This window comes from Nyctibius grandis, chromosome 7 (genome assembly GCF_013368605.1).
Source record: "Nyctibius grandis isolate bNycGra1 chromosome 7, bNycGra1.pri, whole genome shotgun sequence".
NCBI lineage: Eukaryota > Metazoa > Chordata > Aves > Nyctibiiformes > Nyctibiidae > Nyctibius > Nyctibius grandis.
In genome coordinates this window covers 43,158,925-43,231,013 of record NC_090664.1, presented here as the reverse complement: position 1 = coordinate 43,231,013, position 72,089 = coordinate 43,158,925, and the positions used below count along the sequence as shown (strand labels likewise).

At 40.5% G+C, this 72,089-nt stretch overlaps 1 protein-coding gene across 1 annotated transcript; it reads left to right on the top strand.

The window, feature by feature from the left end:
* The first annotated feature begins 22,625 nt into the window (after positions 1-22,625).
* Positions 22,626-61,504, top strand: KIF5B (kinesin family member 5B). The gene is made up of 26 exons (XM_068404759.1): positions 22,626-23,014; positions 31,690-31,777; positions 33,454-33,527; positions 33,993-34,097; positions 34,505-34,553; positions 34,944-34,999; positions 35,100-35,187; positions 36,669-36,793; positions 38,387-38,491; positions 38,924-39,069; positions 43,273-43,421; positions 44,761-44,954; positions 45,751-45,819; positions 47,362-47,568; positions 49,354-49,497; positions 50,171-50,359; positions 51,393-51,510; positions 51,852-51,913; positions 52,004-52,113; positions 52,292-52,393; positions 54,458-54,518; positions 54,641-54,712; positions 54,886-54,990; positions 55,465-55,681; positions 57,528-57,660; positions 58,948-61,504. The coding sequence occupies exons 1-26, from the start codon at positions 22,889-22,891 to the stop codon at positions 58,952-58,954; spliced, it is 2,901 nt and encodes a 966-aa protein (XP_068260860.1). The 5' UTR covers positions 22,626-22,888; the 3' UTR covers positions 58,955-61,504.
* The last annotated feature ends 10,585 nt before the right edge of the window (positions 61,505-72,089 follow it).

Here is a 72,089-nt window from a genome sequence, read left to right as displayed (position 1 = left end):
GTAAGGAAAATAACACGCACAAAAACTCTACCTAGTATTGAAGGACCAGAAAACACAATAATCTAATTGGGATTAGGAGTCACTTTGCATATGACACGCCATGCTGAATTTGTAACGAGAATAGGAGAAATCTCACTAACGCTTGGGCACCTTACACTGCTGCCAACGATGATCCCAGTGTCAACCATTCTGAAAGAACTTGGATATGTGTCAAACATCGTGCATACTGACAAGGCTTCGTGCCTTATTAGAAACAGACTGTTTCAATCTAAAATATGACACAATATATGGCCTCTTTCTCAATTGCTACAGAGTTTTGTGGATACTGGGAAAGTTTACCTTGCAGTTACGCTTGGTCTAATAGACATTAAGGTGAAAATATTTGACTTGGATTAGATGCAGAAGATAACCCAGCTGGTAACTCTCTGTCTTGTCAGGACCATTGAGCCCATTCCCTGAAATAAATTGCTTGTTCAATTTCATATGTCTGCTGGGGTTGAACACCCTGTTAGAGTAAGATGGAAAAAGACAGATTCATCAGCAACCACAGAGACCAGGCCCAGAAATAATTCTGCAGAGGTTAGGCCTTGAGTTGGCATGGTGCCTGGGAGTGAATTATATCCATGCCACTGGACTTGGTGGCCTTTCTCATATGGCTCTTACGATATACTCCTACAGTGACTTAGTATCTCACTCCATTTATTTACTTTTTTCAACAAGTATCTTCAAAATACCAATACCGTAACTATTAGAAGATTTCTAGGGATGACATGTTTGGCATCTGTTGAGCCTGGATTGATTTGCTTATTCGTGCTACGGACAACAACCACTGCAGCCAATGTCTAGCCCACCCCCATCCATCCAAACTATAGCATGACTTCTGTTATAAGTCAGTAATGGTGGGTTTCTGTGTCAGTTTATAGATCTGTCTCTTGAAAGACAGCTGGTTTTGGCTTTTGGAGAACAGCCAGCACCCACTGAAAGCTCTGTGCAGGCGGTTTCTTAGTGACATGGCTTAGGAGCTTGCCCATCCTGTTCTCAGTGCACAACACCCTTATCACTGAATGCACAACCTCATTGGCAGCATAACTAAGTTTCAACAGAAAGAGAAAATTATTGAAAGGCTATGGACACCAAATTCACATCCTACCCTTGGAAATTATTTCTGCCTGGAGAAGCTGGAGATAAGAGTTGTGAAGTACATTGATGAAGAGGGCTGCACAGCTGCTACATATTAAACATTTCAGTGGAGGAACCTCACTCTATAAAAGTCATCATGCCCTAAGCAGCTTTTTCAATGAGCAACTCTCACTGAAATTGCTTGAGAGGAAAAAACAGCCTTGGTTAAGGTAAGGGATATATGCTTATTGGAAGTAATCCTAGATCCACTTAAATTACTTGCAAATTTTCATTGATTTCGATAGGATGGGATCTTGACCACTTTTGATGAAGAGGAGATGAACTCCATAGGATGGCAAGTCATTTAACTTTTCATATGGTTTAGTGCAGGGACTTGAAGAAAAGTATCCTTCCTGGCATGCACGTAGTGACGCGTAGTCACAGCTGTACTGTTCCCAGCCTCTTTGTAGTCCAAAATTTATGTAGAAATCTCAGCTGCTATCTGATTTCTCATGTTTTCTTTGATGCCCAAGTTGTATTACATGACTGAAAGATTCAAACTCATTAACAATTATAAATGAATGAATTAACACAGATACAATTCAACATAAAACAATTGGGGTATATGTCAGTCTACAGAATCACACAGAATCACAGAATGTTAGGGATTGGAAGGGACCTCGAAAGATCATCTAGTCCAATCCCCCTGCCGGGGCAGGATTGCCTAGACCATATCACACAGGAACGCGTCCAGGCGGGTTTTGAATGTCTCCAGAGAAGGAGACTCCACAACCTCTCTGGGCAGCCTGTTCCAGTGTTCAGTCACCCTTACAGTAAAGAAGTTTTTCCTCAAATTTAAGTGGAACCTCCTGTGCTCCAGCTTGCACCCATTGCCCCTTGTCCTGTCAAGGGATGTCACTGAGAAGAGCCTGGCTCCATCCTCTTGACACTTGCCCTTTACATATTTATAAACATTAATGAGGTCACCCCTCAGTCTCCTCTTCTCTAAGCTAAAGAGACCCAGCTCCCTCAGCCTCTCCTCATAAGGGAGATGTTCCACCCCCTTAATCATCTTCGTGGCTCTGCGCTGGAGTCTCTCTAGCAGTTCCCTGTCCTTCTTGAACTGAGGGGCCCAGAACTGGACACAATACTCCAGATGCGGCCTCACCAGGGCAGAGTAGAGGGGGAGGAGAACCTCTCTTGACCTGCTGACCACACCCCTTCTAATACACCCCAGGATGCCATTGGCCTTCTTGGCCACAAGGGCACACTGCTGGCTCATGGTCATCCTGTTGTCCACTAGGACCCCCAGGTCCCTTTCCCCTACGCTGCTCTCCAACAGGTCTGTCCCCAACTTGTACTGGTACATGGGGTTGTTCTTGCCCAGATGCAGGACTCTACACTTGCCCTTGTTATATTTCATTAAATTTCTCCCCGCCCAACTCTCCAGCCTGTCTAGGTCTCTCTGAATGGCTGCGCAGCCTTCCGGCATCTCAGCCACTCCTCCCAGTTTTGTGTCATCAGCGAACTTGCTGACAGCGCACTCTAATCCCTCATCCAAGTCATTAATGAATATATTGAATAGAACCGGTCCCAGAACCGACCCTTGCGGAACTCCGCTAGACACAGACCTCCAACTGGACTCTGTCCCGCTGACCACTACTCTCTGGCTTCTTTCCTTCAGCCAGTTCACAATCCACCTCACTACCCGATCATCCAGACCACACTTCCTCAGTTTAGCTGCGAGGATGCTGTGGGAGACCGTGTCAAACGCTTTACTGAAATCGAGATAGACCACATCCACAGCTTTACCATCTTCTATCCACCGGGTAACATCCTCATAAAAGGCTATCAAGTTGGTTGAGCAAGACTTCCCGTTGGTGAAGCCATGTTGACTGCCCCTAATGATCCCCCTATCCTTGATGTGCCTAGAGATAGCACCAAGAACAAGTTGCTCCATCACCTTTCTGGGGATGGAGGTGAGGCTGACCGGTCTATAGTTACCCGGGTCCTCCTTCCTGCCCTTTTTGAAGACTGGAGTGACATTCGCTTTCCTCCAGTCCTCAGGCACCTCTCCTGTTGCCCATGACTTAGCAAAGATGATGGAGAGTGGCCTAGCAATGACTTCCGCCAGCTCCCTCAGCACCCGCGGATGCATCCCATCAGGGCCCATGGATTTATGGACATCCAGGTTGCTTAATTGGTCCCTGACCCAGCCCTCATCAACCAAGACAGATTCCTCCTCTATCCTGACTTCTTCTGAGGCCGCAGGGGTCCAGGGCTCCTCAGGACAGCTTCCAACAGTATAGACAGAGGCAAAGAAGGCATTCAGTAACTCCGCCTTCTTTTTATCCTCTGTCTCCAGGACCCCCACCTCATTCATCAGTGGGCCTACATTGCCTCTAGTGTTGGCTTTACCTGCAATGTATTTGAAGAAGCCCTTTCTGTTGTCCTTGGCCTCTCTTGCAAGGTTTAATTCCAAGGAGGCCTTAGCTTTCCTAGTTGCCTCCCTACATCCTCTGACAACAGACTTATATTCCTCCCAAGTGGCCAGCCCCTCCTTCCACGATCTGTACACCTTCTTCTTCCACTTGAGTTTGCCCAGCAGTTCCCTGTTCAACCATGCAGGTCTCCTGGTACCCTTCCTTGACTTCCTACCTGTTGGGATGCTCTGATCTTGAGCTCGGAAGAAGCAGTCCTTGAACGCTAACCAACTATCTTGGGCCCCCTTACCTTCTAGTACCCTGTCCCATGGGATTTCCCCTAGCAATTGCCTGAAAAGGCCAAAGTTGGCCCTCCTGAAGTTCAGGGTTGCGATTCTGCTAGCTATTCTGTTCCTGCCACATGAGATCCTGAACTCTACCATCTCATGGTCGCTACAACCAAGGCTGCCCTCAACCTTCACCTCTTCCACCAGACCCTCCTTGTTAGTGAGGATCAGATCCAGCAGCGCTCCTCTCCTAGTTGGCTCATCCACCATTTGCATCAGAAAGTTATCATCAATGCACTGGAGGAACCTCCTGGACTGGGGATGACTGGCTGAGTAGGCCTCCCAGCAAATATCAGGGTAGTTGAAATCCCCCACAACAACCAGGCCCTGTAATTGCGAGACTGCTCTCAGCTGCCTGTAGAAGGCCTCATCACCGTCCTCATCCTGATCCAGTGGCCTGTAATAGACACCCACAACAGTATCACCCCTGCCAGCCTGCCCCTTAATTCGCACCCACAAACTCTCAATTCGCTCCTGATCTGCCTCTGGACAGAACTCAATACATTCTAGCTGCTCACTCACATAAAGAGCAACTCCACCACCTCTCCTTAGCGGCCTGTCTTTCCTGAACAGGACATAGCCATCCATGACCACATTACAGTCATGCGAGGCGTCCCACCAAGTCTCTGTAATTGCCACTAGATCATAGCCCCCCGACCGAACACGGATTTCTAACTCCTCCTGCTTATTCCCCATGCTGCGTGCATTGGTGTACAGGCATTTCAGGGAGCGAGCTGGGCACACCGATTTCATCCCAGATTCACCCCCTGATTTCACCCCAGGGGGATGGGGGGCCTCCTGGTCTACCTCAACACTAGAGCATTGCCCCAGTGGTGCAAGCCCAGCTACCACCCCATCCCCCTTCGAATCTAGTTTAAAGCTCTCCGAATGAGCCCTGCTAATTCCTGTCCCAGAACCCTTTTGCCCCTACGACATAAACCTTTCCCATGTATTACAGTCACACCTGGTGTCTTATAAAACCAGCCATTATCAAAGAACCCAAAGCCCTGCCTGTAGCACCAGTCTCGTAGCCAGGCATTAATAGAGAGAATCCTACTATTCCATCCCACGTCATCACCTGAAAATGGAAGGAGGGACAAACATCTTAATGTTAAGCTTCAAAAATCCCAACTGACTGTCCACAGTAATGTGTCTGGAGAGCTCAGTTTTTCCTCTCACCAGTGACATCTTACAGAGCTGGATCCCCATCCTGGGCCTGGTCCTGGTCCTGGGCCTGGTCACTCTTCCTAAGCAGATTTCCTCACCTACCCCATGCCTTTCTGAAGTCAGCAGGCCTTCGTATGTACATCAGCAACTACTGCCTTAGCCTCGGCTGCAAAACTGAGCCCAAAGGAAGAAAGAAGGAAAGAAAGAAGGGAAGAAAGAAGGAAAGAAAACACTTCGTTTCTGATAAATCAAATAGTCTAATCAAATATAGTGAGGGAAGGCCTTGCAGAAGTGTATTTATAACACACAGGATGATAAAAAAAACAAATCAGTGATACAGGGAGAATGACTCAAGCAAGTTAAGTGTCCAAACAATGCATCAGGCTTTGGGTTGGCAAGAAGGCTACAGAACCAGATGTAGGCTGTGAATCAGCAGCTCTGGAATGCCAGCACAGAAAGAATGGTAGTAATGATCCAAGAGGACACAGAGGCATGCAGAAACTGTTCCAAGACTGTTTTAGCAAAGCACATGTTTCTAATATATATATATATATTCCTGTGAGGGTAAAGTAATGTCTCAAACACTTATTAGCTTAGTTCCTCAAAGCATTAATTGAGGTCAAAAAGAGTTCCTGAGATCTTGAACAGATGAAATCTTCTGCTAACCAAACACTAAGGCAAAATTTAAAATTAAAAAAAAACATGCTTTAGAAAGACCTATTTGCTGGAGGGTGGAGGCAAAATGCTGAATTACTGCTGCTTATTTTCCAAAATCCGAATTCCATAGGCTGACTTCTGCTGTGGCTGCCACTACAGTGGACTGAGGAACGAGCAGAGGGGAGTGACTCCGTGCTCCCGGCAACCTGGTGCCAAGCGCTGGATTCCTTTCAGTGGGTGGGGATAAGAGACATGCTGTGGGCAAGAGCAGCATTTGTCCCCAGATAACTTTGGCTGTTTGCTAAACAGTCTTAGGACAGATGCAGGTCCAGCGGGAGGGTTGGGCATTCATCCCTGCCCTCATCCTGCTGATTGCACTCTCTCCTTGGCAATGGGGGATGCAGGATTATTGCAGTACCCAGCCTTCATTACTAAAGTTCTTTTGGACTCTGTGAAAAGACACTTGTACAGGTCAGTGAGAGTCCTTACACCCTTTTCTTTTTGGCAGTGTCACTCATTTCTTCACTCCTGTGAGAGGTGAGGGATACCAAAACACTGTTCGGCCTCCTTGGTCCCTTTGAATTCATAGTCCCTCTGCACTCCTAGACAAAAATCAGATTGGGTTCACGACAGAAAGCAAATTAATTTTCTGTTTCTGGAAAGAGGAAAAGCACATGATACTGTTGGAAGAATTATCTTTCTTTTCATGAATTAAGCCATACTTCAGGAAATTTTGCAGGGGTTAGAATACATCTACTTAACTTCAAATGTCACTTACTGATTTTATGATTAATTTTCCTTCTCTTTCCTTTTTTATATTGAACAGAGAAAAATTATAAAATTCTAATGATAACTTTTCCTCCAACTTTCAACCCAGAAAAAACTTTAAAAGAGTTTCTCTTGGTTACCCTTATCAGCTGACTGTCTGAGATTATATTCTGCTCTGCTCAGCATCCAAAGAGACCATTGCCAACAGTCAGAAAAAACCTCAACACTTCATACAGAAATCACGTGAGAGGACCTTCATGGTGACCAGATGGGTCAGTTGGCAAGAGGAGGACTGATAGCGATGGGAAGCTTGCTCTGTGTGTGTGTTTATAATTACAGGCTACTCAGGATATTTTTACTTCTCTTTGCTTGTGGCTGTGCTGTCAGTGAAGTCAAACATCTTTATGGCTTCCATAATCTACCTGAATATGCATTTTCCTTGAAATCCGTTTCGGCATTATGAGGAAGGAATAATCCTATCACCAAGGAAGCAGGAATTGTTTTCTTCTTTCAAGCAAAAATTAGTTCTAGCTTTGCCTAGTTCCCCACATTACTTTGGTCAAGTTCAGCTTAGCAATGCTGAGTTCTTTTCAGAGAGCAGGACAGTAACTCTGCTGCTTTTGTCTGTGCTAGTGAAATCCCTGGATGTAATTTGGGTGAAGACAGGACAGGAAAAAAAACCCAAAATATGATGAGAATTTCTAGTGTTTCTTTCTGCTTCTCAGCTGAAAAATCCCATCCAAGACGTTTATGTACTTTACCATGGATTGTGGTCAGAAGGAGAACATTGCTTTTAGAGCACAATTGCAAAAGCACTGCTCCTTAGACTGGTGCTGTACTGTGCTCTGAGGCACATAGTTAAATTGCATTCTTTTCAGTCCCACCATGCCCAAACTAAGACTGAAGGGAAATTTAATAATGGTCTGCGTGGGCCTTCTGCACTCTTTGCAATTATAGCTGGAACTGTGTGACTGAAGGGAGCAGCAGCACATTTTGTCCCACTGCTGATGCATCTCAGTCCTGACTTGCAAAGACCTCTGGTAGGATGAAAAAGTTACGTCATTCCTCTGTTCCTCCGTCACTCACTGCTGCCCAGATTGCTTACATGAGTGACAAAAATGGTCGTTTGGGCACTGAGGACACCTCTGTGCTGGGGACTGGCCTATGGCTCCTTGTAGAACACCAAGCAAATACCTGGCAGTAATATGCTGCTGCTGATGGGAGAGTTGAACTGAACTGTTTGTTAGAAGCGTAAGGTTATGCCTCCCATCACAAAGCACCTGGGCACTTTAGAAATTCAGAAGGGGTTTTTTTGTACTGTTTGAGCATGAAGGGAAACTGCTCAAACCTCTGCCTATTTTTGTTTCAATTACTGAACAGGGAGCCTAAACTTTGCCTTATAATGTAAAAAAAAAAGCTGGTTCCTGTTCAATATCTCTCTTCTGATAAAAAGCTTGGAATAATGTAATTCAAAATAAATAAACCAGAATAAAGAACTGACATATGCATTTCACATACAGCTGACCTGCTATGCCCTCTAAATACATACAGACAGTGTGTGATCTTTCAGTTCATCATTTCTTTAGGTAATACAAATGTTTTGCTCCCCAAAGTAAAAGGCAGAAAAGACAAAGAAAAGCAAAACATAAAAAAACTCCAATCAACTCTATGCCTAATGGCTTGTACTTGCAGATCAAATAAAGCAGAACCATTTGTTTCTGAAAAACGTACGGGTTTGGCTGTTATCTCACTGAGCAGAAAATCACAGAGAAATGGAAAAATGAAGAAAGACTTCATTTGTAAAAGTATGAGACCTCAATAAATGGATTAAAGTACGATGATCTGTGTCCTGAACTAGAGATCAGGGGTATGGCTGTGTGTTTGATTCTTTGCCAGCAGTGCCATTGGGACTTTGTCTTTGCACTTGTAACCCAGGCAGAGAAATGGCATGCAAGGGAGGAAAGTGCTGGAAAGGCTCATCAATGCCTATATAAATAGCAGTTCTTGCCTTGTGTGGGCACTGGGAATGCTTTTTTTACAAAGATTCGGTGAATTCCCAAGCAGACTCAACACAGAAGGATCCTATATTGCTTTACAAACTTTATATAGACATACAAGGTAAGATTGAAATGCATCTGCAGAATAGCTCAGACTGATCTGCAGCTAGAATTGCCCTATTAATTAACATTTTGATATTGAAAGGTTTTTTTTACATGCATCCCAAGCTAACTGACAGCTGTAAAAAGCCAACGCTTGGAGTCTGTTGGTGCAAAATACAGTGAATGCAGAGCGAACAGAATGGTTATAGTCTGGCTGAGTCTACTTATTCTTTCTTCAATTTTACCTGGTTACATTCCCTATCTGAATTGCAAGATCATAGATGACAACGATAATTTCACGCTGAGCAGCAAAAATACATGCCCTGAGAAAAGAAAACAGTTTGTACTTTCCAAAATGAATGAAAAAGTTTTCTGCACAGACTCCCAGTAGTTTGTGCAGAATTGCTCATGGTAGATTGTCAGACCGCAGGCAATCTGCATATTGTGAAAATAATATAATACAGTCAGTTGTACAGACCTAATGTTTGTGATTTAAAATTATATAGCTTGCTAGGGCAAATGTTTCAAGTTTTACCAATGATACATTTGTTCCTCTGACAAAATAATCAAGCATTCAGTTGAAAAGGATATTTTATTGTGGCAACCTCAGAAATATCAAAACATTTGTGATTGATAGACATCCATTGTATTCATTTGCACAGTTGAAAGCAAATCATTCGTCACCTGATTGATTATGTCTGTGACAGCACTGACACTCCATTAACAGTATCTGAAAATATAAGCAAGTCTGATGCAGTCAAAGAGCTTGAATTTTGGCAGTGTGTCATCACATGCATTTAATGTTAAGAGATGCTACTTATTCTTCAGTCATCAAATTAACTCACCTAAAAACACAATATGGCAAAGCAGAAAAAAAGCAAAAGGGAATTCGTTAAATCAAAATAATTCTTTCATATTTTTATTTCAGCAAATACAACTTCCATAGCCTTATTCATCAACTTTCTCTCAGCAGCTCTTTACTGCTCCCAGTTCTTTAGGAAATCATAAGCATCGCTGTAGGGTTAAAACTGGACAAAAAAAATCATAAAGATTGTTTGAATGAGGACTATTGCATATAGATGAATCAGTCTGTGAGTACCTGTTCCAGGAGTCTGGTATCAGACTTCCAATATCAATAACATCAGAACACTAAACCATTTCCTATCTTCAAATCCTACATCTGAAATTATGTGGAATTCATTATTTTCACTTGTAACTCAATTGCAATGGTGAAAAAGCTCTCTTACTTGAAAAAATGAACTTGAAAAGATTGCATAAATTTGCAAAATATTTGTGTTCCCACAGATAAAATATGACTATTTTCCTAGCTGGGCTGTTTTTTCTTTGTGGGAGCAAAGTAATCTGAAGAAATTAATAATCAATTAACCAGCTGACAGCGACTTTGAAGTCTTGTTTATATGATTTTGTTTATTTTAACATTGAACCTTGAGGAGAGAACAAAGCCACGAACACTGGTAATCTCATGAGAAGCCTGTCTGAAGCAAACCAAACCTTTGCCCCTTTTTCAGTGTTCTCATTAAATTACATAAATATACATGCTAGCAATGCAGGAAATTCTGTTTACCATGTATACAAAAGAACAGAATCCAGCTTATTACCTAACACACAATTACCATGGCTAACAGGAATAAAAAACAAAGCAAAATTACTTTTGTCATTTGTGTGTGCAGATAAAAATCCTTACAGACAATGAAATGGATTTGCTAAGTAAAAATTTGTCATGTTCATGTAATTGTTTTCTCAGAACAGAAGTGCTAGTTAGAGTAAAAAAATTCTGTGCATCAGAACACACTGGTATGAGGCCTTTGCTGTATTTTCATTAATACATACAAAATTTTCTGAAAGGGTTTCCTCTAAAATCATGTATATCTCATAAGGCATTCAGTGATCTTTATAAAGGTTTATACCACATCGGATTTTTTAGTTAATTCTGAAGTGATGCAACCAGCAAGCTAGTACTTGTCTTTTTTAAAGACCAAGTCATGCTGTTGAGCTGTGAAGGATAAGAAAGAAAGGGAATGCCTGCCTCCCAGGGAAAGAGTGTGCCACTTCCCACACCTACATGCAAATAGGAGAAAGCAAAAATGTACGTTGTACTCAGAACAAAAACCAGCTCTTGTTACACATCCAACATCCACAAAATGCTCCATTGAGATTTCTCAAGAAATCTTTTATTTGGCCAAGGAAGAAGAGTCCTAAGCAGTTCAGAGTTACGAACGGCCAGCCTTCCAATCCTACAAGCACTGCTTCTCATTCTCCAGATTCAGATCTTAGCACAGTCTAGAACATAGCAACAGAGGACTGAAAAAGACTAGTCAGATCACTGAATGATGTCCCAGGCAATTCAAGAACCACTGCAACAAATATTTAGTCTTAAAAGAGTCATACTCCAAGAACAATCCCATACCTCAGTGTGTGTACTGCTCCTGGTTGCCAATAGACGTGAGACACAGAGAAAAAGGTCAAAAGCTGTACCTCTGATGTACCATAAGAGGAAAGCAGGAGCAATCATTTCCCAACATCCTTACAGTAGTAAAAATTGGAAGTAAATTGACCAAAACATCTTAAGATGTTCCGAGAGCTTCTAACACCAGAAGCAACAGCAGTGCATCTCATCAAGCACTAAGCCCACCACCTCCTACCCAACTTGATAGCTAAGCAACAGAAGTCCTGTAATGGGAGGCTAAACCATTGCAAACACACAGAATCTCCTCTCTAACATGCATTTGGGTACCAGGCCTACTAATAAATTAGATACAAAAGAACAGTTATCTCAAGCTTTAATTCTAGCTTCAGAGTTGTTCTTACCTTGTTTTGTGACCACCATCCATAAACTTATCAACGTCCACCTTATAACAATATACCATTGTTGTCTACCTTTTCCAGGGAAATCTAGCCGTGGAGAAAGCAACAGGAATCTAATGCATTTTTTCTATTAAAACAACATGAACTTGTGTGTTAACCCTTATGTTATTGTGCTAAATATTACATGACTAAAATAATAGCAACTAGTGCTGCTGCCTGTAGACCAGGCTGTACCTTCCAGCAATGGAAGTAGGACTGATGTATCTGTAATCAGTGCAATTTGTAATCCTTACACAGAAAGGACAGCTGCTCCAGAGAGTCAATTCATGCCTAAAAGACTGATACAATTAACCTTGAAAATCCTAGATAAAATGCAAAACACATATATGCGTAATTTTTTTTCAAAGCATACTAGGTCTTGTACTCACCTGTGCCACTGTGAACCATGAGATGCTGATAATGTTAGAGAGGGACGATTTCCAGAAATTGTGAAAGGATTAAAGAAGTATTCTTTCCTCTGCCATTTTTAAATGAATTTGGGGAATTGTATCTGCTCTGGATACTCAATCATCAGTGCTTAATTTTATTAACAGTGAGAAAAATACATATGATTTCATTATCACACATAAAATACTGACAGTATATTTACAAAGTAAATAAATACAAATTATTTACTTTTGAATAATGACAAATACGCATAAAAATATAAGTGGAAATTCTCTGCACTAAAATTATTTCAACATTTTGTTAATGCTGTTGATGGTATCTCTGAAAATTGGAGCGATTAAACTGTTGAAAACAGAAAGCACCGATATTGTTGACTTGGAAGCAGAAAGGAAGATTATGTTAATGAAGCTTAGAATTAACAGGTAAACAAAGACAGAATTTTATAACAGAAATGTAGAAGAGTCTGTCCCAGAGAAAATGCTTGAAAAAGGACCCTGATATTGATACAGATAATTGTTACGGGGCTGCTAATTCTGACCAGCACTAAGAGCAAAGTGTATTTGGCCTACAGCATCCAAGAACTGTCGATGTCTCATACTAGAAGTTTGACATAAACTCAATTAATTTCAAATACATCTTCACTTTAGAAAATATTCTGAAGAACTTTAAAGTGCATCTACTCTTTTACAAGTTATTCTACAGGTATTTCACTGATTATGATGAGTGAAAGTATTTCCCATTAAAGTTTCATTTAAGTTCTTTCCTAGATTTGCAGTTTGCCCATATCAACACACTCTTCCATCTCTTTGGGAGTTAATACCAACACAAGATATCAGTACTGGAAGGAAAAAACCATGATACTCCCCTATATAAATGAAATTCTCACTGTAAGAATTTTATTTCTGAACAGGCTACAAAACCAGTGCTCATCTGTGCTACACTTCACACTTTGAGTATGCATATACATATATATATATATATATATATATACACCTCAAGTATGTGAACAGTAGCTAACTTGGATACCTCCAGTGACAGTGTGAGGTCCCTGCAAGATAACTATCCTGCTGAGCCATGACTGAGTAGAGGTCCAGTGGGTGAGATGATAAGAGGAACTGAAGGCCACACAAGGCTTCAAATCTACAGTGGCTTTAATAACCTTTTACAGGCTGGTCTGCCAAGTTGCAACAGCCAATGAACCATGTGCTTCAGCATCCGTCCTCTCAGCTCCCAACCCTCTTCTTCTACCCTAACTCTAATATACTCTTCAAGGTAAACCTTTAATCCCACATCATTGAACTGTATTCAGAGGAATGGAGAGATCTATCACGCACATGTACTGCCTGTTAAATGCTTGGCCAGCGCAAAGGGCATATAGAAAATTCTCATTTTGCTGACGTTATGCTATGTAAGTTCCAGCTACTGCAAGGGGCACTGTTGCCCATTTTAAAGGATGTAAACCTTATTGAAAACTTTATTATGTTTTCTTTCCTTTTAGTTGGTGGCAAGTCTAATGCTTTTTGGGGATTCCAAAAATGGAGACTATATCAACTGAGGAACCCATGTCCTTATTTTTCCATCCAAGTAGAAACCCTGTCTTCACAGCTGTAACCAAGGAAGGAAACATTCTTTGCCAGGAATGACGATACTATTGTTTCTGAAAGAGGTGCATATGGGCAAATCAGAATACAATTATTTAAGAGGTGTGGGAATCATAAAGGCAATTTCGGTTCCACTATTCCATTTTTTCGCTTTATTTCTTGTAAAGCTTTAAAATGTTCTCCAAGCAATTAGGAAAACAACAAGGTCGTTGATGTCTAGTGAAGAAGAGGAAGAACCTAGAAGTACCACCATCAAAAGGATAAATAGCTTTGAAGATGAATCCATGTCTTCTTAATATCAGAAATAAAAGGGTTTTCATAAATTGTTCTCACTGTTCTTTTTTCTTTGTCCGTATTATTCACCATGTTAGTAGGCATCATGACAGAAATTATTCTTCCAGACGATTTGATAGCTGGAGTGATGCAGTAGAAAGCATTGTGGCAACTCTGGGAGAAAGCGAAAAACTGCGTCCTGTCATCACTACCAGAGAAAAGAGGATAGGAAAGCCATGAGCAGAGGCAAGGACAGATAAACAAACAGCAGCAAAGTCATACAAATCATAGAACGCAAAAAACAATGATCTTTAATGGAGTGAAGGTACTTAAGGAAGAGAAAAATATCATTAAAGCAAGGGACAAGAAAGGTTATATTAGTAGCTATACTTTTTTTGAACTGCTTGAGATGCCTGCTGGACATTGGGAAAGCAACAAATACATCCAGGAAAACCATTACAGGGCTGGATAGACAGGGTATGGCTATATAAAAGCTGAAAACTGACAACCTACATGAATGAAATACGGATGTGATGGAAGTTTACTCAGGATGACAAAAGCTCTTTAGATGTTGTCATAAAGTGATTAGTACCTGGCTCATCCCTTACCTGATTTTCTTTTCTCAGCCACTCCTTAGTGTGCTAAATGAGCACTTTAGCACCAAAGCTTCTGAATAACCACCAGGAACTGCTGCTTTCCCACACAGTAACTCCATGTCGTAAGATCTGGCAAACATCCAGATTAAAAAAAAAAAGATACTTTTACTAAACATCTTGAAAAGCTGATGAAACCTCTCTAGTGTATCCTGTGGACAGCACAGTAAAGGAGCTTGATGAAAATAGGACTTTGAGGAAATGGAGAAAGTATGAATTGCACTATGAGAAATACATGTGCATGCATGCACCCCCTGCCCCCACTCCCATCACTTAGAGCAGCTCTCCAGCTAATGAAAACTCTTTAACTTTTCTGCATGCAAGGCACACATCCATTTATGGGAAGATTAGAAGTCAGGATGGTGAGTCTATGTGAGGTCAGCAGAAACTTAATAGAAAAGGTTGATTTTGAAGCACAGTTGTCCCACCCTCTCACCCCCCAATGATGGTTTGTTCACCATTGCCAGAGGAATTTCTTCAGCATACAACTTGAAAAGGTGCTTTCAGCCCAGCAACTTCAAACTGGACTCTGAAAGTCAGCTCTGTTCTGTATAACTATCTCACGTGCTGTCACCAACAATGTATGCCAGAACTGAGATAATTCTGTTGATAAAAGAACTCGAAAAAGGTTTGGATTCCTCTCCTCCAGCATTATTTCTGCAGAGCTTATAAAGTAGAGATTCGTAAAATATATTTTTTCCAATAGGTTTCAGACATTATTTTGAGTATAAGTGTGTTTCAAACTCACTGAGTAAAAAGCTGTGTATGGTCATCTTTCTAAACAGAATGACACTTAAAAAATAAATAAGGATTTTTACGACTGTGTGTGTGTGCACGCACATGCGCATGTGTGTGTAGTGACTGTGAAAAACACCATTTCCTTCAACAGTCACAGACCTCGATGTTTTTTGATGCATAAACTGGACAAAAAGATCTAGCCAGGTATAATTTGTTGGAACAATATCAGTGGGAGGCAAACCCCATACATCTTAAACTGATTCTGCCTGTAATTTTCATTGGCTGATAGAAGTGTGACAAGCTTGGCCAGTTAGCCACAAGAATTAATAAACAAGAAGGAAAGGAAGATGCTAGCTCTGCTCAAGCAAGCTTTTTAGGTCCTTCCCTAAGAAATCAACTAGATCTTCCCAAATACTAATATCTTTTAAGCTTTAGATTTTGAAAAAAACATATGAAAAGATGGGATTTGAACTGCTACATTTATATTTTTTTTATTCCTTTGATACCTGTAAATTCAAATTCAGAAAAAAACCATGAATTTAGACTTTTCTTTTTTTGCCAATGCCTGATGAACTACTCTTAATCACAGTGGAGGCAAAAGTGTCAGAGAAGACTCTATAAGCTCCATGAAAAGTCTTTTTGAATTACTGAATATAAGACTTGCTGAATCACCTTCACAATCTCAAGAAAGACAGAAGCTCTCAAAAAAAAGATGCAGCAATTTGTTCGTCCACATGCAAGATGGGACAGTGCATACAATTTCTGACACCCCTATAGCCAGCTATATGAGACCACTGGAGGCACTGTGATGTGCTTTAAAGTACACAAGATACATGACACTAATGTATTTTGATAGATAATACATATCATATAGATACATGACCATAATCACAGAATCAACTAGGTTGGAAGAGACCTCTGGGATCATCGAGTCCAACCTTTGACCTAACACCACCCTGTCAACTAGACCATGGCACTAAGTGCCACATCTAGTCTTCTCTTAAACACCTCCAGGGATGGTGACTCCACCACCTCCCTGGGAAGCCCATTCCAATGCCTAATAATCCTTTCCGTGAAGAAATTTTTCCTAATGTCTAACCTGAACCTCCCCTGGTTCAGCTTGAGGCTATGCCCTCTAGTCCTGTTGCTAGTTGCCTGGGAGAAGAGGACAACCCCCACCTCGCTACAACCTCCTTTCAGGTAGTTGTAGAGAGCGATAAGGTCTCCCCTCAGCCTCCTTTTCTCCAGGCTAAACAATCCCAGTTCCCCCAGCCGCTCCTCATAGGACATATCCTCCAGATCCTTCACCAGCTTTGTTGCCCTCCTCTGGACTCACTCCAGCACCTCAATGTCTTTCTTGAAGAGAGCGGCCCAGAACTGGACACAGTACTCGAGGTGTGGCCTCACCAGTGCTGAGTACAGGAGGACAATTACTTCCCTAGTCCTGCTGGCCACACTATTCCTGATACACACCAGGATGCTGTTGGCCTTCTTGGCCACCTGGGCACACTGCTGGCTCATGTTCAGCCGGCTGTCCACCAATACCCCCAGGTCCTTTTCCACCAGGCCGCTTTCCAACCACTCTTCCCCCAGCCTGTAGCGCTGTATGGGGTTGTTGTGGCCAAAGTGTAGGACCAGGCACCTGGCCTTGTTGAACTTCATGCCATTGGTCTCAGCCCATCTATCTAACCTGTCCAGATCCCTCTGCAGAGCCTTCCTACCCTCAGGCAGATCAACACGCCCAATCAACTTAGTGTCATCCGCGAATTTACTGAGGGTGCACTCGATACCCTCATCCAGATCATCAGTAAAGATATTAGACAGGACTGGGACCAGGACTGAGTCCTGGGAGACACCATTCTAGTGACTGGATGCCACCTGGATACGGTACCATTCACCACCACTCTCTGGGCCTGGCCATTCAGCCACTTCTTAACCCAGCAAAGTGTGAACTTATCCAAGCCGTGTTCTGCCAGTTTATCCAGGAGAATGCCGTGGGAGACAGTATCAAAGGCTTTGCTGAAGTCCAAGTATACTACACCCACAGCCTTCCCCTCATCCACTAGGCCACCTGGTCATAAAAAGAGATCAGGTTGGTCAGGCAGGACCTCTGAGTAATACATAGCTTGACATTTCCTTGTCATTCAACCTACTTTCTATTCTCTTCTTTCTCTGAGTCTGGGGTCTGAAGGAAGACAAATTAGCTATGACCTAACCTGGGTTATATTAGAGTGATGGGTTTTGGCACATAAAAGCACTTAGATTAATAAAACAAAGTGATCTATACATCATATCAATGAGGAGCTGTGACTGACACTTTAAAGGATGCACAATCTTTGGATCTATTGTTGATTGTAAAGTTCACAATGTAACTTGTGTTCCCTAAGGGGTTTTTTCCCATTTACAAGTGAACAAATGAGTGGGGCTATATTTTCAAATGTAAATCTTTTATCCACACTTTTATTACTTCCAGGCAAGGTTACCAGGATATGCACCTTCACAAGAGCAATCCTGCAGTGAAGAGGAAGAGAAAAAAAAATAGAAAGCAAACAGAGGGGGAAAAAAAAGCAACTCTAAAATGGGGGCAAGGAAAAATGTTGCATTCTGAATACACTGCTGTGACACAGTTAAGGGTAACTTCCATTTTGCACTTCAGGTAAGGATCTAGTCTCTGCTTCCTATGAAATCCTGATTTCACCATCAGCTACATATGTGGCAGAAAGATCATCTCAGTGGGATTTCCTGTCATATCTAGATGCAACCTGAGATGCAAAGTAATGATGTTCGTAGCCATCAGTGGTTTGAAATCAGACTGTTGTGAGACCACCACTCCTGTCAATACTGTATCTTTACAGTTGGATCAGCCAAGAACAATTTTGTGTCCTGTTTAAACATCTGGATGCTAATTTTTGCAAATATTTTCCAGTGCATAATTTCTTTGCCTTTTAAAAAGCACACCATACTGGCATCAATTTTGTTCTGCAGCACCTGAGCCATTTCTTTTCTGGAGTAGCTCAGTTACCACACAGACACTGTCACGATTGCATTTAGGTCTGTTGCCCCTGCCCTTTCACTAACAAAGCACATGGCAGCTATAGGGTGGTGTCATTCTGTGTGTGTGCTGTCTGTGCTTCACCTGCTTTGCTCAAGGGTTCCATGTTCCATGTCTGTTTGCTGACAGTAGAAAGTGAAGGATCCTAGATCCCATTCTTGATGCTGAAGGAGGTCCTGCAGAAACCACAGACTTTTTTGCCTGTTTCTCACGTCTCCAAACTTGGCTCTTCCACTTTACCTCTTTTATCCCAACTACTTTTCCCCATTCCTTCTGTGAATAAAGCATCTTCCTCCTTCTTGACTTCAAGAAAGTCATGCTCCTTGCTTCAGCTCCAGGTCCCAGATCAAGCAGATAGAATGCAAAAGGAAAGTCTGCTAAACCCCTGCTGCCTAGACATAGAGCAAGTTCCTTTGTTCAGTGGTTCATATATATATACACATTAGTCACAGACAGCAGCTGTGATGGGATGGACATCTTACCTGTAGTAAAAGATTCATCAGGACTCTAAGAACATGTTCATATGAGGTTTTTTTTTCTCTGAGGTCACTCTTGAGTAGTTCTAGATAATCAAAAGCAGAGCCTGACACGGGTTTCCCTACCAAATTTTGATCCTTAGGTTCTCTGCTATAACTCCCACATGAAATGGTTATAATAGTTTTCCTTTAGCAACAATGGCAAACAATGCATGTCTAATCTCACTCCTCAAAACTGCTAAACCATTTTTGCCACAACTATAAAAAATTGCTTCAGGCAGGCACCCAGCAAGCTAAGACACAATCCAGTGGTGAGTTTAGTAAGGGTTATAAACAATGAAAAGCAACTGAGAATAGGGATTTATGATGGGATGTTTTCAGGACAATAGATGTCGTGTGTTTTTAATGGTTAAAAATAGAAACGAGATCCAAAAGTGTGTTCCTTCTTCAAAGAGAATTCAGAGTCAATGCTTTAGGCAGTGAGCTGACAAAATGTTTGCATGAATTCGCACAAGTCAGCTGAAATAAACATCAAAAATGTGATATTATTCCCAGAGCTTGCTTTTGCTTTTAATTAGTCTAACACTGTTAGAAATAACTAAAGATGATCTTGGTGATCAGGGACAAACTAGAGACTTGTCTGGTTTTTATGCCCTTCCAGTTAAAAAGTAAAAATAAAACTGATTTTTAAATTAGTCATATTTTTGTCAAGAAGAAGTTAATGTGTAGCAGAAGATGCATCCTCAAAGTATGTTTCATCCTTCTAGTTCACATAAAAGCCTAAACTTGACTGGGAGAGGAGACACATTCCACATCATATTGTTTGCTGGAGTGAAAAGAAGCTTCATAATTTCATAACTGAATGAAAGCTTCAGATAATCCTGTTGGACTCCAGTAGTGTCTTAGGCCACTAAACTCCATCCGCCAACCTGCTAATCTCAAAATTTTCTTAGTTATTAAGCTCCTCAAACTGAGTTGACCAGACACAGTCTGTTGGCAAAAAGACTTCAAAACGTGTTTGAATAAGCTGTCTGAAACATAAAATTGTGTTACTTTTAATTATGCTTTTCCAGTGTCAGGCAATGATGCTAGGCTTCATAAATCATCTTAATAGCCTTTATTTACAGAGAGTGTTACAAGCAACAAAGAATTTAGCTTGAGGTATACCATATCTGGCAGATTAATCACTCTTTTGTCCTACAAATTGACTTGCAAATTCAGAATAAATTTGACCTGGAATGCACCTCAAATTCTCAGAAATCATGTGTTATATTTTTCCAGCACATTGCAAATTAAAATGAGAAGAGCACTTGTGTTTGCATTAGGAACACTGAATGTCAACAAGTACTGTCAACTGATGAATCTCAGAATTTAATTCTTTAAAGGGCAGGAGGAAGCAGCTTTAATTTGCTTCTCCACAAACACCTGGTTTAAAGATTTATTCAAATATGTAATATTTTTTAAGACCAAATCATGATCACTTTTACTCTGCTGGACAATTTTGATGGCTAATTACTTCATTATCCAGATATAGCTTCACTGCAAGGCTCAGGTTTGCCAGTTCCCTTTGCTTAACATGCTTTTATTGCTGGGAAAGACTGGAGATCTAAAGGAGCTGTAAATCATAAAAGAATTTCTAGAGTTTTATTGCACAGATCATAAATGGTAAGAAACATGGTTAGTGAACTCACAGGCACAAATTTGTTAGATAAATTACTTTTATTAAAACACATTGGTCTTTACTGAGAAAATTTACCAAACTTATTTGTCAGATAAAGAAAATGTATTTGATTTATATGGTCATACTAAGCAGAAATACCAAGCAGAAAGATTCACTTTTTATGACAACAGATATATCATTTTTTCTCATTACAATAGATTAGCTTTAAACAATGTTTTTTATCCTAAATGACAATGAAGGTATGTTAAAGACATTACATAACAATACAGAAGACAGTAAATGTATTTCCAACTGACAAAGAAACAGTATTTTATAACTGTGACAAAATGGGAAACCTACCAGGTTGTTTGGTTGTTTTCAAGAAAGTGATACCTTAAACACAAGTCCTCAAGGCTGATGTTTTGGCATATGTTAGTGCCAACAGAGATGACAGACTGCCCTCTTTGAGCACACTGTGTCGTCGTGTCAGACTTTACCTAGGTCACATGAAAGAACGGTTGCTGAGTATTTTGAACAGCAGATCAGAGAAGAGAAACTTCATGACAGAATACCTGAAACGGATATGTCTTGGCTTTACCAGACAACTATTTCCACATGTACGGATAGGTGGGGAGGTTCCATTGTTGCTGCCCTGGATAAGACAGCACACTCCTGCAGAATTTTTAACCACAGCGGAAAAATAAACTTGTTACAACATGAACTCAATTTAGAAGACTTAGCTTAGCTCATAAAACAAACTAGGCACAAAAATATTTTTTGTATTACTGTGTGAAAAGAAGCTGTAGATGAAACTAGATTATTAGGTAACTCTTCTGTCACGTGGAGTAGTTTTGAAGCAGTGTTCACTTTGCGCATCTATCCTAAGTGAAAACACACCACTGAAATCCCTAAACTGAGAAAGGTCTTCAAAACGGAGAATGCCTGATTTCAGATGGTCCCTGTTGAAATTCAAAATATTTTTTCCGTTTTTTAACGGAAAAGAGAGTACTTTTAAGGGATGGACATTGCTATTCTGAGTCATTCTGGCCTACTAAAATTTACTAATTTAAGAGAACAGGTCCCTCCTTTTTTTATTGACTTCAAGGCTATTTGAAAAATTTTCAGTAGAAACCGTGATTTCTGTCAGGAAGCAGACAAGCTGCGAGTTTGTACTTTGTCCCGATTTGAAAGTTCATACCTGGATGTAAGAGGCACAGTTGTAAACTCATGACACTCCTGACAATCTCCAATCAGAACGGTTCACCTGACAATGTTTTTAGTCTAGACACAGTCTGTAAGTTTTGATTGACTAGAATTAGAGCTCACTGTAATAAAGAAATAAAACTTGCAACAAACTGAGCTTAAAAAAAAATACTGTGCAGATTCTTTTTTTTTTTTAAATTGGGTTGAAAAGGTGGGGAAAGAGTGTCCACTGGCGGTGACACCAAAAGCTGCGCGCTGCAGCACACCGCGGAGGCCCTGCTCGCCCGAAGCATTAGTCTGCTCCGAGGTCCGGAAGACATGCAGGCAACAAGGTTCATGGGCACTTTAGAGAACACTGACAGCCCCCTGACATCTGTGAACACCTCCTGGAAATGTGTTTTCTCCTCTTTTTATTCAACTCTCTGAGCAAGGAAAAAAAAGCCAGAAATACCGGAGGGTTTTCTCTCAACCGTCTGCTTTAAGCCTTTACTTCACAGCCGGCCCCTCAGTTTTGAGGCGCACTTACAAAACCCGGCTCTAACCAGAACCAGCGAGAGGGCCGTGCCGCCGCCCCCCTGCCCGCCGCCGAGCGCCCGGCACCGGCCGTTAGCGCAGCCCGCCGCGCGGGAACGCTGCCGCCCCGCCCCGTCAGGGGTGCAGAGGTGCTCGACCGCTGCCCCCAGAGGCGGCTGGGCGAGGTCTCCACCTCCCCGCGCAGCGCTTTGCCCGTGTGGCCGCAAAGCCGCTCCGCTCCACGTGGAGGGGGAGCGGGGGGCTGCGCCAACGCGCCCCGCGGCCGGACCAGGCACGGCGGGAAGGAGGCGGGAGGCGACCTCCGGGCACCCCTCACCACACCTTCCTCGCCGCCCTGAGCGGAGCCACGCCCCCTCGCACACCCCGCCCCCCCGCACGGCCCCGCCCCCTCAGTCCCCCGGCAGTCCCACGGGCGCCGGGCCGCGGGTGGCAGCGGTTCCTCCCCGCCAGCACCGGCTTCGCGCCTGCGCTGTACGGCTCCCGTGGAGCCGGGCCTGGCCGCCCGCGCCTCGGCGCGCCTGCGCAGCAGGTCGCGGCCGAGGGGGCGGAGCTGGGCGCTGCAGAGGGTGATGTCACCCTCCCTGCCCTGCCGCCGGCACCGCCTCTGCCCGGCGAGGGAGGGCCGGGAGCTGCCGGCTGTGGGTGCCGCCATGGCTGCCATATTGGGAAGGAAGTGAGAGCGGGAGGCGGCGGCCAGGAAGGAGCCCTTCCCTTTTCCCTTCTGCTTGGGCGGACGCAGGCTTCCCGGCGGCGGCGGCGGCTTGCGAGACCCCCGGAGCGGGCGGCGCAGAGGCAGCAGCGGGTGGCGGTGGAGCTGAACGTCCCGGAGGCGGCGGTGGCCTAAGATGGCGGACCCGGCGGAGTGTAACATCAAAGTGATGTGTCGCTTCAGGCCCCTCAACGAGTCCGAAGTGACCCGTGGCGACAAGTACATCGCCAAGTTTCAGGGCGAAGACACCGTCGTCATCGCGGTGAGGGGCCGCCCCGGACGGGAAAGGCGGGGGAAGCGCCGGGCAGGGGGTGGGGGGGGGGAGTGTCAGGGGGTCGGCGGGGGTCAGACACCACGGAGATGGGCGCGGTGTGAGGCGAGAGGGCAGGGCTGAGGCGTTCGGGAGCGCCCGCGGGCGGGGACGCCTTGGGGAGGCGGGGTGGCCTTTTGGGGGGGGGGCAGAGCTGTGGATGGGGCCGGCTGGTGTGTGGGCACGGCCGGGCAAAGAGCAGGGCGCTGGTGGGGGCAGAGGTCCCCGAGCAGCGGGCGTTGGGCTGTAGGGACACGGCGGTGGTAGCAGGTCAGGAAGCCTTGGACAAAGGCTTGCGGCGTGGGGCGCAGCGTGAGGTTCCGCTGCCGAGTCCGAGCCACAGGGCACGCTGCGGTGCGGCCACGGCAGGCGCGTGGATTACGAGGTGGAGAAGAGCAGGCGAGTCCTGCGGTGTGTCCCCCGGCTAGGCTGTCCCTGGTCCTGGCGACCATGACGAGTTTGGCCGCTAAATAGGTGCTCAGGATGCGTTCGTTGGAGCTACGGCCGAAGTAATTGTCTACAGAGAGTTTTTTGGGAGGAAAATGCAGAACAGGGCAGGGTCCAGTTCATTGGCGGTTGTGATCTGTAAATCAGCTGATAAGTTTTTTAAAAAATCAGAATAAACAGACCATTTGGCTTATTACGTGTTTGTAAAGGTATTTTAACTGAAGTCACCTTACAAAGTGTGAGGCCTGTTATAAAACAGTCTGGATGTTATAGGGGAGAAGATAATCCTTTCCTTTTTGTTCAGTGTGTCATATTAAGCTGCAAAGTGGAACTGGAGTATAAAATTAAAGTACAGTGGTTTATTGCCTGGTTTGGTTGGTATTGTACAAACACACTTTATTCCCAATGTTTGTTTTATTTTTACTGACTTTTAATTTGTGTTTTCATATAAATACTTTTCTCTCTAGAGACAATGCTGATTCTGCATTGCTGAAAGTAACTTAGATGTCAGTTATCTCTTCGAGTTTTGTTTTTTATATTCTGTTTCTTGATAGCTCTTTTGCACAGTGTCTGAAGTTGAAGGAGGCGATATAATAAACCACATTTTTTAGTATGACTTACTAAATACTAATGCTGTAGTCTGTTAATATTCAACTGAAATTGCCAATAAAATATGGAATTCCATGAGTCGGGAGTTGCGAGATAGCATGCTTGTGAAATGAGGTAATTTGGGTTTATTTCAGCTGGCAAGTTAGTATCTTGGAGTACACCTCTTCTTCCTGAGGTTGTACAGGTAAACTCCTCAGAGTAAGGAACCAAGCCTGGAAAATGCAAAATTTAAGTAGAACAAATGATCTCGCTTCCATCAGTGAATACCCATTCATTGTGACACTATATATTCTGTTTAAAATCCATGATTAAGTTTAGAAACCTTGGTGTTTTCTGACTTTTTAAAAATAATTTTTCCACCTATTCTTTCAGTAGTTCTAGTCTAAAGAGAACAGAAAACTTACATCGTTTAAATACTCTTTGAGTATACTTTAAAAATATCTAAAATGTCAATTGAGCTGAAGTGGTGCTATATCTGAGTAGAACAGTCTGATGGCATGCTCCTGAGGGATCATGTGGGGCTTTCTGCTTGGGGTTAATATTTAGTGTTACAACTGTACTTCAGAGCTTTCTGCATTGGTAAAAATGACAACAAAAAATCCTTTGGTGGTCCTAGGTCCAGGACTTGCTGTATCTGACTTTGGGAAAAATGCTCCCAAAATTATTATATTGGGTACCAGTGACAGTATTTGAGTTCTGTTTCACAAAATCTTAATAAAGGATTGATGTTCTGTGATTTTTGTTTCTATAATGGTGGATATGTGACAAGATCGATGTTCTCAAAGTTATGACTTGATTTTCTAAAACTGTTGAGACAATTACTTGAACTTGTGGATTTTTATTATTGTTTTTTAACAAGCTGATTGAGTTTTTACAAAGTTATGAGCCTTCCAACTTGAGGCTGTAGCTGGCTACCACTTGTGTGTGTGTGTGTTGTGGAATTGCCCAAGGGAGGATAGTAACAGAAACAGTCCTTCTCCTGAAACAGTTTCTAAACACATCCTCAATAAGCTGTATGTTTGGTTACTTTCAGCTGTTTGGTTTCTGTCTTTATTGCTACATGTCGTATTGGCTGCCTGTTGAACAGTAATTGAGCCACTCTTTTTTTTTGTAGCTGCTTTCCTGAGCTGCCCGAGGGACTTGTACCTTCTCTGTGCACCTGGGTCTGTGCTGAAACAGGGAAGGCTTCTTTAATAATACTTGGGAGTTGCCTGTAATGATAGGTGGGAGGTGAAATATAGGCGATGGTGGAAGCAGAGCTTACACCAGACTGCAGATTTGACTCCTCTTTGGAGGAAGGTGGGCAGGGAAACCAGTGACTATAACCAAACCCTCCTCCTTCCTTGACTCCCCTGTCATCTCTGAGCTATCTATCCTCCCTTCTCTTCCTAGCTCCTGTGTAATTACTGGCATGGTTGTCTTTCTGGACAAGTGAGTTTTGATTTGTGTTAGATAAAATACTTGTTTTAATTGTAGCTGGTGTGTGACAGCAATTTGAGGGGACATATGGTGTTTGTCTGTTTTAAAGAGCAGACTTTGGAAAAGTATTGTCCTTCCATGGGATGAAACTTTTTTTAACTAGTAAAGAGCTTTTAAATTATTAATTAAAGGGGGCTTCTTTCCATTTTAATATTTTATTAAATTTTTTTTGTAATGCCTCTTCCTGTTAAGTACATATAAGGGTTTTGTTGAAACAGATAATAGGGTGGCTTATTATGAGTATATGGCTTTTATGTTAAACATCATAAATGTACCTATATACAGAAATTGATAGCAGTTTGCTCATGGATTTCAGGTTTTTGAGTAAGACGAAACAGAGAGGAATAGCAAGCTTATACTATATATGATTATGTACTTTATTTTTCCAAATGTAAAACTGCTTGCAACTGAGTAGCTTTATAGTTCTGCATAACACGTGTGTAGTTCTTTCTTAAAAACATTTCTATACCTAGTCTTGCTCATCTTATACCAGTCCAAGAGATAAGATAGATTATTGAATAGGGTGACACTTGGATTTCGGACTGAAGCCTAAACTGAAAGCAGTACTGTCAAATGACTGAACTGGCGAGGCGTTATGGGCATTCACAGAAATGGGCAGTATCCCTCTGTCATCCAAATATTTCTAGTAATGATCATAATATATTCCTTATTTCTGTGGGCTTTAAGAAAGAATTGTGGCTGCCTACCTGTATTTTCATATTTGTTTAGAGAACTATTTTTTTATATGTAAGCTGTAACCCCTGTGATCCTTGAAAAAGCTTGAGACATTTAGCTTTCTTTTTCATTACCTTTTAAACTAGTATTGGATAGTAAATGAGAGCAAAGCTAGGTTTAAGTTGGGTTAGAATCAGATTAGTGAAGATCACTTGCTATTACTGTAGCTTTTTGCAGCAGAGTATTCAAAAGGAAAATATAATTCATGTGCGTTGCTGAAAGAAAGGCTGTGCCGGACCATATAAATGCAAGAAACAAGGTGCATTCTTAAAACAATGGGGTTTTTTTAATTATTATTTTGCTAGTGTGAAGGAAAGCACTATTTAATTAGAAACACATGAATAAAAATGCCTAATGTCTACAGTGCAACTTAAACATAAATCAGAAATTGTAATCTGTGGCTGAAACTATAGTTTTCTTTCAGTGTTACTCTCTTTTTTTTTTAATTTAATTCCATGAAATGGTGGATAGTATAGCAGTTTTTCAGATGATACTGATATGATGACTTAACAAAAAGCAAATATTCTAGCTTACAATAATGTGTAAAGGGAGAGCTATAGTCCCTGACTGCCGTACCACTTGCTCAGAAACACCTCACCCATAGTTGGTGGTTGTTCTGAAATTCAGTGACCATTTTTATGCCAGCAGTGCTTACTTTTCTCTTTAGAAGAAAGATAAAGCAAAGCTTGGCTGAAACTCTTGTTCCAAAATTTGTCTCTGTTTTGATGCTGGAAACTGAGTTTCCAGTTACAATTTTTTAAAAATAAAATTATGTGGTTTGGTACTTCTGTAACAATAAATAACTGCTGTAAAAGCTGATACATGAGCTGCAGTATTTGCACAGAAATAAGAAAAATAGGGCAGAAAGAGCTGAGATCCACTAACTGTTTGGTGTTGGCTGCAATTTTGTATGCATAGAGCTAGGGCAAGAAGAAAATCCTTTTTCCTTACCCTAAAAATAAAATAGTAATTTGGAACAGTGCCTTTTCACTCATTCGCGGTGTTGGGCTCCGTTAGGTGTGTCAAAGCAGCAATACCTTAGCTTAGTAATAGGAAGAACTGAGTCAGGTATTTGACATCATACTTTCCAGAAATTGTTCAGTGTGGGATTTTTCTTTTAACATATTTTTTGCTGATGGGAAGAATAATCTTTAATAAAGATGTGAAACTTAAAGGGGAGGTAAGCCCATTACTTATTACTTTAACCTCTTGCCAAAATAAGCTAACCATGGGTGAGTAAAATATTGCTTTAGCAGTCCATTCGAGCAAAAACCAGTAAAGAGCATCTAGGTGTGTTGTGGTAGAAAAATATGCTACTGATTTTCAGGTAAAATTTCACTATTGACTTAGCTTCAGATACTAATGCACAGAAAATAAAGTGAGCTAAGGTAGTGTTATGAGCAACTGATTCTGTAGTTTACAGAAAGTTACAATGGGAAAATGAAAGATACTTTAAATTATTTCTATGGAGAGAACCTTAAGTATTTCTAGGACTTTTAAGGTAAGATTTTAGTCTAGTTGTGATCACAGATTTTTGTGTAGTCTTCATTGGAGGTACTGAGAAAAACTCACTTTTCTGAAGAACAAACTCTCATGAATGCTCCAAATCTTGTATAATTTAGATAGGCTGAGCATCCTTTTATATAAGGGTAACTGCTAACTAGTCTTGAGTTTAACTGTGGAACTGTGTACTTAAACATAAACCCTTTATTAAGATTCAGTTTAACTACTGCTAAATCAAGTTGGCAGATGTCCTTTTTTGAGGGCTGTGAGAGTGTTTGCAAAGTTTTTGCTGTGGGACCACATCCCTTCAGTACAAGCAGCTATGGGAGCTGAAGTTGTCTTGTTGATAATTGACAGAACAAATGGTAGGAGTGACTGTAAATGTTGAATTCTCTCTGTTTGGAGAGAGGAAGTCAGAAGCTCTGGTTGTTTGCTTGATGTTGTGTGTTGCTTATTGGTCATATGTGTTAAATTTTTATTAGGATTTGAGTAACGTTGAATATTTCTGGAGTATGTCAAAGCAGTATCATATCATGGTAGTGACACTGCTACTACCACTGTTGTAGACAACAGTGTGGTTGTGCTTGGTAATGTTGTGTTGGTGTGGTAATGTTGCTTGGACCTTTTGTGTTTTCAGTTTTATCATAATATCTGATTGTTTACTACTTGAGGAGGAAAAGGCATCTGGTATAGAAGAAATGTCTGACACTTTAATCTTTCTTGATTAATCTCTTAAAGGTAATGAGGAGGCTTTCTAGGGCAGGGTAATCTGTATAATACTGTTTTAGCTTTGTTTACAGCAGAAAGTAGACTGTAAAGAGAAGTGATAAGACATAGCATAGCAGATGTCAAAGATGTGAAACCATACTGACTGGGAGCAACTTGTATTCTTAAAACATAATCATCCTTTGGCTTGGCTAAACCTACTTGGTTAGATATTGATTCGGTGATGGTGGAGCAGGGACATGCCTCTAATGTGGGTTTTTATAGGTGTGATAAATGTACTGTGACGAGGGAGGGGAGGGGAATATATAACTGGAGTTCTGAGTGCTTTGAAGTTGTATTATGGCTTCATCTGGGAACATATAATACTGAGGACATATAAACAAATATTCCACTTGCTACCTGCAAGGGATGGGGAAGTGACAAGTTGTATAAACAGGACCCCTCATGAGGATTCTTTTGGTCGGAATTATTAAATTTTGTGGGTATGTTGGTAGCAGTTCTTAACTTGAGGGAAATTGGAATTTGTCATGTGCCTAGCAGCTTTCACTGTATAAATAAACAAGATCAATTAAAGGCATTACTGCCCAAGTGAAGTCCTTGCAGCTTGGTTTTCTGTTCTTACTAGTCCATGGCATTCATCATATGTGCTATTCTTTGTATTAACATTTTGTAAAACAAAAGGAACTGTAATTATGTGAGGTACTGTAATTTGGCTCTGTTCTCTTATGAAGGCATTTGAATGGCAGTTAGAGAGTAGGTAGTCTAAAAGTCTTCTGTGTCTATGGGTTACTCTCAAATTAGTAAACGTAACTTTCCTTTTACACAGATTAAAGAATAGTTCAATTCAGTCAACCTTTGCTTGGCAGAAGAATTAAAAAAAAAAACCAAACAAAACCCCAACCTGTAAATGCTAAATTTAAAAATTTAGAGAAAGCAAGCTTTTTCAGAACCTGCTGCAAATACCTGTAGATTGCAGGATGGTTGCAGACTAGTGCAGGTTGTACCTACAGTTCTTTCTAAACAAGGCATCTTCCTGTACCAGAAACTAGGCTTGTTATTTTTTTATAATTTTTTTTAAAGTTGGATTTCTTTGAAATGAATAAAAAATAAAATTTGCTATTTGGCATCAGAAATATTCTGTAGCGATATATAAATACACAATAATGTATGTGTGTACATTGAAACACATATACTATGCAAAATAATGTTTGCATTTTAATGTACTTTTCTGTTCGTGCAGTTGTCGTGCTCCATTGGGAAAAGCAAAGATCAGATGTGATGGGATCTGTGAGAAATAGTGAGTGTTGTTAACAGTTGCTGCATAGACGGTCAGAAGATTGTATCTAGGAACTTTCCCTAATTCTTGTAAAATCAATTTAGTTGGAATAATCGTTATCTGTATATTTTCCTGGAGCAATAATTTGGAGAAGAGTTTAAATCTTACAAGTACAAACACACAAATTGCTAATGCTGCACAGATTGTTTGCAGTGACACTGGACACTATAACTTTCCTCACTATGTTTTTCCAATGCTTGATGGTAAATACGATCCTCCAAAATGGTGTTATTTCAGCACATACAAATATGCAGAAGAACTTGAGCATGAAACAGATCTGATCAATGTTTTGTGGTGTAGATGACTTGAAGTGTGTAGTGCAGCTAATGGATATTTGTGAAGTTGGAGGCTTTTTGAAACGTCAGCTGCTAGTGAGAAAATGTATAGCTAGTGTTATATTTTCTGCAGTTACTTACCTTTTTATGTAACATGTTCTCAGTCTTTGTTTTCTTACCTCAGGGTTACTTGAACTTGTTAGTTGTTTGTCTGCTGGTGTATGTAATGGCCTCACTGGTACCTGTAGAACAGATGAATTTGAGGTGTGTTTGAAGCGAAAATGAGTAATCGAGAAGGCTTGTGATGTCCCTGCTGTGAAACAAATGTTCTGACAAACTTCAGCACCTTAGGGACAGTTTCTGCCTACTGAGTCTTGTGGTTCTTGAGTGTATTTACACAGTGAATGCTGTAATTATTTTTTTTTTTCCTGAGAGGGAGCTCATCCACCTGAATTCAAGCCCTCTCAGCAGACAGATGTGGGTTGAATCTAAAAAGCTTTGTTTGGTGTTATGCTGGACGTTATTAAAAGACAAACGGAAGGTCAGGCTGAGGAAGGGAATGTGGTGGGTGGGTGAAAGATGGAAGCTATACTTGTTTCTTTGCCAGGGAGGCCGTTCCAGAATATCCTTGGGGGAGGATGATAATGAATTAAATATAGGCAAAATGGAGCACTTAACAGTCGTGGTGAGTTTAGCAATGGTAACTGACCTAGGTCCCTTGTAAACCTTGCCTATCTACTTGGCTACCTACTAAATCAAGCTCTGAAAATGCTAAAAAAATTTGAACTTCATAAGACGAGCGTAATAATTTATATCCTAATGGATTGTCAGCTGCTTGGAACTGTGTTATCAAAACCTCTTCTTTAAAACAAAGCAAAATCCAACATTCCTTTCTATAAGCTATGTTGGAGCTTCTTCTTACATGTCTTCCAAAGTGAGTCTTCAGTGAAAGGTTTCCTTCCTCCAAAGTGGCTTTTTCCTTCTGCTTATGGAGCTTTATTTTAAGGAAATCATATATGGGGAAATAGCTCTTATGCTGACTGTAGGTGATCTGAATGGTTTTTTTTTTTTGTTTGAGGTTTTTAACAAATATTACAAGTCAGATACGCTGTGTGATGTGGTATAAGCTGTTTTTAATAATTTGGGTTTACCAGAGTAAACCTGCTACCAGAGTAGAAGAGAATAAGGGATTTTCAGGTGTGCAGACTAGGCATTGGTTTACCTTCTAAATCAAGTAAATTGAGGTCATGTGGCAGAGGAGTTTTGGAGAACTATTTAGATTGCACTTCAAAACCAAGTATATTTAATTCAAGGCCTAAACTTGTAGGCAAGCATGTGAAGATTTAGGCAACACTATGTAAACTGCTTTCCTTGCTACAGTTTTCAAGTGCTTAAAAAACCACAAAAGATTGGGCTGAGGCAGTACAAACTACTTCTAAACTATATGAACAAACACCTTCCAGTTCTGCTTCCAGTATCTGGTTTTCTAATAGCTCTTCTGTGTACTTTTTTTCCAGTCCAAGCCATATATATTTGACCGTGTTTTCCAGTCAAACACATCACAGGAACAAGTGTACAATGATTGTGCTAAAAAGATTGTCAAAGGTAAGATGGAACAGCAACTTTGACGTCCATGCGAATATGAGACACTTCCTTACGGTTAAAGTTGAAAACTGATACTTCTGTTGCTCGCTTTTACCTTCTGAATGTTTAATAAGAGCCAGCATGGATCATTGCAGTATAAAATCATCCTGTAGTTGAGCTGATAAATTATATTAGTGGTTAACCTGCTGTTTCAGTCGATTGCAATGTTTGGTAACATTTACCTGGCATGTTTTGGTTTTGTGGTTTTTTTTGTTTTTTTTGTTTTTTTTGCAGTTCTCTGCAAAAGATTGTTTAAAACAAATTGTCAGAAATTAATCAAAATAACAGTTATGAGTAGGTTTAGTTCCCCCCTACAAATTTATGAGTGAAAACATCCTACATTAGTTTGTTTGGAGGAGTATAAGAGGAACGGAAACTTGTGAAATCATGTGTATGCTATAGATCTTTTCAAAGCTTGTTTACTTAATACACAGTTTAAGGAGGATTTTTTTGAATGTGATTTTTAGCTTCACAATTAAAAGTTTAAGTGTGAGTAACTGCTGTGCATGTCAGGGTGTACAGTTTCTCCGAAGTTGAATTGTCAGAATTGGCCTAGTAACTTCAGAAAATCAAGTCTTATCACAAAGAAGGTTATACTACAGTAAGTTGTTGTAGTAAGCAATTATCTAGTCTCCTGAAAATAAAATTGTTTAATTTCTTGAGGAGATCAGTAATAAGTTGTAATTGAAACAACTTTCAAAACAACTTTAACAAAGCCTTGTCAGAAACTCCTGAAATACCAACTAAGAGAAGATTGGGAAAATGTAGTGTTTTTTTTATAATTAGAAAAGTGAATTACTGTGGAAAATCCATGCTGCTGCACGTATTTAACCCTTTAATGATTTAAATAGTAATCAGGATTAGATCAGAAGTTTGCTCCTTAAAAACTGGAGTTAATTGAGAATTGTAATGCTGCCCCCTTCCTCCACCTAAAACTCTGATCTCTGTTTCTTTGTGGCATTGCTAGGCTGTGCTACATCGTGTGGCAAATGAGCTCTAGTGGGTAGTACAAATGGATTACGGGTGTGATGGGGTAGCAAAGACTATCCCATTTGGAGTATCTCATGCTTGGTTTTGGAAAATAAAGTTTGCTTGCAGGATGTGATTCTACAGTAACTGACTCATAAACAAACCAACCCACCAGCCCCTCAGCCTAAAACTTTGTGTTGGTTCATTCATAATTTGAAATATAAGCTTACAGCTAAAGAGTAAGACGCTTGAAACTTACAGCTTAGCCCATTCTCTTCCCGGTTAGACAATTGAACTTTCCTGAAGGCAGAAAGTATTACAGCATTCTCATGTATGGTTTCTTCTTCTGAGTTATCAAAGACTATCTGTTCAACCTGGCAGTTGTATCAATTTCCTTTTTATTCCTGCCTCTGAGGTCCTGATTTTTCTGGTTGGAGGAACAGGTGCTTCTAATACAGTTAACTTCTACAATGCAGTTGATGATGACTTAATGCATTAAAAGGGGTAGGGAGGAACACCTCCCTCCCTCCAACTCTAGCACAGAGGTCCCAAACATGGAATGATTTAACTTGCTGAACATTTTAGGAACTGCCTGTTTACATTCTGTTTCATTTGACTTTCCTTTAGAAGAAGGAAATGAACCTAATGAAAATACTCTTTCCTTTTAGATGTACTTGAGGGATACAATGGTACAATATTTGCTTACGGGCAAACATCGTCTGGAAAGACACACACTATGGAAGTAAGAAATCTTAAAATAATTTTCCTCTTAATGTCACTGTCATCTTTTTTCATCACAATAGTCTTCTCTCTCTAGAAATGTCTGCTTGTTTTCATCTTGCAATTTTAATTTTCTTTCCATTGCAATCTTTTGATACCCAAAATGTTTTTTTAGGACTGAGAATGGCAATTATTGTATTTTTTCAGCCCGCAATAGCAGGATGAGAAACACAAGAATAATGTTAATAGTACCTTTTCACTTTTAGTAGTTTGGGAGATTTCTGAGGCTGTTCTTTTCACTCCTTGCAAGTGCTGGGCATAAATGGATGGTCAAGACTTTCCTTTTTAGATAAAATAAGTCCATCATACCTGTCAGCATTTTGAAACTAATTTGTCTGTTAACTGTTTGTTTTGCCTTTGGGCATACTGTATGTGATGTTGGATTCAGTATGAATATTTCGATTTATTGTATCTTTTTTCTAATAAGGGGAAGCTTCATGACCCGGATGGAATGGGTATTATTCCAAGAATAGTGCAAGATATTTTTAATTATATTTACTCTATGGATGAGAATCTTGAGTTTCATATTAAGGTAACTTTTCTTCATTGTTACTTTATCTGTATTAAAACTGGAAGTAGTCTGTGGTTAAATGGATGTTCTCTATCTGTTTCAAATGCCTGTAACTTGAAAAATCTAAACGCCAGTTACTTCTGAAGTAACTGACTCTTCTTAAAGAAGAATTACGTTAACACTTTAATCTTGTTTTCATTAAACATTGATGGTAGCTATGCTGATAACCTATGGCAGTGCTGATAGTGCTTGAACCTTTAGATCAGAATAGTTTCTTCTTAAAGGTGTATTTTAGTTCAGGCTTAAGAACTTAAGCTAGATGTGGTATTATGTGGGAGGTCATAATAATCATGCTGGATCCTTCTGATCAAAAAGCAAAGCATTTTTGCTTTCTGATGCTATATCTTTATTCCCCTTCCCACTTCTAGGTGTCATATTTTGAAATATACTTGGATAAAATAAGGGACCTTTTGGATGGTAAGCCTTTTATTTATATTGAACATAGAAAATAAATTGTTCTGGAGAGAGATATATTAAAAAAAAAAACAAACGAAAACCACCAAGAAAAAACCAAATCCCCCACAAAAACAAACAAAAAAACCCCCTTATCCTGATACTGAGATAGGTATGCAGAATGCTAATAACCTATGATAACCATGATGAGGGTGTATCAAAATGAGAAAGCATGGAGCTAATCTATATAATATTACTAAAGCTGTAGTAGTTAGTAGGTTATTTCATGTATATTAAGTTTTTATAAAGTGTTGCTGAGAAATAACATCTGTGACTCAGACATGTGTTGCTTACCACTCTTCATTTTGCAAAGAAATCGTATATACTTTAAGTTTAGAACTTTTTCTCTTCCAGTTTCAAAGACCAATCTTTCTGTTCATGAGGACAAAAATAGAGTTCCCTATGTAAAGGTGAGCATCACTCTGATATGTTTTCATCTTTCACTCCTCTAGTGTACATCATTTACTTCTGGCTTGTTGGTGTGGTGGTTTTTTTGCCTTTTTTTTTAAGGGTTGCACAGAGCGTTTTGTATGTAGTCCAGAAGAAGTTATGGATACTATAGATGAAGGAAAATCAAACCGACATGTAGCAGTTACAAGTAAGTATTATCTTTTGTCTTCTTTTAGTGCTTTATTGATTTGCTTCTCATATGCCTTAAAAAGTAGGGATGACAAAAAGAGTGTGCTAAATAATTCAGGTTTTTGAAAGGGTCTAGCATAAACAGTTTCAGCATGTCTTTTAGAAACAAGTATTTCAATTCATTTCTTGTTGGATGTTACTTAGGCTTGGATTGAAAGGAGGAAGTAAGTGATGAGTGAGGAGCTCTGAATCATTAGAGAAAAAGGTGTAGTTCTGCATTAGGAATAGTGCAAAACCAAGTTTGTAGAATTTGTTTCAGTTAACCTATGAATCTGTAAGTAAGCACTGTGGCTTTGTCTACAGTTGGCCATTCTGTTGCTATTCTAGGAAAAAGCTGGTCAGAATATATATTCAGACATATGCTGCACATTTAAGCAACATCCCAATGTCCCAAGCTTTTTGACCTGTGCCATGCAACTGAGTTGCAAGAAGCCATGTCTCTGAATTCCCACAAGAAGCAGGATTAGGAAGTGACAGAGGGGTTTAAAAAAAAAAAAAAAAGACAAGGAAAGATGAGGTGCATGCAAAATAATACTTCAGTTCTTCGCAACTGAAGTGACTGTCAGAAATCATGGAGAGCCAGTTTGAGGGTGAGTTTCATGATCTTTCTGTGTCTGGTTCTTTATTCAGGAAAAGAAAGAATAGACAGTCATTAAGAAAATAAAAGATTTTTCTTCTCATTTCTTTGGTTAGGGATCAAAAAATAAAAATATCATGTTCCTCTTAAAGAATGACTCAGTCCTGCACTTCCACTTTGTTGCTTCTGGGTAGTAAGGTTCTGAAGTGGGGACCAGACTAAGTAACGGAGAAAAAAACAGAAATTTGGATAGAAGTATATTATTCTATGTTGAGCTGATTCTGTGGTATCAATAAGCTGGTTCTTTTAGGCCTGTTAGTTTAAAAGGAAGAAGAAATAGGCAGACGTTCTCCTTCAGATTGCAGTCAGCTTAAATTTTGTTAATGAATTAAAACCATTCTATAAATTCAACAAGTCTTGTTTACCCTGCATATTTCACAGCAAAGGGGACAGCAGGTATTTAAACCAGAAAGGGGGTGAGAGGTTGTGGCCATCTAGTTCAAATTTTCACAAAAGGATAACATGTGATACATCATAAATCTACAAAAAAAAAAAAAATACATTCTGGTATCAGAATGTGAATGTGCTTTCTGTTCTAATAGAGTAAATGAATCGTGTGAAATCCATAGTTGACAGGCTAGCAAATCTTATCAGTGAGCTTATGTGGTATTAATAGAAGCCTAAGGGAGACCGGATCTTTGTTACTCAATTAGATGACACTATTAGTTTTATTGTCATTGAGAGACTACTCTATACAGTTTCACTAGCTTTAGATATGTTGCTTCACTGTGGGAAGATACTGTTTTGTTAAGTTAGTTTGGTTGTACAAATACTTTTGACAATTTATATATTTTGGATTATAGATATGAATGAACACAGCTCCCGAAGTCATAGCATTTTCCTTATTAATGTAAAACAAGAGAATACTCAAACAGAACAGAAACTAAGTGGAAAACTTTACCTTGTGGACTTGGCAGGTAGTGAAAAGGTAATTCTAAATTTCTTTTTCTGCTCTGAAAAACTCCGGTTATTCTTTACAATCAAATATTTTACATTAATGTAATACAGATTGTTCAGTTGTCATCTCTGAAGTGTTTTAATTTTGACTTTGAGATGTGGTTTCTGAATCCTAGTCTGGGCTGGCTGTTAGGTACTACCTCTTTAAGCTGATCTGCATTTCTGCAGTGGGGGTTTGTAAATATGGAATACGGTGGGGACATAGGCTAGAGCTGAGTGTCAGTATCTGTGAGAGCAAAAAAGTGTGCAGGTGTGTTGGCTAGCCAAGTACTGGAATACAGAGTTTTATGGATGTGGAATAGCTGAATTTTCTCATGTATTAGTACGAGATTTCTTAATTTGAAATTCTGATTAATGTTGTTTAAAATGAGAGCTTGCTTTCCTGTGTCAGTGGCTTAAAGCAGGGAAGGAAATAAGTACCATTTTGCTTATTCTTTATGACTTCCTATAGACTGTAATTAGCCTTTTAAGAGATGTATTTTTGACCTTCTTTTCATCTTTGCTTCTGGGTTTATCCCCATCTTTGTCTCCAGCTTTTTCCAGTCCTTTCTGCTTGCTGTTGTCTTTCCTCATGTCATTGTTCTATGGCCTTATTGTTGTCTCTGATCCTGTGTTTATTCTGAAATGTGTTTCTTAGTAATGTTCTTTTTTTCTTAATGCTTTCTGTTTCATTCTCATTGAAGTGAGAACAAAGTTAAAGAAAAGAGCTGGGTTGCAGATCTCCTTTCGCTGTAGTTTTGTTCCTTTCACTGTTTATTTCAAACTTTGCTTTCATGTTTCTCCCAGTCTTTTTGAAATACATGAGGTTTTCTGATGCCTTGTCTTGGGTTGGTTTAAACATAGGCAAATAGAATTGCTTAGTTGTAGTCATGATCACAGCTTGGTGAGAAGAATAGTAAAGGGAGGGTTATAGAACTAGAGGTCAAATTCAGCTCTTGAGGCAGAAGAGCTAAAGTAAATAGAATGGTAGCAGGGTAGATTTTTTTTTTTTTCACATATCTGCTGATATCTACTTAAGTTCTTAGAGCACTCGTGTAGGTCAGATTCAGCCTTTAAAATCTGTTCTCACAAATTCTTGCTAATATAGACTCGGTTATATTTTCTGGGGGGTGGGTGGTGGTGTTGTGTGGTTTGTTTTTTTTTTGTTTTTTATTTGTTTGTTAAGGATGACCTCTGGACAAACTATTCGTAATGCTTATTTCCTTTTACTTTAAGGAATTCAAACTTTTTGACAAACTTCAAACAACTTTTGGAGTTGTTTATTTGATAGAAGTTTTTAACTATACATGTATCTTCTATGAAAAGGCTTACTTGCCAGGGAAAATATTCACTTCAGTTTAAAAAAATCAGAAACATCTTCAAACACAGATTCTGAATGAAAAATGGATGGTGAATGAGGGAAAGAGTCTGAGGAGGAGTTTGCTTATTCTAATCCAGCTTGCTTATGGGTACCTCATAAAGTCAGGGAGACTGACTTAAAAAGCAGAAAATTTACTCAAGTCTTATTAAATGTGGAAGGTGTTTTTTGAAGATGTGTTTAGTAATTTACTGAAATATTGTGTAGGTTAGTAAAACTGGAGCAGAAGGTGCTGTGCTGGATGAGGCCAAGAATATCAACAAGTCTTTGTCTGCTCTTGGAAATGTCATCTCAGCTTTGGCTGAAAGCAGTGTAAGTGTTCTCTCTTGTATTTTTATACTTCAAGGTTAAAGGTTTGCATCTCTGAACATGAGACCAGTAAATAATTTCTGCATAATATCAGTGATGTGCGTGGAGCCTTTTAAACTAACCCAATTGCATCAATGCCTTGCAAATGACCGTTATTCTTGTGCTGTGTTGACACTCTTGATTAATAAAGTTATGTTTAATGTTGAGGCACTTAAGCATCATACTGAAAGTTTTCTTGTACTCTAGAAGTTACCAAACATAGAAGTACAATTTCATGTCATCCCATGTGTGTTCAGTCTTAGGATTTATGAATTAAAGTAGAATTTAATGTCTTTCTAATAAAGTTACACCTAGCAAAAGCATAGCTCTTCTTTCAACAAATTAAATATGTGTCTGAAAAACCGCGGCTGATTCATTTAACCATTTTCTTGGTAGACTTATGTTCCATATCGTGATAGCAAAATGACCAGAATCCTTCAAGATTCATTAGGGGGTAATTGCAGAACCACTATTGTTATTTGCTGTTCTCCATCTTCATACAATGAATCTGAAACTAAGTCTACTCTTCTGTTTGGCCAAAGGTGAGTAAATGACTTAATATTTTGCTTTTACTATGTTCAGAAATAAATGCAGAATGAGAAATAAGTTACTCTGTTAAGATTCCTGAACTAAATTTATTAAATCTTTCTTTCTGTAATTCTTCAGTGCACATATGGCTAAGTGTTGTGATCTATCCTATATTATGTAAAAATCTATAAACTGGGCAGGATCCTGAAGACTCTGTATTTCCAGGAGGGCAGTCTATAATTTGGTTTAAAATGTGGTTTAATGTATAGTCTTGGAGGGTAATTAATACTCTCTCTTTTTTTTTCTTTTTTTCCCCTAAAGTGGGAGGAGGGAGGAAGGAGTTCTCCCCTGTTAAGTTGAATCCTTTATTTGCCAGGAGAGCCTGTCCTCTGCCACCCTTTCTTTTACATCTTCTGGTCTGTTTCCTGTATCTAGCATTCCAGTAACATTTGAGTTAATACTTCTAAATTCCTATGTCATTTGTAATTGATGCAAATGGTGGATGAGCCAACTCGGAGAGGAGCGCTGCTGGATCTTATCCTCACTAACAAGGAGGGTCTGGTTGAAGAGGTGAAGGTTGAGGGCAGCCTTGGTTGTAGTGACCATGAGATGGTAGAGTTCAGGATCTCATGTGGCAGGACCAGAATAGCTAGCAGAATCACAACCCTGAACTTCAGGAGGGCCAACTTTGGCCTTTTCAAGCAATTGCTAGGGGAAATCCCATGGGACAGGGTACTAGAAGGTAAGGGGGCCCAAGATAGTTGGTTAGCATTCAAGGACTGCTTCTTCTGAGCTCAAGATCAGAGCATCCCAGCAGGTAGGAAGTCAAGGAAGGGTGCCAGGAGACCTGCATGGTTAAACAGGGAACTGCTGGGCAAACTCAAGTGGAAGAAGAGGGTGTACAGATCGTGGAAGGAGGGGCTGGCCACTTGGGAGGAATATAAGTCTGTTATCAGAGGATGTAGGGAGGCAACTAGGAAAGCTAAGGCCTCCTTGGAATTAAACCTTGCAAGAGAGGTCAAGGACAACAGAAAGGGCTTCTTCAAATACATTGCAGGTAAAGCCAACACTAGAGGCAATGTAGGCCCACTGATGAATGAGGTGGGGGCCCTGGAGACAGAGGATAAAAAGAAGGCGGAGTTACTGAATGCCTTCTTTGCCTCTGTCTATACTGTTGGAGGCTGTCCTGAGGAGCCCCGGACCTCTGCGGCCCCAGAAGAAGTCAGGATAGAGGAGGAATCTGTCTTGGTAGATGAGGGCTGGGTCAGGGACCAATTAAGCAACCTGGATGTCCATAAATCCATGGGCCCTGATGGGATGCACCCGCGGGTGCTGAGGGAGCTGGCGGAAGTCATTGCTAGGCCACTCTCCATCCTCTTTGCTAAGTCGTGGGCAACGGGAGAGGTGCCTGAGGACTGGAGGAAAGCGAATGTCACTCCAGTCTTCAAAAAGGGCAAGAAGGAGGACCCGGGTAACTATAGACCGGTCAGCCTCACCTCCATCCCCAGAAAGGTGATGGAGCAACTTGTTCTTGGTGCTGTCTCTAGGCACATCAAGGATAGGGGGATCATTAGGGGCACTCAGCATGGCTTCACCAAGGGGAAGTCATGCTTAACCAACTTGATTGCCTTTTATGAGGACATAACCTGGTGGATAGATGATGGTAAAGCTGTGGATGTGGTCTATCTTGATTTCAGTAAAGCGTTTGACACGGTCTCCCACAGCATCCTCGCAGCTAAACAGGGGAAGTGTGGTCTGGATGATCGGGTAGTGAGGTGGATTGTGAACTGGCTGAAGGAAAGAAGCCAGAGAGCGGTGGTCAATGGGACAGAGTCCAGTTGGAGGCCTGTGTCTAGCGGAGTCCCTCAAGGGTCGGTACTGGGACCGGTTCTGTGTAATATATTCATTAATGACTTGGATGAGGGAATAGAGTGCACTGTCGGCAAGTTCGCTGATGACACAAAACTGGGAGGAGTGGCTGACACACCGGAAGGCTGCGCAGCCATTCAGAGACCTAGACAGGCTGGAGAGTTGGGCGGGGAGAAATTTAATGAAATATAACAAGGGCAAGTGTAGAGTCCTGCATCTGGGCAGGAACAACCCCATGTACCAGTACAAGTTGGGGGCAGACCTGTTGGAGAGCAGCGTAGGGGAAAGGGACCTGGGGGTCCTAGTGGACAACAGGATGACCATGAGCCAGCAGTGTGCCCTTGTGGCCAAGAAGGCCAATGGCATCCTGGGGTGTATTAGAAGGGGTGTGGTCAGCAGGTCAAGAGAGGTTCTCCTCCCCCTCTACTCTGCCCTGGTGAGGCCGCATCTGGAATATTGTGTCCAGTTCTGGGCCCCTCAGTTCAAGAAGGACAGGGAACTGCTAGAGAGACTCCAGCGCAGAGCCATGAAGATGATTAAGGGAGTGGAACATCTCCCTTATGAGGAGAGGCTGAGGGAGCTGGGTCTCTTTAGCTTAGAGAAGAGGAGACTGAGGGGTGACCTCATTAATGTTTATAAATATGTAAAGGGCAAGTGTCATGAGGATGGAGCCAGGCTCTTCTCAGTGACATCCCTTGACAGGACAAGGGGCAACGGCTGCAAGCTGGAACACAGGAGGTTCCACTTAAATTTGAGGAAAAACTTCTTTATGGTGAGGGTGACTGAACACTGGAACAGGCTGCCCAGAGAGGTTGTGGAGTCTCCTTCTCTGGAGACATTCAAAACCGGCCTGGACGCGCTCCTGTGTGATATGGTCTAGGCAATCCTGCTCCGGCAGGGGGATTGGACTAGATGATCTTTCGAGGTCCCTTCCAACCCCTAACATTCTGTGATTCTGTGAATTTATAGCTACCCATTTCAAATTTGATATTTTGTTAGGTATCTCTTTTTTGCCACTCTGTTATTAATGCTTCATCGTAATACTCCAGTTTCTGACCACTAGATTTAATCACTTCATTTACTGGAGCACGTTACAAAGCTGTCAGCATTTTACTTAGTTCATCTGGTCTTCTGTGTTAGCGTACCTCTTCCACTTTAATTCAACAAGATAGTTTCCTACTGGTCCTTTCAGAGTAGTTTTTTTATTATGGAAAGTAGACTAGATAACTTCAGAGCTTCTTAAAAATCTGGCGGAATATGAGTAGTTAATGGGTGTGGACTAATGACTGCATTCCACAGCAGTGGAGGTTTTTTGGTCTCCTTTTAGAATCTGGGAGGTTTTTTCCTTTCCTCTTAATATTTCTTGAATGAGCTCTTGGGAAGTGTCTTCCAGCTGCAGCTATGTAGTTTCACTGCCTCATGCTCTTGACTTCCTCAGGAGTTAATAAAGTATGCTTGTATCTCAGCTACCATGGTTAGTCTGGTATATTAATTCAACCTTCTCAGGATGTTAAATTCATGGTGAAACCCTCAGCTGTAGTAACTGAAGGCTGGATAAATATCACATAACTTAGTAGGAAATCATGTGTCTTTTGGTAGTTATCAGGCCCAATCAGATTTGCAGAAAGATGCTTATAGGAGTCATAATATGAGGGAGGAAATTTCTAACTATCATTAAGCTTTTTTCCTGTTTTGGTCTTTGGGGAGTGGTATTTGGTAGTAGGAGACTATACAGAAAAAATACTGAGGTAAGTGAGGTATGGCACTGAAGCGAAAACTATATGCTAACTTCATGAAGGTATGTTGTTAGTGCCTGTAGTTTCATCTCCAAAGCTGATGTCTTTGGATGAGATTTGCCTGACTGAATGTAGACAATCACATCTGAGCTTTATAGCTTGTACACCTTTTTGGTTAATGGAGATCTAGTAACTGGATTTTAGGTTGAAATGAGCTGTTTCTTGAATAAGCTAGATGGTTTACACCCTAAAAGTATTATGCTTTCCATTAGAGAAATGTTTGCTAGGTGTGGTGAATGCTACCCTTTGTTCAAAGCTGTGCACTGCTGTGCTGAGTTGAATTCTTTCAGGTGAAAGTATGCAGCTGAATTCTTTGAACTCAAACAGCTAGAGATTTTTCAGCCTTCCTGAAGTTTATTGCATTGCTCTGTCCATTAACACTTGTATCAATCCAATTTAAAGAATAGTAAGTTGACAGGGAGTAGAAATAAGCTTTTGGAAGAGGTGGGAATGTTTACACTTTCACCGGTGATATGTAGAAATTTTATTGAATAGCCTTTAATTCCTTTCTTTAAAAATGAAGTTTCAAAGCTTTTTGCTCTTTCTATGTAGAGCAAAGACCATTAAGAACACAGTCTGTGTCAACGTGGAGCTCACTGCAGAGCAGTGGAAGAAAAAGTATGAGAAGGAAAAAGAGAAAAACAAGACTCTGCGTAACACCATACAGTGGCTAGAAAATGAACTCAACAGATGGCGGAACGGTGAGAAGCAATTATATTTTTGTTCTGCAAACTTTAGGCAAGACACTGAATTAGTCTTCAGGATACCAAAAATAATTAAGAGCACTATGCAAGACAGTGATAAGAATATTAAAGCTTGGATATTAAGTTGACATTGGAACTACTGTGTTGCAACTGGAACAACTTCTAATAATCACATAATGGCAGAAATGTCTGAAAGTATATTGGTGTTGGGTTCTTCAGCACTTGGTTTACTGTCAGAGCTAGAGTTATGTACATTCTAAAAATTTTATTTTGAGGGACAAAAAATGATATTTATTGTAAATGCAGAAACTGAGTAAAGTATTTCCTCTGGTTTGGCTTTCTAATTCAAATCAATATCATAAGATCTTGTCCTCGTTTAAAACTCAGACATGTTATTAGGCAAAAAAACCCACCCAAACCCCAAAATTGCTGACAGTGCAGAATGTATGCCCATTCTTTCTTCCTGAATAATTAACTTCTTATCGATTTGAAGTGTCTGGCAAAATGCAAGTTATATACAAAGCCTTAAATTCAGGAAAGGAGGAACGTAGGTCATACTTACAGATATATTTTGGAGTTTGGCAGCTATAGTAGATGATTTTGCGGTCTTGGAGATAACTGCACCACATCCTGATATAAATCTGAGAAAAATGGGGTCACTTAAATAAGTTTGGTAGGATGTGATTTATTTTTTTTTAAACCTTTTATTGAGATGGTATGAGGCCACACCTGAAATGTTAAGTATAGTTCTTCCAGAATATTGACACAAGATACTGGAGTGTTGGAAAGAGCCCATACCTTCCAAGGACTGCATAAAATGTTTTGTAATAAGACACTAAGGAATTTAGTTTACCAGAGAAGTGCCTTGATTAGCGTATGGTATATTTTTCTATGTGAAGTCAGTAAAGTGTTCTCATCAGAAAAGGCTTAATGAATACAAAAGGATAAAAGTGTAACTGAAAAAAATATTTTAAATTAGAAGCAAAGCAATTTAAAAGTAAATATGGCTATCTAGCAAAACAGACTGCCAAGGGAAAAGAAAGGATTTTCTGTCTTCAGGGCATGTTAGGTGTCTTTCTAGAAGATACTCTTTGATATGAGATTTGGAGCTCATAGCAGAGTACCTGGGTGAAACACAATGTTCTGTGGTAAGCAGGAGATAGTTTGGATGATCTAGTGGTCATGTTTTTACCAGGTAATCATGTGAACTTGATTGCTTATTAACCATGGAGCAATACTGTTAGTAGGGAGTATGTAATACTTCTCAAGGGTAACTTTGTGGAAGATACTTCATGGCTGACTGTACTAAAACTTAAGTATATTATTTTCTTTTAAGGGGAGACTGTACCAGTTGATGAACAGTTTGATAAGGAGAAGGCCAACTTAGAAGCTTTTGCAGTGGACAAAGATATTACTGTTATTAATGATAAACCAGCTACCACAATTGGAGTAACTGGCAATTTCACTGATGCTGAGAGAAGAAAATGTGAGGAAGAAATTGCCAAACTATACAAACAACTGGATGACAAGGTATGCCATTCTTATTTAATGTAAGACTCTTGGAAATATATCTTGAACTATACTACATAATATTTAATTTGCCAGTCTTCATTTGTTAGTACAGCTTGCTTAAGTATTTGCCAGGAGTGCCTACTCTGATTTTGAAGCTCTGATTAAGAGAAATCAAAACTGCCTTATCTGGTGCTAAGTGAGTATCCTTTCTTAGTTGCTTTCCCCCGCTTTGCCAAAACTACTAAAAAATGTCCTGAAAACTAAAGTATCAGTACATAAAAAAAAAAGATAAAAATGAAAGTTAGGAAGTTAATGAGAATCTTAGGCGATATTTCTGCTTTCTGGTTGTAGAACATTCCTAGCTGATTGTTTGCTGTACCAGAAAAAGGAAAAGAATGAGAAAGCAGGAAAATGAGTAAATTGAAGGCAGTAGTTTTTTCCTTCCATGTTATGCATATTTTATTTGAACATAATTTTAAACTTAAGCAGTAGTACTAAATTTGCAGAGGAAAAAATCTTTTAGTTAAATCTTAATTGTTTCTGGGAAGTTGGAATAACTTGGAGAAGACTTGCAAAAACACGGGTATAAGAGTTTTGTCTTTGAAGCATGGTGTTTTACACATATATGCCAAGTTAGGAGCCTAATGGATCAGCCACTGAAATAAAAAGGATTACTTTTTTACTTTTATTGCTTTCACTTGTGCAATTGTCTCAGAATGTGGAAAAGTTAGATGCCTAACATCTACTCTCTCTTAGATTATTTTTCCTGAACAGTATTTGTCAGTTTATTGAACACAGTCTACTTCAACTGCAGGATGAAGAAATTAATCAGCAGAGTCAACTAGTAGAAAAACTGAAAACACAAATGTTAGATCAGGAAGAGGTGAGTTTCACTCTTGCATCTTTACTTTTGTTTGTATTTAAAGAAATTGGAGGTGTTCTGAATAGGTCACAGTTTATGATCAGGGAGTAGAATGACAGCTTACTACTGTACAATAGTTCTCTTTTATTCCTTATCTAGATGCTCTGCCTGTTCATTTCCCCCACTTACTGTGCTAATGGCTAAACTTAAACCAGTTTGCTTGAACCTTAAGTATCCATGAAGATTGAGGGAGTGGAACATCTCCCTTATGAGGAGAGGCTGAGGGAGCTGGGTCTCTTTAGCTTGGAGAAGAGGAGACTGAGGGGTGACCTCATTAATGTTTATAAATATGTAAAGGGCAAGTGTCAAGAGGATGGAGCCAGGCTCTTCTCAGTGACATCCCTTGACAGGACAAGGGGCAACGGCTGCAAGCTGGAACACAGGAGGTTCCACTTAAATTTGAGGAAAAACTTCTTTACGGTGAGGGTGACCGAACACTGGAACAGGCTACCCAGAGAGGTTGTGGAGTCTCCTTCTCTGGAGACATTCAAAACCCGCCTGGACGCGTTCCTGTGTGATATGGTCTAGGCAATCCTGCCCCGGCAGGGGGATTGGACTAGATGATCTTTCGAGGTCCCTTCCAATCCCTAACATTCTGTGATTCTGTGATTCTGTGAAATATTCTATGTAAAGACATCAGTGGTTGTTTTCCCCATGCAAAGTTAGCAGTTTGTCAAAACTGAAGATACCTTGATTTACCGTAAGAAATCTGTTTTAAGGTTTACTTTTGGTTAGTTGCTGTACAGAGAGAGAAGGAGGAGGAGGGAAATGTAATGGCCTAAAAGTAATGAAAAAGGAAGTATCTGTGTGTTGGTTCGGGCCGTACTGGCTAGAATATTCAAACAATTTGTATGCGCATGTTGCCAGTGATGTAACTTAATTAAATGGGTAAAAGACCTATTAATAATGAAATTGTTAATTTTATTTAGCCAAGATATTAGAAAAAAGAATTCTATATAGCACAAAGATTTAAAAAAAATATAATCTTTGTGTACATGGCAAGAAGGAAATGGGTCGAGGACTCAGGAAGTTGGAGCTACTGTTTGATCTTATTTAAATAAATAAATCTGCCTCTTTAGCAAGTGTTCACTTTGTCTAGTTATTCTTCAGCAGCTAACAGTGTTAAAATGCTGGAAGATTAGTCCCAGCCTGTCAACAGTTTCAGACTCATGAGTAGGGTTCAGTGGCTTTTTTGAGAACTTACAGTATTCCATGTGCATTTCCAGTTGCTGTCCTTTTGTCTTGATTTGTTATCACTTCTATTTTTGAAAATACTTTAAAAGCTAAAGAACTATGGATATAGATGATAGTGATAAATTTAATTGTTCATTATACTCACTGTACCTGTCCTTGTCATCCGTATTGCATGATGGTAGACATTAAAAACGTAGATATAAGCTACTGTAGTAGCTAAAAGAATTAATAAGATTCAACTTACACATGGAATTTTCTTGATGATTGTTCGTTGTTCTAATTTTTAATAAATCTCCATCAATGTTGCAGCTTCTAGCATCGACTAGGCGGGACCAAGACAACCTGCAAGCAGAGCTGAATCGCCTTCAGACTGAAAACGATGCCTCTAAAGAGGAAGTGAAAGAGGTGCTACAAGCCCTTGAAGAATTAGCTGTCAATTACGATCAGAAGTCTCAGGAAGTAGAAGATAAGGCCAAGGAATATGAACTGCTTAGTGATGAACTCAATCAAAAATCGGTATGAAACTGGGATAAGAAATTACTGACAGCCTTCAATGTAACTTTTATTGCCTTACCTGTATTTATTGCTTGAAGTCATTTAAAGGTTTTTCACGAGGGAAAATGGGAGCTTAAGTCTAAAATTTCTTTAGTTCTAGCAAAAGATGATTTTCTAAAACCAGTAAGCTTCAGAAAAATGCACAGTGACTGTTGACCTTGATAGCTCTCATCTTTTTAGTACCTATAGCATTTTACTACCTGAAGACTCTTCAGAAAAATCCTAGATGTCAGAAGTTAACACTTTCATCACATGCTGGTGATCTGACTCAGTTTGGTTTGTCGTTCTGGTGCAGTCCTATCTTGATGCCTTCAAAAGCAGGCAATTTATTTTACTTTCTGAAAAGAGTAGTACTGAACACTGAGCACATATTCCAGAAGGTCACCCTGGTGAAAATACAGGTGCAGCATCAGTCCCATAGGATGAATAGCATACACCTCCTCACATACCTGCATAGTTTCTGAATTGACTGACAGTTTTTGTAGCCAATTATTTGGCAGATTCAATCAGTTTTAAACAGATGATACTCTTCCCACTATCCTAAAATTCTAAGTACTGGAAAGGATCAGCATGTTTGCTGGCATTGCAGACAGAATATGTGATGGTGCAAGTCTCATTCTTTGTTCTTGAAGATGAAAATTGAGTGGGTCTGGGTCTTCTAGTGAATGTGGCTTTCAGTTTTCAGTTAGTAAGATTTGACTAGCTGGAACACTGGCATTAAAATCGATCTTCACAAGATCATGAAAATTCTCTTTAAACTTCTAAGTATTCTGAGCTGAGTAATCTTTATTGGTAATACATCACTTGAAAGTTGTATGATCTCTGGTCTTATTATGAGCAGCATTTAAAATTTGGTGGAATAGGCTGGCTGTATGCGTGTGATTCTGAAGTGTGTGGTTTGTTTTTTTGGGGGGTTTTGTTTGCTTGTGTTGCTGTTGTTTTTAATTAGTTTATAGATAGTCAAATGATTCTGGATATTATAACTAGTGTCCATCGAGTGTCATGAATAATTCAATCCACAAGAAAGCAAGAACTTTTCTGAAGTGTAGTAAAATTAAGACATTTCAGTGTTCTCAGTCTGTCACAGCTAACCCATGCAGTAACCATCCTTTGGCACCACTGGCTGAAACTTTCCTGCTGTAAAACTTCTGGCATTTTTCTAAAACTGGAGACCAAAGAACAGACAACTTTTGAGTATGCAAGCTGCAGAGCTGCAGCCATTACAACCACAACAGCTCAAACTAGCTGAAAAACTGCTCTAGAGTAAGTGTAGTGCTTATGAACTCTTGGAAATGGGTGCCAGTTTTTGATTTGCAAATAGGAAAGAATTAAGAGCTCTGCAGGCAAAGCTGAAATTATTTTCTTTTGCCAAAAAGTGTTGGACTTGTTGTCCATGTACCTTTTTCCTATAAATGCAATTCTCTGCAATATTTGACCATATATAACTCTGGTGTTTAACAATGTTGATGTGAATTTTGTTGCAGAGTTGCAAGGTTATATTTTGAGCTGAAGGCCTCTCTCCCCAGTACTTTACATTTCTTTCAGAAGAAATACTGTCACTCTAGACCTTCTAGATTTTTACTATGTGGTGTATTCACATAGGTTGATACCAATCTGGTTTTAGACGTGAAAATGGGACATTACAGTAGGCAACCACATGTTGCTGTATTTAAATAAATAGTATGAAACTAGTTATAAAACCAAGAGTGTGTTCCATTTATTAAAGTGTAACTTCTTTTACTGTAGGTCACTCTAGCCAGTATAGATGCAGAGCTTCAGAAACTTAAAGAAATGACCAATCATCAGAAGAAACGAGCAACGGAAATGATGGCCTCCTTACTAAAAGATCTTGCAGAGATAGGAATTGCAGTAGGAAATAATGATGTCAAGGTAAGGATTAGTCAGTGCAATTTTTAGTGCCATGTATTACACACAGACATTATGGATAGGTGGGGTCAGTTTTCTTAGTATGGTAAAGATAACCATGGTAGGAAGCCTTGTGTATGTTAATAATTCGGCCATAAGCTTCTCCATTGCTCATACTGTGACTTAATCAGGTCCCGAACAGAATTTGATTATACAAAGACAAGGAAGATCAAGGATGACTTTTCTGAAGTAGTGTTTTCATTCATACTGTTAGACTGCTATATGAAATGGTCATAACCAACAGCATCATCTTGGAAATCTAATGCTGACCTACAGTTGCAATCAGGATGATACTTATATTAAAGTATATAATCTTTATACTTTATATAAAGTATAAAGAAATAAAAGGAACTGAAATAAAAGCTAAATCTAGAAGTTCACTGTAGGACAAGAATGTAAGCAGTGTTAGAAATCTATACTGAACTGTATTTCCCTCTTCAAGTGACTCATTGCCTTTGTGCAAACTTCTAAATAATCAGAAAACTTTTTTTAAAAAAAAAAGTTACATTTTGATGTTTAAATGCTCTGATTATCAGTCAAGGTGGGGGATGTGTGCTGGGCACTAAGTTGCTCCAGCTCATTTTTAATTCTGTTTCGTTATCTGAGCTTTCTAAATGTGTCATTCCACACTTTGCAGCAGCCTGAGGGAACTGGCATGATAGATGAAGAATTCACAGTTGCGAGACTGTACATTAGTAAAATGAAATCAGAAGTAAAAACAATGGTAAAACGTTGCAAACAGTTAGAAGGCACACAAGCTGAAAGCAATAAGAAAATGGAAGAAAATGAAAAGGAGTTGGCTGCCTGCCAGCTCCGTATCTCACAGGTAAATGTTGCTTTACAGTGTGCTTCCTAAATGTTCTTTTGAATTCATTAACCTACGGGGGGAAAAAAAAAGTTGCAATTTCTTTTTAACAACTAACAAGGTACATCGTGATCTAACAGCCACAAGACTCAGCTGTATCCTCAATACTCTCCTTGGTTTGGATGCTTCTGAGTAATTGTGTGACAGGATGTCAGAATTTCTGCTTTATGTCTGTAGCCTGATAATGCTTTTGTAGCACTTGTATGAGTGCACATATGTTCTTCATCACAGGATCATTTACAAATACAAGTCTTACAGAAGCAGTGGCTAGTGAGCACTCCGCCTACTAAGGCAGCAAGTTGGAAGTGGGAGAGGTAGCAACAGCACAGTAAAATTACAGTAGGCTTGCTTAGCAGATTAAATTTACTTCTAATGTGAGAAAGGCCATTTTAATGCAGTAGTTAAAAAAGATTAGTAATGTGACTTCTAACACTTCTCAAAATTGTGATCTACATATGCAATTTAATTTTTCTATATTTTGTTTAACATACAGACAGTCATCTTTTTTAAAATCAGGAGATGTATATTTCAGTGCAGTATTTTAAATACAGTGGGCATCTCTTGCCTCTGATAGTATTTAACATTCAAAGCATCTCTTTTCCCAGCCAAAAATGTATTTCATTTCAACCCAGAGAAGCTGTGGATGCCCCCTCCCTGGCAGTGTTTAAGGCCAGGTTGGATGGGGCTTTGAGCAACCTGGTCTAGTGGAAGGTGTCCTTGACTGTGGCAGGGGGGCTGGAACTAGATGATCTTGAAGGTCCCTTCCAACCGAAACCATTCTATGACTCTATGATTGATTCCAATCCAGAATAAAGACATTGTCTTACAAGCTACATTAGAGCTACTTGAGTAGTCATAGTCATCTTAGAGTTTAGTTGGCACCGTTTTTGTTTTGAGGTCAGGTTACTTGTTTAAAAATAAGTATAAACTGTTTATGCAGATGTAATTCCGTGGTACCTAGTTCCAAAGTAAATGAATCTTTCCATTTTACAAGCATGAAGCCAAGATCAAGTCATTGACTGAGTATCTTCAGAATGTGGAACAGAAAAAGAGACAACTGGAAGAGTCTGTGGATTCCCTTAATGAAGAATTAGTTCAACTCCGAGCACAGGGTAGGAATTGCCTCCCTGCAACCCACCTACCACCATCATCATTTTAAGTATATAGTGATAAATAGGGAATTGTTCTGTTCTCTTTAGATTGAAGGGCAGTGCTATAGAATGTTTTTGTGCTACTGAACTTGTAGAATTAGTCATGGGGAAAGCATGTTTGCTATTTGAAAGAACTGCTATGGATAGGATTAAGATGTTACTGATTTAATTGATCTTTGTGGTGGGAGGGGGCTTCTTCCAAATTTTAAGGTGTTGGGAAGGGAAGGGGAATTAACTCCATCTTCCATGTGATCACCTAGTTACCTGGCTGAAATGTGTTTTTCTTTCTCTATTCCTGCTAGAAAAAGTCCATGAGATGGAGAAAGAGCACTTAAATAAGGTTCAAACTGCAAATGAAGTCAAGGTGAGTTAACTTCATTGCTTTTTTTTTTAAAAAAGAAGTGAAGTATGGCAACTTCTTAAAGCATATAATACATACTTTTTTTTCTAATAGCAAGCTGTGGAACAGCAAATTCAGAGCCATCGTGAGACGCATCAGAAACAAATCAGTAGCCTAAGAGATGAAGTTGATGCAAAGGAGAAACTTATCACTGAACTTCAAGAGTAAGTAATTGTCATTATTTTGGTAGTGCCAGACTTCTCTGAACTGTGTGCATACAGCAGCACAGTACAGTGGGAAGGAGGTGGCAAAGGTTTCCTCCAGTCTTTCTAACTTGTGTTGCTTTACTGAATGGCATGTCTGACAGGTTCAGTTGATATAATATTTGCTTTCTGTGTTCAGCCAAAACCAGAAGATGATGCTTGAACAGGAACGTCTTAGAGTTGAGCATGAGAAATTGAAAGCGACTGATCAGGAAAAAAGTAGAAAACTGCATGAACTGACGTAAGTGATAATGGTGCATAAAACAAATGTGTGTGGGAACACTTACATTTTAAAAACTAGTGACCTAATATGATAAAGTGGCTCTCACTGTGTGATATGCCTATTAAAGAGAGAGGCTCCAGAGCCTTTTTGAACTTTTTAAAAAACTTTGAGCTGCCTTAATATTTAAAATTGGAAGTCAAATTATGAAAGATACAAAGGCCACAACTTTTTTTTTGTTAGTATGCTGCAGGTTGGAGTAATTAACTTTTCAGTTTGCAGCTAAGTGTTGCATGCTTGAAGACTGGAACAGGCTTGTAACAGTTCCCTTACTCTTTTTTTGGTTCTTGTGCAATTTAACTAGTTAGGTGGTTCTGACTGCTTATTCTTGAAATTAAACAGCTGCATAATTCATTGAGTAACTAAATACACTGCATTAGTGAATTAGAGACTGAAAAGTTAATGCAAAAATTAGAATTGAATTCTGCTTGCAGGTAAGTATCCAAGAGTCAAGCTGAAAAACAGTTCTCAACTTCTAGAAAACTGACCGTAATCTCCTGGAAATGTTTCTGGGTATCAGTAGTGACCCCTTTCTGGCATATATGAATTTATCTTTACAGAAGTTAAAAGTACATTATACTTAAAACATTTTCAGAAGTGCAAGCTTTTTGGCCATGTTTAAAAACACACAGTGGCTTTCAGGTTTTTATCATAGAATTTGAAATAATCAGAGGGACCTGATTGGTTTGTACTGGTAATCAATAAGCAATGCTTACTTTTTTCTTTTTTTTGTTTTCTTTTAGCCTTACTGTGAAATACAGTGTTGGTTTAACTGACTAAAATTTTAACAGTACTCTGGTCTTGTGAATCCATCTTATTCTGATTTATTTATATGCCACAATGATTACAAAAGTTACATTAGTTGCAGTAGTTTTTCTTTTCTTGTAAGATTTGATATACATACCACATTACTGCTTCTCATTTAGTTGGCAGGCTAAACTGTGTATAGCATTGATCCCGTAAAGGCACTTGCTATATTAGAAACTTTCCTCTTCAAAACACTTGCAAAGAAGCATTAAAAATTAGTTTGGTATTCTGTGTCCTCCACCAGCCTTTTTGAATCCAGTTATTTTCCGTTCTATGTCATAAACGTGCATGGCAAATGACAGGCCAGAAACAATGCAGATTATTCTTTTTTGTTTTTTGTTGTTTTTTTTACTTCAAGAGTTGTATAAGATGCTTGGAACTACTTTTCCAGTAAGGTCTGGAAAATGGATAGGATGCTGAGATATTCTGTAGAATATTTTATTACCTGAAATGTTTAATCATTTATCTGTGAACTAGTAGTGGAACTGGCTGAGTGAGGAGAAATTTCAAGAGGAAAAGAAGCTTTTTGGCCACTTAATAGGAACACTTCATTTTCATGCAGTCCCTGGCCTTCCTATTCCAACCTCGAGTCATAAAAAGTCCAGATTCCTTTCCTGTATCCTGTCATCTTAGTAATTGCACTGCCTTACAATTCTGAGAGAGAACGTTAGCAGTGCAGTAAATACTTTCATGTTAGGTAGGAAGGCGGAAGCTCTATAAGGTGATAATCATTAAGCTATATTCCTGTAAACTGACATTTTTGTTTATGATGCTAGCTTTGGCAGATGTGTTGGGAGTGAGGTGGCAGAACAAAACAAAGTCAGTCCTTAATCTGTCATGTAATACTTATCATCTCAGCTGATCAGAGCTAAGAACATTTGTAGGATAAGATCTCCCCAAATATTCATCCTGAACCTGACTCTGAGTCTTTCTTTACCTATTCTAGAAACTTACAATTTATGCATCTGAATGTACTTGTTTGTATTGCTTCAATATTAAAAGTACTTCCATCTTTTCCTCCTGCAACTCCCCCACTCCCACCCCACCCCATGTGGACTTCTAAGCATGGTGTCATCTGTTGATTACATCCTTAATTGAGGACTTCAACTGAAAGACATTTTTCATTTGTACCATATAGCATTTATCACTCTAGTCTCCTAAGACATTAAAATTTCCAGTTTTGCTCAGATGTTTCAGGATGAATTTGTTCTCTTTTAGGGTTATGCAGGACAGACGGGAACAAGCGAGGCAAGATTTAAAGGGTTTGGAAGAGACTGTGGTAAGATAGTCAGAATATATTCCAAAGCAAATGTCAATACTTGCTTCTTTTTTTCCTTCAGAAGTTTTTTGGGTTTTGTTTTGTTTTTTTTTTTTTCTTTAATTTCTTCTCCTTAACTGTAGGCAAAAGAACTTCAGACTCTTCACAATCTTCGGAAGCTGTTTGTTCAAGATCTAGCTACTAGAGTGAAAAAGGTAACGTGCTATAGCGAAACTTGGCGTTTCTAAGAATGCTACATAAATTTCAGTTTAGAACTAAATTAGGAATTGATCTTTATGTGGTGTAATTTTTCTGGCTTAATCTTAATATGCAAGTTCAGATTTGTACTTGGCCTCCTTTCTCCCTCCCCATGCCTTTGTTACTGCAGAGTGCAGAGATTGACTCGGATGATACAGGAGGCAGTGCTGCACAAAAACAGAAGATTTCTTTCCTTGAGAATAATCTTGAACAGCTTACAAAGGTTCACAAGCAGGTACAGTGAGGCTTAATTTCAAGTTTTAATTAAAAACAAACTACTTAAGCTGCACTATTATAGAAGTGACAGAATGCATATTGGTCATAAAGTAACTTTTATAATTAAATACTTCTACATCTGGAGTGTGTCTCTTGATACAAAACAATAGACTAAAGTTTTCCTGTAAATTAAATTAATAGCTGTTTTCAGTGCATGTGGGTATGTAACAAAATAGCTCCATTTAAACTGAACAAGATCCGAGTTACTGTTTAGAGTTAATATATCAGTCTAGGGGATACTTACCTGTCTCTGACTGAAGAAGAATGTAGACTTTAAGTGCCTGTGTTGGGTAGTGTGTTTAGATTTGTCTTTGCTTAAGCTTTTAGTAATGTAGTAGCCCTACTGCTTTGCCTGTTCGGGGGTGGGAGGATGTGTGGTTGCCTTTCTCTGTGAAGAGAGATACCAAGAAAATAATCAATTCCGGTTTTGTAGCTGGTACGTGATAACGCAGATCTTCGCTGTGAACTTCCTAAACTGGAGAAGCGACTTAGAGCTACAGCTGAAAGAGTTAAAGCTTTGGAGTCCGCACTGAAGGAAGCCAAAGAGAATGCTTCTCGTGATCGCAAACGGTATCAGCAAGAAGTAGATCGTATAAAGGAAGCTGTAAGATCCAAGAACATGGCCAGAAGAGGACATTCTGCGCAAATTGGTTAGTACAGAATCCCTTGCCCCCTAAAGCTTTATCTGTCTCCTGTTTTTTTTGATCTTTGTGCCTGTGTGCTTCTTTCAGCCCTAGTTGGAACTGCATCTGTGAACATGGTGTATTTTCTACCATGAGTTATATTTTGGTTAATAGACTGTAGGTGTGTGTGGGTGGTGGTGTATGTTTGTTTGGGGTTTTTTTTTATTTGTTTTAAATGGATCTCTTCCTGGTAGCTGGATTTTTGTACGTGCTGGGAAAGGCTTACCAACCTAGAATTCTAGCCTGAATGTGTGTTCCATTTCCTAGAACAAAACAATACACTGAATGTGAGTCTTAGTCTGTGACATCATTCCAATTCCACTCCAGTTTCTAAGACTAGGTATTCCAAGCAAGGAGATTAACCCATCACCTTCAACAACAACAAAATTGTCTTGCTGCCTCTTGATCTCGTGGGGGTAGAGGGGCAGACACAAACCCACAACTAATATCCTGAGATCCCTGAATTACCTTTTCGGTTCTTTGTTCCAAAACATATAGTACTCCATAGCCCTCCCTAGGGGAAAATAATGGAAAAAAAACCCACCGGAAATTGGTAGTAGCTAGTAGTGTTCCTTACTGTGTGGTGGGAAGGCAGTCATATTCCCTTGGTCCTCCACCTGCCATTATGCTGTCAAGTGCTGAGAGCCAAGAGGGTGTGTGACCTGTGGAGGACTTAACTGTGCCTATTACATTATTGTTGTAGAAGTAACTATGTGTTCCAGCCTTTTTGGTGTCCTGTGTCAGGACTTCAGTCATCAATACACTTCTCTTAAATGCTAACACAGCTGAAATGAGCATTGCAGTTAAACTTGCTCACATTCTGCAGGTCTGCAAAGAGCTGTTGCAGAATAAAGTTGTAATTTTTTTCTTGGCCACTTCAAATGGCAGCTTGAAAACAGGTGCTTTCCTGTCTCATCTTTCTCTCAAGTGATCTCCAAGGTAAACAATTCTTTAGTGAGCCTTACCACAGGTATAAAGCCTCTTGTGCTTAAATGTCTAGATGAACTAGTCATGTCTTACTTGAGATCAGCTTCCTATAAGGCAGAAACTGAGAAGTGTTTCTCTGATGCAGTTGCTACCTGTAGGTACTTTATATCCACTCTTACCTGCTGAAACTTTAAAAGCTTCTGTTTCATATTACAGAACTTTGTAAAGTCATATCGTTGTGTGTGTCTCATTAAGAGCTAGTGCAAAACTGATTGAAAATATAGTTTGTTTATCGAAGTGTATGCAGCTTGTGAATTACCTGTCAAAACTACTGGTTTTGAATTCAGTAATAGAACAAGTTTTGGTTTTATATAGTGGTAAGAAGTTGATGAAGCAGTGTTATCTGTGGAAAAATCACTATGCAGAACCACTTGTAGAGTGGAGTAACTAGTGACTTATCAATCAAGTAGATGTGGGAAATACAGCAGGGTATAATGATTCCTCACAGGAACATAAGCCGCATGAAACTTTGTCTAGGGATGTGTCTTATTTGAGCTCTGATTGCCAAGAAATAGGACTTTCCCAGGGAAATACATTAGGTGGGGCAGGTGATACATGTGAAGATAGTCGTTATCAAAAGCTTTGCTAGCTTTAATTCTAATAGGGACAATAAAAGCAAAACCTTGTCTATTTTTCAGGGCTTGTTATAGTTGACACTAATGTACTAGGTTCTCAGAATACTATCTCCTAAACTTGTTTTCTTATTCAAAGTGCATTCAGTTTTGATTATTACATTTGGGATACTGTAAAATAAAGATCAGTAAATTTAAATAGTCAAAGGTAAAATTGTGATGTGTATATTTAAGTCATGTTTCTTTTCATGCAGCTAAGCCTATCCGTCCTGGCCAGCATCCAGCAGCTTCTCCAACTCATCCAAGTGCAATTCGTGGTGGAGGTGCATTCACTCAAAACAGCCAGCCAGTTGCACTGCGTGGAGGTGGAGGACGGCAAGACAAAGTGTAAGTTTGTCTTGTAGGATTTTTTTGTGTGATTAAACCACTTTCTATTAGTTTTATTACAGTTCATTCCATAGCATAAAATAACTCAAATAATCAGATTAACTTCTTTTTTTTTTTCAGAATTTTATAGTTAGAGGAACAGTATACATGTATCATTGACTAATGCTGCTGCTGCTGCTTTTGTTATAAAACTGGTGTTTGTTGTAAAACGGTAGTTCTGGAGTTGTTCTGCTGGAGTAGAACAAAATGTGAAAACGGTCAATTGGAGACAGTTACCAGTCACAGCCAATAGCTACTGTTCGGGAAAGGAGGGGACAGTTTAAATTCTTTTGGCTTGCTAGCATCTTTTTAAATATGTTTTTCTTCAGAAGACATTTAGCAATGAAATAAAAAATGGACACTATTCTTACATTTATTTGCTGTTCTTACTACACTTGCACACTGCTTCATGTGTCAGTATTTTGGAAGTATTTAACAGAAGAAAATCATGTCTTCATCTGGTAATTTAAAATGTTAGCCTAGCTACAAATACAGTTACAGTTACAGTAATTGAAAATAATGTGTGCACTTACTTGAAAATATCTCTAATCTCCTAAGTAATTACATGTAGGCTGGTAGTTAATATGCTTAAGCTGCTAACAGAATCATGTCTCTTCTTAGTTAAAACCTGCATTCTGGTTGGTCTGTAGGTCACCAGCCGGTAATGCTTTGCTGCGTTCTCTGTCATCATCTTCACTTTTGAGTGTTTGTATAAATGTCTTCTAAGCATTCCTTTGTTTAAGGTTACCTGCATCATCCATTTGAAAATACTCCTAAAATGATTGTGTGATGCTTGGATCCTGGGCGCTTCTCTTCTGAAGGGCTCCAGAGCAGCTTATGTTAATCTTGTTTTCAGTTGTTTCTTTTTATTAGCTGACTGGCTTTTCAAAGCTTTCTCTACAATTTAGAGAAAAATCAGGCTGTAGTACTCATTAGGGTGCGTGGTTCTGTTCTCTTAGTAATTTGTGTTTGTAACATTTACTCTGTCAAGGCAATCAAGGTTGGAGACTTAATCAGTTTATCGTGCTGTAAATTTGTTGGTAACAGACAGTATTGCTTAAATGCTTTGCGTTGTATAATTTCTTATTCTAAAGTAGATGTTTTATTAGCACTTATCTGAGTGGTCTAAGAATTGGGCTCTTAACGGCTATGTAAATAGTGAGTATGGTCTACTGTAAATGTAAATAACTTGGCTTTTTTAGCTTATGAGGTGCAGACACTTAACTCTGTTATTTTTCTCATTTACAGTTGCTGAAAAGCAAATGCAGTGTGAGGAGGATTGGATATTGTGTAGAGGGAGTCATTCCATGACAATAATCTCTCCCTTTGGGGACTGTAGGATTATTTTTTGAAAATGTATAAATTATACCTGGCCTGTACAGCTCTTCCCCCTTCTACAAATTCTGCTAACTGATTCCTAAAAAAAAAACCAACTAGAGTGCAATTTTGGCGTCTTGAAAAATGGTATGTTACTTAAAGTGTAGCTCTGCTCATTACACAGTTTGTCTTTCATGTCTTAAATTTAGTCTGCACTGTGCCAAGCTGAATGTATGTTGAGAAAACCTTAGTTCAGATTTTCTAGCTTAATTTGTGTACATCTTACTGTCTTAGGGAATGTGCAACAGTGTTTAAGTATTCATTTTTCTCACTTCACATAACACTACATGTTCCACTGAATTAGAACGGCGCTCTACGTTACAGTGTTCTTTTGGAATGCTACGTAGAGCATTGGAACTAAATTGATTTGTACAGTATAAGAATACTGAAGTTGCTTACGACAACTGCCATAAAGCACTGCGATCACTACAGCACAGAACTAGAGTTCAATATGAGCAAGTAACTGTTATCTGATTAAATACCTGTTTATTGGGTAATTTAGAATTAAATATTGTACAGTAATAAGAGTAAACCTAAGTTTACAAAGAAGACTTTGGCAATGGATTATCCCATCTGTCCTGTTCCTGATTCTACACACAGTACAGTCTGGTGGAGTGAAAACATGCTGCTTCATTCTGATGAGCCTGTATCCATTTGTCTGTATCTGTGATGGTTCACTTTTGCTATTTTATAATAGTGAAATGAGCGCAGTCTAAAATTTAACTTTATATTCCACTACATATACAGTACTGGAATTTTTGGCTAAAATTTTAACTTTCATTTAAAAACAAGTTTTCAGCAACTGGCCAATGAATTCAGATACACTAATAAAGGATACAGCTTTTTAAAACTGATGTACCTGGAAATTCCAGAGACATGTTTAAAAAAAAAAAAAATAAATAAATAAAGTGCTACCCTGAATTGTATTTGTAATCCATTTGTAAGTAGGTATGTGGAATGTCCAAAGTAGTAGTTGTTGAATATTTTTCTTCTCTTTGCAATAAAGTCCTGTAAAGTGGCTAACAAAATGAAACTTTTTTTTTTGTTTGTTTGTTTTAGAGCTTCAGAACTCTCTCTGAGCTGAGTTTTAAAATTTTGTAGTATAATTTGCCCAACTTAATCATAGGGTTCAGCCACTATAATTTTTAGAACAGCTGCCTTCTGGATGGAAATTAGTTACCAGGTCTTGGAGAAAGAAGGAACTTAATATTACTGAAAGAATCCAGTTAGCTTTCCAGACCCAGTTGGTACTGCTTTGTGTGCTGGCTTGAATTTTTTGCTGGGAATTCATCAGTTATGTGGAAACAGTAGAGACTCTATGACTCTTTCAGACAGCAAATCACTATCAACTTTTATATTATAAATAGACAAAATATTTATATTATGATGGAGTGTAGTCAGATTTTAGACCTTGAACCACCTTTTTCTATATCTACAGTAGTCTGAATTTTTAATAGTTTGATATTTAAAGATTGAGTGTATCAGTTGGAAATCTCACTATTTTGGAGTTTTCAGCTTTTAAGACAGTTTTGTTCGTTAAGGCTGCCAGACACTCCAAACTTGTAGTTGTTTTAGAGCACGATTAAAGACAGCACACTGAGGAAAGAAAAACAAAGGAACAGCAAACTATTTTGAATGAAATATCTCGTAATGGAAACAGCACTGTCCATTATCTTTCTCAATGTTAACTACAGGTTTTCAGACCTTCATTTGTTAACATGCCATCATAAAAACAACAAAAACCCACTTTCTTTAAAATACGTTCAGATGAAGCAGGATTTTTTTCTCATGCCTGTGAATGGGGGCTTCATTTCTGTAGGTTATTATCATGGGGTTTGTGCTGAAAATTGCTGTGTTTAAAATTAAATGGTAACTAGCCTGTAGCTCAGTGTACATCATCTTTTTATATTTAAACTTTTTTTTTTTATTTTAAACCTTTTATGAAGTTTACCAAGAACTGCCTCTTAAAATGTAAAAAAAGAAAAAAAATTTTTTTTTTTTTGTTTTCTGGTTTGGCTGTCATGGGTCAGCCAGACAGGACAATTACTGTTTTTTGTAAATTAAAATATGCAGTCTATACAGGGAGTGTTCAACACTGCTGTTTCAACTTGCAGTCTTTGAATGGTTCTTATTTTTTACGTTCCTCTAGATCATATTTTTTAAAAGATGGTTTAGGATAGGAACGTGATGAAATAATATTTATTTCTGGTGAACAACTAAATTATTTACATAACTTAAATGCTGACTCACTACTGTGTGTAACTAAATTTGACATGAGAGGACAAGTCTACCTGTGGAATATGATTTAACTTCAGTACACTTAAGATGCATTAAAACAATTGGTTTGGGGAAGACGCCATATAGTTTTAACTTACCTGCATGCTGTAAATGTATTTGTGTTTAAATAAAGAGAAGAAAAATCTTTGAACTTTGTGCATTTATTCAGTCTCTACACCTGTTTGTTAATTGTCTCCATATAATAATTTTCACTTGATAGGTTTCATGAGCAGTTATCTCCATGTAAATCGTGATTACTTGTTGTCTCTAACCTCTTATTCCAGGTCTTGTTAATACAAGTAAGCTTTCCCACACACAAATATGAATGTTTAAGTCTTAATCTTCAAAAGACCGATCGTCATAGAAAAAACACACGAATAAAAAATCCCCAAACCAAACAAAAGAACAAGAAAGACTTTCAACAGTTGATGCCTGTGGAAATGTTCAGAAATTGATTACAGCTACAGTGTATCAGAATATGAACCCCTTCAGTCTGGGATTACTTTGGCCTCCCCAAAGGCATACAACTCTATGTATCATGAATATGCCAACCTGATATCCATTTTTAATGGCTTCTCTTGCTTGTGTATGTTTTGGGTTTATTTTTTGTTTGTGTTTGTGTTTTGGTTTGGTTTTTTTTAAAAACCATCAACTTCCACCCTGTCTATCTTGGATACAATAAGTGGCACACTTGAAAGAATTCTCCCTTGACATATGGCACAGACACAGGCATTCTTACAAAGGAAAGGTTTTCTCTTTTGCTCAAAGCAGCTGTTTTTGTTACCAGTGCACTGATGTCTGGCTTAGTATTCAGCAGCTTTTCAAAAAAAAGACCTGAAAAACAAACCCCCGAAACCTTCACCAACAAACCCAACCCTCCTCTCCTTAAGGTATATCTACAGGTAGGTAGTTGTAATGGGGAGTTAGATACTGTAATCAGGAGTATGATTATTGCTACCTCCTATTCATTTAGAGATTTCCTTTTTTTTTTTTTTTTTTTTTAAATGGTTGCATTCTATACTTTCTTCTTTCCGGGAGCAGAAGGAAATTTAAGAACTAGAGGAGATTGCCTTAATTCGGGGCTACTGGCAATCAAGGAACCATAGATACGCTTACATTCCACACTTACTCTTTAAAATGAAACTTTGAAATGAAACAGTGTAGAAGTTGATCAAGGGTTTGGGCACATGGTGTGCATTTCATTTAATTTCTGAGCAACTTAAAGTCCAATTTTAAAGACTTTTTAAGAAGGCAGTGCATTTTATCTGGTTTGGGATGCACAAAGAAGGGGTGCCTGCTTGCAGTGGTTCAGCCTGCAGATTACAAATTCTGGAAACTGCCCATTCATCTGTAGCACCTGATGCCTACTGTATTTTCAGCTTGAGCTGTAGCTGCTTGTGCTTTATGTTGTCCCGGTTAGCCAGTGAAAGGAGGGAAGTGAAGTGGAAATCTGTTCTGCCAGCCTGCCAGAACAAATGGTTGGTTTGGTTCAGACCAAGAGCTCATCTAGCTAAATCTGTTTCTGGAGGTGCTAGATCTATGGGTTGCCCAGAAAATCAGTCAAATGTGATGATTCCTCTCAATAGTCTTCTCTAGTTGTGTCACCTCGGGGGCTTTCCTGAGTATGGTGTCAGTTGTCTGTATGGTAAAGCTCAAAGTTCTCCTTTTATCCACAGGCTTGGACAGTAGTCTTTGGAATCCATGTAAATTTGTCTTGATTTCTGTTGGAAAGGAATTCCCATGAGTTACCACTTGCTTCAGGAACCTCTCCCTTTCTTTTGGACTTGGCTTCTGCTGATTTGGTGACCCCTCATTCTTATTTGAGAGAGATTTAATCCCTTTCCAATGTTTCTCTTCCACCTAGACTTTTGTAGACCTCTCTTTTTCTTTCTCAAGACTCATTTTTCCTTTCCCAGTAATCTGTAACACTTGATTCTGTTTTTTTTTCTGAGTGCTATTGAACTGATGTTTTTTTTATGGAGCAATCTAGTTGTGTGAGGCTGCAAACATCTTCTGGATTAATTTTCTAAGAAAAACATTTAGCTAAATTTATAGCACTTTGATATATAAATACATATATAAAAGCATAAGGGGAGGTCTAGATTTAAGTCTGCCAGTACAGTTACGTAAAAGGAAAGATCTCAAGAGGAGGAAATTGCATCTATAAAACTGCTCAATATGAGCTAATCTGATACTCTCAAATATTTCGTAGTGTATCCGATTAACGGGAGATGGCTCAGTCACACCAGGGAAGTGCTTGCTTTTGAATAGATGTGTCTCTACTAGAGAATGACCAACTCGGACCCTTTTATTGCAGACGAGGACTAAGGGATGCTCAAAAAAGCAAGTAAATCTTTCACTCTTAAGTTACTTGTGAATAATGGCATGACCTGAAATTACTTCTGAAATTAAGAAAAAATATTATTACATCTCTGAGAAGGAAAAACTGCAGTTACCTGCATGATAACCCACAAACTGCGAAGGAGTTAATTGACAGAACAAGCTTCTTCTGTTGACTGGCTTGGCGTGGCTTCCTTCTTGAATGGACCAAGAGTTACGTTGTAACACCAACTTAGGAAGTGTCAAAATGCATCACTATATTTAACATGTGCTATGTGCAAAAGTGTCTCAAGTCACTTAAGTACACAATATAACCTCGCTAAATGACACAGAAAACATGTCTGGAAGACGATTACTGAAGACTGATGAGTGTGTCAGAATTTTTGCCTGTGGAGTTTTGAGCTGATGAATCTTCCTGAGCTCCCTACAGGACTGTTAATCATTTTGTCTTTAACCAGTGCATGCTGGGGGAACGACAAGTGAAATGGGACAGGGCAGGGAGAGTAATTTGAGCTGCTGACTCCTTTTAGTGTTTCACTGTGGAAGCTGAAGGTGCAGAGGGCATCAGTCAGCTAGGTTATCCAGTGTAATGTGGAGAGGAAGAGTTACCTGAAGAAGAAAAATAGATGCAAATGAGACTATCGGAACATATTTAGCCTATTTCCTGTTGAAAAGGAAAATAAGAGGCTAATGACTATAAAGGGAAAACAAAGGGTTGTTCCATAGCATGATGTGGCATACCTGCACCCTGCATACGTTGCAGGTGTATGTTTAAGCAAAATACTTGCTATAGGGTCTGTTGTGCTCTACAAAGTGTAGGCATACTAATATTGCTGATGGGTTCATCAACTGTCTCTTCCACCAAAGGTACCAAGGGAAGTGTTGATACGTACCTCCAGCAAGTAAGGAGAGCAGCATAACCCACAGTCTCCACATTCCTAAACTTGCAAAACTGGGGGTGGAAATGACTTGGAGGTGCCCCCAGGTGTGTGTTTCAGAGAGCTGTGACAAACAGCTGCTGCTCTCACAGCATCTGCTGTGACAAACGAGTACCTGTGAGGCCCTGTCCTGTTCCAAAAGTCAGTTCAAATTGTCTTCTGGAACCGGAAACTAATACCATCACAGCTGATACCACCATACTGGAGATACCTGTGAAGCCACTTGCTGTTCCAGTGGATGCTTGATTTGACTTTTGTCAGCAGCAGCATTAAGAAGTGTGTTAAAAAGTAAGTTTGCTCAGCAAACTGTAAATGTCGGTGTTACCCTGTCTGCTTATCAACTCCACCAACAGGTCTGGTTCTGCTCAGCCTGGGGGGTGTTGTGCTACTTCGATGGGTGTTTTACATGATCATTCAGCACCCTATTAACAAGCAGGTATCTGCAGAGTATTTTGCGCTGGTCTTTTCCTGAGAGGGTGTAAATGATTCAATGCTTTTACTGCAAGAAATACCCTTCAGCAGAAACCATGACAGATCTTAGTCTTGCTGCCCAGGAAAGCTCGTTTCAACCACAGCTTACTGCGAGGCCTTTCTGGTTTGAGTGCAGCAGCCTGGTGACCATCTGTGGTCTGTAGGACCTGGTTGCAATGGGGACTACAGCAGGGTGACCCCCTTCCTGCTGCTGATGGAAGAGGGAAGCTCTTTTGGGAGAGAGTATCCTCTCATATGGGTTCTCAGAGCTGTGCCCTGTTGGGTTTCCACTTCCTGGTGGGTTATTTTGCAGAGGCCACGTGGCTCCCTTTGCTCGCGAGTGGTCAGACAGGAGTCCCGGTCCTGCCGCCGCCAGCCTCAGCCCCTTCCACCTTTCCACTCGAGACTGGAGGGCTTCCCCCTGCCTGCCTTGGGACCCTGGCATGAGTGACTGGTCACCGTGCTGGGGAAGGAAGGAGCTGCCTGCTTGTCCTGGAAAAAAATTTGTATTCCTGCTCCTACAGGTTTCTGTTTCCTTCTCCGTAAGGCGACGTGCCACAGGGCCACGTAGCAGGAGAGGAGCTGAAACGCAGTTCCTCAAGAGGAAGAAATACAGGCCAGGCTGCAGAGTAGTAAGAGTTTCAAGTTTGGCATGTGGCACTTTCTAGGTCTGAAGTTCAGTTTACAATGAAAACCAAAGAGTTTTTCCTCTGTCGTTGCTGATGTCTTCCCAGTTGCTCAGGTAAGGACCGTTCTGTCAGTGAGCCCACAAGATGATGAGAAAGTGCGAGCTGTGCTTGGGGTAGTAAAAGCAGAATTGTCCAGCTAGGGTTAAAATTTCAGCTATGCAGAGCTAGATATTAACGAGCAGGGACTCACCTACCCCTTCCAAACCCCTTCTGTGGATCCTTTATTATCCCGAGACCTCAGGGATGTGAGAGAAAGGAGAGGGCTGCCCTGGGGAGAGGGATCAGCCGCTGCCCCAGGGCTCCAGCTGCTGAAGCTGCCGGATTATCAGATTCCCTGCTCTCTCCCTGGCTGGGGCCTCTTTCCTGCCGTTAATCCGGAATCCTCATTTCCCAGCCGGGCCCGGCGCCTCTTCGGGGGCTGAACCCAGCGCCGGGCGCTGCGCGGAGCGGCCCCGCTAGGGGGCGCCAGGGCCGCGCGGGGCCGGCGGGGCGGGGCGGGCCCGTCCTTCGTGCGGGGCCGCTCGCAGTGGCGGCCGGGCGGCGGGCACGGCAGGGACGGCTCGGGCCGTCCGCGTTTGCCCGCCTGCGGCTCTGTGCGTTACTGCCCACCCGCCTGCATTTCTGTGTCCCTCTCCCCTCAAAAAGCTGCGTGTCCTCACACGGACTTGCCAGCAGACCGGCGGCAGCCGGGACTCAGTGCGGCCGTCCCGTCAGAGGGCTGGAGCTTTACCAGCTTTCCTCGAGTTCCGCGGTGGTTTTCTTCCTTTAAACGTGTTTATATTTTGTAGAGATCCTTCCCACCCCACAAACCTCTGCACCATCTCTGATCTCCGAGAGGACGCTTCACCAGGTAATGCAAAGACTGGCCCCGGCCTCCTGGGTGCTGAGTACACAAGAACACTTGCTGGCCCCAGTGACCTGCTGGCCCTGGCTCTCCCGGTGTAGCTCAGCGGGCAGTTTGCCTTTTCTGCACGTTGTTGGCTCATACAGAGCCTCACATCTCCCCGATCCCCACTGTCTTTTTCTGCTCAGCTGCTGCTCAGCCACTTGGTTCCCAGCCCATCCTGATGCATCCACCAGAGAAACGGTGGGGAGAAACCCTATGGACTCTCTTCAGGTATAGTATGACTGCGGACTCCCCTGACGCACAACCTTTATAAAGTCATTTAAATAAAACCTGCAGAATTCATACTTATGCTAAATACGCAACTTGCTTTACTGCTGTCATGCAGAACAAGGGCCATTTGTCACAAAGAAATGCACCGGGAGCAGATCCTGTGTCTGTCTTTCAAGATCATGATAGGTAAAGCGGTGACTGAAACTCTTCTGTCCTACAGAGCTGCACGCAATTGAATCCTGACATTAAAATATTGTGAAAAGCTGTATCTTATGTTTCTGAATAAGCACCAGAACATTCTCCTAGGCATTTTCCACTCTATTTAAACAATTTTTTTTGTGGGAACATACTTGGAAATGTCACAAAATTTGGTATCTTTATTTGAACTACAAAATAGTGATATAAGATGCAGAAAGTCAGACCTGTGCAGGGAGTGAATCATTATCAAATCCAGTCATAGGTGAAGCTTTGAGACATTTTTGTATTTTTCTCTCATTTCCAGCTGACTTGTCTCCATTGATCCACAGACACATGAGCAGCACGAGAGAGGCAGCAAGAGTCATTCCTGATGAGAAATGGATTTTTTCCCCCCACGCTCATTATTGTAGAGGACTGTCAGTTTCCCTTGGCAGCCTGTACAATGGGCTTGCTCTCTAATAAATGCAGATAGCATTAAATTAATGTTTCATTCCCATGGTGACAAACAGTGGCATCCAGTTCCAGCACAGGATAATTCAATGACAATATAGCAGCAAACAAGTACCTCGCCTGTTATGGGCTAATCAAAGATGCAGTGTTCAAATTGGACTCAAAGCATCCACGTAGCTTGGAGTGAGTTTATTAACCTGGAGACACACTGGTGAAAACCATCTGGGAACCGGGAAATAAGAAAACATGCATAAAAAAGGAGCCAAAGTGCATAAAAATAAGCATAAAGGCATGAATCAATTTTAATAAAAATTTTGCTTCTACTCTTCATTCAGCTTTAACCAGAACCCGTGCAGGAGCTGTCAGGGGAGGAGAACCATGTCCACACTAGAGTGCAGGAGCATAAGTATGCATGGAGATGAAGAAGAGGATCATCCTTGGTTCATATGCTTGGTTAATGAAGCTGGTAGAGATTGGGCTGCCAGCCTGACCAACGGTGGAGTTTGGCTTTGTCATGTTCTTTGGTCAGAGTTTGGCAACCGAGGATAAGGCAAGGCTGTAGAGAACCAGACCCAGAGGTATCTGGAAACTGTTGCATGAAACAGCATACAAGCGTAGATAGATATCCACAGCAGAGGGACTCTAAGGTCCATTGAAGCCTGAAGGGTGACCTGAGCCCTTCAGCACCCTGCCAGGCTGCTGGGAAGGAAGATGCTGGCCCTCAGGCAAGACCTGGCTCTGAGGCTCCTCTCTCTGCTTCTCCTCTGCTACTTTTGTGCCCTCCCGTTGGATGCGTAGCTGGTGGGCCTTCATTAGGCCCAACAGCAAATGCATCTTTCTTTTGAATTTATAATAGGTATGGGTAGATACTCTAGAGGGAACAAGATGCCGAGATCTTGAGACAACTTGCAAAGAAGGAGAGATTTTGCAAGGATGGGGAATTCAGCCTTCATTATTACGACTTGCCCCAGGGTTTTGTTCTGCACATCAGCAGTTCTGCAGGAGGGGAAGGATGGGCAGCAGCCTCTTAGAGCAGAGGGTTCCCCTTTCACTTGCACTCAGCTGTATGAGCTGCATGTCCCTGAAAGGCTATTTTGCTGCATGTATTCTGAGTGAGAGCAATGCTTCAGTTAGTGCTTGGGATAAAATCTTACGGGTGCTAGTTGCTTTTTTCTTTTCATCAGGTTAGTTATTTAAAAGCATCTCATTCATGTCCCCTAGAATTATTCTAAAGATTCTCATCACACTTGTTTTTTTTTATTAATGAAAGCTCTCAGAGCCACATCTGGCATGTTTTATTGATTGTAATGTCATGGCTGGAAGCTCATCTTGGTAGCCATAGCAACAGAACTTTTTTTTTTTTCAAATGTCAACATAACTCCACAAGAAGTGGAGTAAGGGAGAGCAGATAATTTAAATTACTGAGCAGCTAGTAACTCTTTTTTTCTGTAACAAATTCTGAGTTTTCTAATTTGATACAGTAAATAATGGATAGGAACAAAATCTTTGACAGCTACATCTGCTGTGGAAGATCATGGAAGAGAATAGCATGGATACACATGGTGTCTCGAGAGTCCTTTTTGCTGGTCATGTGTTGCATGGGCTGGGCTGCAGGCATCACGGGCAGGCTGAGGGCACAGACCCAAGAGAAGTGGCACCACGGAGCACATATTTGCAGCCCTCCCTCTGCTACCCAGCCAGGCAAGGGTCTCAAACACTGCCCACGACAGCAGGGCTTGCTTCAGGTCTCGGGGGCAAGAGGTGCTCCTGAAATGTGCCTAAGGGTTAAGGTGAAATGATATAGACTGAAATTATAACTTTCTGTAAGAGCACTCTCATGCCTAAAGACCCCTGTGAGGTCAGCACCACCAAGTTGTTCTAATAAGAGATTTTCTCAGGTATGTCTTTCTCAGGCACAAGTCACTGCTGAACCAGGGGACCTGCAGGTAACGTAGCCTGTGTTGCTCATGGTTCTTGCCTCTGCTTCCAGCTCTGATGCTTGGCTCTGAGAGCATTCAGAGCAGTGTTTCTTCATCCTGCCTCATAGCGGCATCCTGCTAGCACTTGAAAATGGTGCTGCTGGGACAGCCAAAAGAAGCGGTGGGTGGATGCTGTTGCCTCCCTTGCTTTTCCTTAGGGCTATCCAGCAAGGCAAGTGCAGAACCGCCCTCAGCCTCCAGCCAGAGCAGAAAGTCAGATCCAGCTGTGGCTGCCTGCCTTGTTCAGGTCTGCAAGAAACTACATACGGGTATAAATGGTATTTCTAAAAAATTTCTAGAGATTCAACCCTTGACATCATCTTTTCAGCAGCTGAAAGAAATAGCCCTTTGGAAGTGCTGGAGAGTACAGTGCTGAGAAAATAGCAGAGGGCAAAGGGCAGGCTCCTTCCCTGGGTGTCCCCACCGCTCCCCAGGTAGGAGCTGGAAACTGTCCCCATCAGCTCCCTGGTTAGTGATCCGTGCAAAACACTTCAGTGGCCTTGATGTGTTCCCCCAATTAGTGCTTGCATTCCCCAAGTCCCACTCCCGCCTTGGGAGGTCTCCCTGGCGCGTGCAGCCTCAGGCAGGGCTGAGGTTCTTGGCAGCACCCCACAAGGGGCCTATATTTATTATTATTATTGAAATCAAGATAGCAGCTGGAGGGCAAGTCATCCAGGGGCTCTGCCACTCTAAATATCACCTATTTGACCCCCACTTCTGTGCAGTCCTCCTCCCTGCAGCCCCACCAGCAACAGGGCACAGGGCTTTCCCTGCAGATGCCCTTTCCCCAAAAAAACCCCATAGATCAGCCCTCATTTTCATCCTGCTCAAAAACCAGGGTGAGTTGGTTTTTTTTTCCAGTGTCTTTCCTGGGTAATGTTAAATCTCCATCCGTCCCAGTGGATAGCTGCAGCCGGGCGTAAGTGGCTGGGGCAAAGGCGGCCTTTGTCCCGGCCACTTACGCCCGGCCACAGCCCCAGCATTTTTTCCCCGTGCAGATGGCGCAGCCGTTCATGCGTGTTAATCCCAGCGCCAGGTCACTGAGCGGGAACAAGGCGAGGATTGTTCCTCTGGAGGCCAGGGGAGAGTGGGAACACAAGACACAGGGTGGGGAGAGGAAAGATGCGCCGCCCCATCCCAGATGGCGGCAGAGGGTGAATTGTGTCTCTGTTTCGCTCTGGGTAATACCAAGGGCTGGTTGCTGGAAGAGATGCTGGAAGAGATGCTAAGACTTTGTTGCTGCTGTATAAAAAGGGTGAATTGGCGCGGGTTGGCGCTGACTTGGAGAAACATGTTTCCCCTGTGCTGCACCCACAGAGCACCCCGGGGAAGGAGATAACCATCGGGAAAATATGTAGCTACAGCGCTGCCAGGGATTTGACGCAGCAAAATACTTCTGCTGTTATCGGTTTCTGCTGGTTGAAGCGCACACCTCCCTGCCAGGGCAGGTACCGCACTACTTTAATGTTTAGAAATTCAGTGAGCCAAGGTGGTGGGTATAATGTCAGCAAAAAGGACCAGTCTGCCGCAGGGTTAAGGATGGGCTCCATGATGCCCTGCTTAGAGTTCAGCCAGTCAAGTGCATCGCTGTGAGAATTTTGCAATTTTATACGGTGAGAGCAGAAATGGAAGAGTAAAGTATGTCCATGAGAGTAGACAAAACCAATGTGGCTGGAGAAGAGTTAAATGAGAAAATGGCTCATGTGGTTGAGGGAAAGTCAAAGGGACTTCTTCAGAGAAGTGGGTGTTGTGTTGGGCTGGAAAGGAATAAAGGTTTATAGAGTTTTATTTTCCTCAATTTAACTCCTTCCCCTGTCCCCACATTTCCTGGATGCTATCCCAGGAAAAGTCTTTCACCTTAAGCAAGTATTTTATTGTGTTGGCATAGCTTGGGGCCTCTGACAGAGCAGAGCTGGAGGAGTTTGCTTGCTGCTGTTACTAGCAATGGGCAGCGTCACTGGCAGGATCACCAACAGACAATTCAGTGTCCACTGGGAACTTTTGGACTCATACAAATGTCACATATTTTAGAAAAGATTAATGAGAACACCTTTTATTTTTAATTCCTGTTGTCTCTTTACAGCATTGCAGATTACACATCACCGCATACATCGAAGAGGAGCCTCAGGCAACATCATAACCCAACATTTAGGTGTACTCACAGCAACCTGCCCTGACCCTGTAAGGATCTAGTTCTGTTACCTCCTGCTTTTCCACACCCGAAGTCATTGAAGTCCCTAGATGTCTGTTGCCACAGTAGTGTAGCTCCCCAGCGCTCATGGGTGAAGCCTGGTGCCTCCCCACAGCCTGTGCCAGACACTGTGTGGGTGTGGGGGCACATCTGGCAGGTTGTCTCACAGCTGGAGCTTCCCAGGCCACCGCAGCCAGGGAGAGGGGAGGTACTGACCCCTCTTACACACAGGTTAGGGAGTCCTGGTGGTAGGGAATGTGCTGCAGGGAACGTTTCAGTATTTGGTAGTCAATAATTATAGCAGTGAGAATGGGAAAGGGCTTTTTCACCTCTGCTGATGAGTGGTGACCTCTAGACCAGAGA

Excerpts from the sequence above, each read along its gene's own strand:
- KIF5B (XM_068404759.1), top strand. The coding sequence starts at position 22,889 with ATGGCGGACCCGGCGGAGTGTAACATCAAAGTGATGTGTCGCTTCAGG. Across the intron at positions 43,422-44,760 it reads ACTCAACAGATGGCGGAACG|GGGAGACTGTACCAGTTGAT; the intron begins GTGAGAAGCAAT and ends TTTTCTTTTAAG. Across the intron at positions 52,114-52,291 it reads CTTATCACTGAACTTCAAGA|CCAAAACCAGAAGATGATGC; the intron begins GTAAGTAATTGT and ends TTCTGTGTTCAG.